This window comes from Adiantum capillus-veneris, chromosome 21, assembly GCF_014529385.1.
Source record: "Adiantum capillus-veneris isolate H3 chromosome 21, ASM1452938v2, whole genome shotgun sequence".
NCBI classification, from domain to species: domain Eukaryota; kingdom Viridiplantae; phylum Streptophyta; class Polypodiopsida; order Polypodiales; family Pteridaceae; genus Adiantum; species Adiantum capillus-veneris.
In genome coordinates, this window is record NC_140951.1 from 128,598,616 (window position 1) to 128,670,704 (window position 72,089).

The 72,089-nt window shown below is 42.3% G+C and overlaps 1 protein-coding gene across 6 annotated transcripts; it reads right to left on the reverse strand.

Moving 5' to 3' along the window:
• Window positions 1–26,529: 26,529 nt before the first annotated feature.
• Window positions 26,530–59,170, reverse strand: LOC147431710 (uncharacterized). Of its 6 annotated transcripts, none has more exons than XR_015185718.1 (2): window positions 58,345–59,168; window positions 26,530–27,153 (listed from the first exon to the last, which is right to left on the reverse strand). XR_015185718.1 is itself a non-coding variant. In XM_086494218.1 (2 exons), the coding sequence occupies exon 1, from the start codon at window positions 59,069–59,071 to the stop codon at window positions 58,484–58,486; it is 588 nt and encodes a 195-aa protein (XP_086350344.1). In that variant the 5' UTR covers window positions 59,072–59,169; the 3' UTR covers window positions 26,530–27,153; window positions 58,444–58,483. The 6 variants fall into 6 exon arrangements, 3 of the variants coding, with proteins under 3 accessions (XP_086350344.1, XP_086350343.1, XP_086350345.1); XM_086494218.1 differs by having other exon boundaries at window positions 58,444–59,169; XM_086494217.1 differs by lacking the exon at window positions 26,530–27,153 and adding an exon at window positions 27,179–27,589 and having other exon boundaries at window positions 58,444–59,169.
• Window positions 59,171–72,089: the final 12,919 nt, after the last annotated feature.

Below are 72,089 nucleotides of genomic sequence, written 5' to 3' on the forward strand. Positions count from 1 at the left end.
TGTTTAAAATGATGTGGATTGATTTCCATGAGTTGATACATAGAGAACGATAGACGATCACTGCTTATTGTAAAATGATAATGTAGCATCGTAGATTGATTTTGACCATGATATTGGTAGATAGAGCGTGAGTCTAATTGATAATGTAGATAGATTTTGATCACTAGATTGATAGATAGAGCATTGCTTATGTTGTTTGATGCTTAAATGGTTTTTGACCTCAAATTTGATAGTTGAATTTGCTACTGTCATCAGATTATCCTTATGCAACATGGTGAAAGGACACAAGTGGATTTATGTGCGTGAGCTGCATGCCAAGAAGAATACATCTCGATTGAAATGCAAGTCCTGTGGCCACGAGTTCAGTGGTAATACAACTATAATTAAAGAGCATTTGTTTAAATTCTGGCAATGTGGAAACGTATACAAACCCACCAATAGATATTCATGTTAGATTTCCAAATTACGCTCGCACAATAGAGCAGATTAATGTAACTAAAAGAGAGGTGGTGCTCCTAAAGAAGTTTTAGCGGATGTTGAAATGTCCGCTGGCAATGTGGAGATGGAGCATGTGTTTACGCAAGCAAATGAGTAACATCAATTTTAGTCAACTCCTCTTGATGCCAGGACATGCTTCAACGTAGCAGCGGATCCTAGCACAACTAAATCTTGCAAAGCATCATCTAATGAATAGATGTTGTATGAAGCATTAGATAAGTAATGGCTGCTTGAGTTGCACTTGAAATGGATGCAAGATTTTATGGCGTGTGGTATACCATTTAATGCTATGCACAACCCTATATTTCAAGATGCTTTGATGAGCACAACCAAAAAAGGGTTTGTGATTCTTGATTACAATAAGATGCACATAGAGTATTTAGATAAAGTGAAAGACAGTACTGAAGTTGTCCTCAAGGACATAGTGGTAGACGTTGTTCCTGCATATGGTTGTACCATAGCGCTAGATAGATGGACTAACTGTCAGAAGAAGTCGTTAATCAATGTGATGCTTATCAACCCTAGAGGGTCCATGTTTTTATAATCTATTGACACCTTGTTGAAAGAGAAGATGAGCAACTACCTAGCAAGGGTATACGAGTGTGCAATAGCAAGTGCAGGTAGGCCAAAGTATGTGACTGCAATCATCACAGATAATGCATTCAACTATAGGCTTACAAGAAGGGCTATCCAAGTTAAGTACCTAGAGATTACTTGGGTGCCATGTGCAGTGCATACTCTTAATTTGCTTTCAAAAGACATTGGTAAAATGGCTTGCTTAAAACAATCTCTACTCGATGCAAACCATGTGGTGCATCAATTTTTGTATGCTTTTTTTCAAACAAAGTCACCCAATAAAACTTTACAGATATTTTGTGTGACAAGGTTTGCTACCACATACTATGTTCTTGCCACCTTGCAAGAAGTGAAGACTGTATTGATTGAAATTGTAGCTAATAGATGATGGAATGCATGGCTCAGCAAGTATCCTAGCTATCAATATGTAGCTACAAGATGTGCACAACTTGTCAACTCGCCAGTTTTTTGGCGTAATGTAGAGAGGATAGTCACTTTGGCAAAACCACTTGTAGATCTTTTGCAAACAGTTGACAAGGACTTTTTTAAATCTTTGGCCAGATTTATTGGTATATGTTAGAGACCTTATGTAAGGTAAGAGAGCATGTTGTCTTTGGTGCAAAGGACAAAGCTGCCCCATAATCACAGCTGCCAACAAGCGATGGGTGCAGTTGCATACACCGTTGCATGGTGTGGCATTTGTATTGGATCCCAAATTCCAAATGCACCAACAATCTACAACAAAGAAGCTATGAATGACTTCAAAACAGTGTGCTCCCAACTCTTGGGACAAGAGGATGGGAAAGTAGCTTTTCATTAGCGAGTTGATTATGCTAATAGAACTGGTATGTTTCAGGATCCATGGCATATAGATACCATTGCCAAATCAAATGTGCCTTAATGGTGGAAGGAGTATGGCGGGGAGAAGATAGAGCTGCAATACATTGCAGTAAGGGTTTTATCAATTGCAGCATCAAGTGGAAGCTGCAAGAGAAATTGGTTGGCATTCAACTTTATGTATACCAAAAAACAAAACCGGCTTTATCCTAAATGAGCTACTGATTTTATATATATTTTGTGCAACATGAGACTTATCCATAAGCTTGTAAACATTGCAACAAGAGCAACACAAAAGCACTATGGTGTCTTTCAAATCTATGAAGCTATTGCTCCAAAAGTTGACAACGACGATGATATGGAATGGGAGATAGCTTCAGAATGCTCACATATGGATGAAGTAGACAATATGGTTTGTATGTTTGACATCGACGATGATTTGTGACTTAAGCCTTGTAGTTCTTGCTCATTTTGATAATAGTGTGCAATGGAATACAATGCTATGCTGCACACATCTCTCTCTCTCTCTCTCTCTCTCTCTCTCTCTCTCTCTCTCTCTCTCTCTCTCTCTCTCTCTCTCTCTCTCTCTCTCTCTCAAGTCTTACATATACTTTTGTAATAAGATTTGCACTTATAGTTAAATAAAACACACAATCCAAGAATACAAAAAGGGGGAGATGAGAGGGAAAAATGTAGTTCTGAGATTACAAAAAATGAGTTACACCACATTGGCTTTCTGAGAAAATAGATAGGTGGAAGTGAGGGGGTTGCTTAAGCCAATGATTGTGCCAGCTCGTCTAGTAGGTCATCTATCTGGAACTCAGTACTTCTGAGCTCAAAAGATTGGTCTGTAAGTCCTTGTTGCAAAGGACTAGCCTCGTTTGGAAGAGGTCCATATAAGGAGGCATACAATTGCAGCTTTACTTGGGCCTCCTCTAGATCTATCTCAAGCTCAAGGATTCGATCGTGCAACATGTCAGTTGTCTCTCCTTCGCTTGCAAGATCTTGCACCTGGCTCTCTGCTTCAATCAGTGTCTCTGATTCTTCAAGAAGTAGAACTATAGGGCATTTGCGCGTAGGCATTGGGTTATTGGTGTTTCTTGCTGCCAATTTTTCCACAATGTGGCCATGGCCAATGCTTACATTCTTTGGGCAATCTGACCAATCCACCCGCCTCCCTAGGATGTCATAAACATAAAATTGTTGTATGAAGTAGATTTCCATTCGGTTATTGTTTGGTATACATCTCTTTTGTTGTATGAATCTTTGTAGCAGTACTCGTGCTAGTCCTTTGTGCTGCAAATCTGGCAGCTTTACTGAGGAGATGAATCCTTTGCATTGTCATTAATTCAAAATAGTTGTTGGCACACAAAGTGGTTTGGACATAGCTTCCTGCACTCCTTGAGGCTGAGTGGCTCGCCTTGCAACAAAGATTCATCCTTTTTGATGCTCGCAATAGCTACGAAGTTTTTCTCCTTACCATATTGCTCTTCTCTTTTCTTTAAAGATCGCTTGAGCTTTAGCGTGGTTGAGTTCTTCTTCCATATCTGCAAATCAAGCAAACATGTCATTATTAAAAAGTTCGGATGTAAAGTCAATAAGTCATCACATTAAAACCCTTATTCAATATCACTTATTCAGTTATATCTACCACCATGTTGCAAGAAAGAAATATAATAACTTAATCAATCAAATAATTTACATTTGCTGTTGCTAGAAATGAGACAAAAATCAAATCATCCCTTTAGTCATCAACTGGTGATAGACCAGAGGTCATTACAATGTCACAATCCACTTTATGGGCACCGTTGAGAGAGAGAGAGAGAGAGAGAGAGAGAGAGAGAGAGAGAGAGAGAGAGAGAGAGAGAGAGAGAGAGAGAGATCAAAAGAGTTAGGCCAGGTTGAGGGATTATTTTGCTTGCCACTCTTAAGGTGTGAGTACATTGCTCAAAAAACCCCTTTTGTTTTTCTCATGGGACACTGGCATGAACTTTAAGAGCTATTTACAAGTATCGCACACGGAGAAGATGTCCATGGCTTTAATTTGGGCGCAGGGGGGGGGGGGGGGGGGGGGGGGGGGTAGTAGATATAAATTTGGGGGTGGCCCACTGCAAATCTCTCTTGCTTTGCTTTTTTATTTCTATCTACAATCGCGAAGAGGAGGAAAGTGGGACGTTGTTTTTGTCTTTCTGCATGACACTCCCAATCCACAATGCCTGCGTAGATGCCCTTCTGCCCAAAATGGAGCATCATGTTGCGGAAGTGTAGATCATTGTGGAGGTAGTCATGCACATGCAGATACTTCAGCATTAATAATTGGCAAAATATTATTTTGAAATAGTTGTATTCTTCCTTGAGTGTGGTTATGTAATCGCAAATGGTAGGTTGATTGCCATCTCCATTGCACTCTTTTATCCATTGCTTTACATAGCTGCCTTTCCAAAATTGTGAAATGAGCATTGGACGCTCCACGTGGCAAACCATGACAAGTGGATAAATAATTATGTGATGAGAGATGTCCAAAATTATGGCTTCCTCTTTAACATGCTAATCCGTTGTGGGTCCATGCAAGTGGACTTTGAAAATCTTCGTAGCATACAGTGGATCTTTAAATGCAGGATGGGTGACACCCACATGCTTCACGTGTGCCCATCTTCCCTCACCCAACTGCGGAGCTTGTATGTTGCAGATGGAAGTATCTTGCAAAAGATGTAAAACAAGGGGGAGATGTGGCTCGTCTAAAGCAATAGCGGCACTGACAATAGGCTCTTCTCTAATGGCGGCTCTTGGATCTTCAGCGACACTGGAAGGGTTGGTTTCCACTCTAGCATGATTTTCTCATCTTTCCAGTTTCTCCTTGCTCTTAAAACTTAGCATATAGCTATTGCACAAGTTGTATGCGAGTAGCTATGCTCGGCAAAGTAGTAATATCAAGGTTTTTTAGCTCTTGAAAAGTCTTTGCAATCTGCCCAATAGACTGTTTGACCATGTTCAATAATGAACCTGATGTCATTAGTGATATGTCAAAAGTAGCGGGCGCAAATATGATATGGAGCTGCTCAAATATAGACTTGGTTAAAGTCTTTGTGAACAATAATAATGCTCTGGAGTTGAAGGGTTTAGACAGTGACATGAAGCTCGGTCTCTGACCTCCAAGAAGAACTTTCGCTGATGTTTCACCAGCTTGGTGTCTGCCATATTTGTAAGATATAATTTCAAAGTGTTAACCTTACGATACACTATGTTATGATTGCAAACCATACACTATACAATAAATTATTAAAAGTTAAAAGAGAGATAAAGCACACACAAAGAGAGACAAAGAGAGATAGATAGAGAGAGAGAGAGAGAGAGAGAGAGAGAGAGGTGAACAAGCCAAAAGTGTGAGGTACACTCATCACAAGAACTAGACCTTGTTATGTGCACAAGGGGAAATGTAGAGTGATAGAAAATACACCTAAACGATTGAAGGAGCATACATGGGTGTTGGGGTATAAAGCCCAATGTGGTCGCCCAGGTAAGTGGGTGAGCCGCCAGGTATGTACACATATTCTTTTGTTAAAACCTAATAAGAACTCACTATGCTCTACACATTACAGTAGAGCGAGTTCACCATATCGTCGTGCTCTTCTTCTCGCACTCTCTCTCGCGTCGCACTTTCGCTCGTACTCCTTCAACTGGTATCAGAGCTCAGATCGAGGCTCGCGGCAACATTTGCAGGTAGCCAGAGTCACCTGCTCAGATTGGAGTGAGATTCGACAGGCGAAGACGCGGCCCCAAATCCTGTGGGAATAGCCCAAAGGGCTTGGTGTTCTCAGAATTTCATTCGAGGTCATCTCGGCCACCGTTTGGCTTCGACAAAGCTCTGCATAGGCCATTTTCGACTACGCGGTCTTGGCGGGTGCAGATCCGACTCTGCAAATTTGGGGTTTCGGACTACGACTGCAAGTGCTCAGGATATCTGCACTTCCAGAGTTCTGATTTGTGGTTGTCTACACAACGAAGGACGGCTCACAGTTCTTGGAGGCGTGTCACATACGACACGGGCGCACCTACACACAGACTGTAGGCGACATCCACTAGTTCATTAGGTAGCTTGTGTTTGCTGCTTGATATTCCAGATTTCATCCTGACATTGCAGGTACTTCCACATGGGATGTATTGTCAGAGATGATGTATGTCTGTTGAGGGTTTGCTGGCTGTGAGTCACGCAGCAAACAACCGCCGCAACAGTTTTACAGCATACAATGGAAAATTTGTGGATGTATGACTTTGTGGGAAGTCTATGTACTGTCAGATTTACTGCAGCCTTTGTTGAGGGTCGAGTGAGGTTTTATTGAGCTGGGGGATTCTCAAACGTTGAGATCCTTTCAGTGATACAGGTCTTGGAGCGATCCCTCGAGCACCCTTAGATAGGCAGCTAGGATGTATTGACTGTGAGTTAGACAATTGGGATTGCATCTTTTCTTTACTACCGTTGAGGCATTGTCACAGTCTATGCTTACAGGACAGTGAGAGCCAAGTACAAGTGCAGGACAAGTTTATCCGCAGCTTACAGTGTTAGAGAGACAGTGTTTTTTGAGCTGTTTTTGGTCTGTTTTTTGAGTACACCATAGCCATTTTACAAAGGAGACTTTGCCGATATTTCTGTAGAATTTGAAGCTTTCTTGGTTCATTTGACAGGTTGATATTGGTTCAGAGGTCAGTTTACAGGGGAAACTGTGCCGAATTTCTGCCAGGAAAGTAAACTGCTGTGAAGCGTAGCTATGGCTGGATCACAGGACACTTCTCTTTACAATATCAAGAAGCTGGATGGAACCAATTTCCCATTGTGGAAAAGGCAAATTTGGCACGTGTTGGTACAAAAGAAGCAGATAAAACTTATAAAGCTCAAGGGGATAAAACCAGAAGATATGGACGAAGATGAATGGAGCGAAATGGATGAATTGGCACTTTCTACCATTATGCTGACTTTGGCAAAAAGCGTTTAATTCAATGTAGCAGACGAGATGTCGGCTTATGAAGCATTATGAGAAGCAGAGTGCAACTACACACGTATACTGGCTAAAGAAGCTTGTTGACTTGAAGATGAAAGAAGGGACACCTATGTCCAATCATCTGAATGAATTCAACACGATCTACAGTCAGTTGTCAGCTTAAGGTGCCAAGTTTCATGAACCTGTTAGAACTATGTTCCTGTTGATCACATTGCCGAAAAGTTGGGACACTTTTCGCACAGCTTTGAGTAATTATGCACCTCCAGATGGTTTGACCATAGTAGGTGTAGAAGGCAGTCTGCTTACTGAAGAAACCAACAGAAAGACAATGGACAAAGGCAAAGGAACAGCCTTAGTTGTCAGGGGAAGGACCAAAGAAAAGGACAAAGGTGGAAAGAGGAATCAATCTCGAAGCAAGTCTCGCAGTGCTAAAGGCAAGAGTGACATAGAATGCTACCATTGTGGCAAGAAGGGTCACATGAAAAGAGACTGTAGAGAATGGAAAGCAGAAAAAGGCAAAGAGAAATCTGAAGACTATGGTGAGAAGAACAAGTCCTCAGTGAAGATTCAAGAAATAATTGTGACAACACTGTTGCAGAGGATGACAGTCTAGTGTCAGGAGACATCTACTTCTTGAAGAATACAATGGACTCAACTCTTCTTACAACATCTGATGGAAATGCACCGAGTGACTGGATTATAGACTCAGGGGCATCACTTCATGTGTCTCCCAACAAGGAGTGGTTTACCTCTTATGTGACCACTAAAGATCATGTTCGGCTAGGCAATGGGAAGACATGTGAGATCTTAGGTGTTGGAGATGTTCAATTGAAGTTTCAGAACGGCTCTTCTTTCACGCTGAAAAATGTGAGACATGTTCCCGCAATTACAAAGAGCTTGATCAGCACAGGTTTACTTGATGATGCTGGCTACGTCACCACTTTTGGACAGAACATGTGGAAGATATCCAAGGGTTCTATGACAGTAGCACATGGAGTAAAGTCGGGAGGACTTTACATGATTTATGTATCAAATGTCTCTAAAAATGTAATCAATGTAACCGAGTAGCCGAACGTTTCTTTGTGGCATAGCCGGTTAGGACATATGTTCAAGAAGGGAATGGAAATCTTGTCTCGTTCTTGTCATTTAATGATTTTGAGTTCTGTGAACATTGTCTGTATGGTAAGCAAACACAGCAGCCACATAAGCATAGAAGCAGTAGAAGAGATACACAGTTGGCACTTGTTCATAGTGATTTGTGTGGACCTATGCCTAACCTATCTCTAGGGGGAGCTTCTTACTCTATGACATTTATAGATGATTACTCGAGGAAAGTATGGGTTTACTTTCTCAAGCACAAGGATGAAGCGTTTACTGTTTTCAAAACGTTTGTGACACTTATGAAGAATCAGAGTGGCAAGAAGCTTAAAATGCTTACGCACTGACAATGGTGGAGAGTATGTTTCAAAGGCCTTTCAGGACTTTTGTGAGTCAAAAGGTATAAAACGTGAACTTACTGCTCCTTACAATCCTCCTCAAAATGGTGTTGCTGAGAGGATGAATAGGACCATACAAGAGAAGGTCAGAAGTATGTTGCCTAATGCACAACTGCCAAATGGGTTTTGGGTTGAAGCTGTATCAACAGTTGTTCATCTTATAAATAGAGCTCCTAGCAAGGTTTTGCAAAAGGATTCAATGGCAGAGATGGTATGGTCAGGCAAAATGCCCTCATACAAGCATCTCAGAGTCTTTGGCTATGAGGCATATACTCATGTTCCAAGGGAATTTAGGAACAAAGTTGAGCCAAAGAGTAGAAAGTGCATCTTTCTAGGCTATGGTAATTCTGGTGAGATGGGGTACAAACTTTGGGATCCTGAATCTAGAAAGGTTATCTGCAGCAATGATGTTCACTTTAATGAAGCCAAATATCATTCTAAACCAGAGAGGGTTGAGGAGATTAGAAGAGTTGTCTTCCAAGAAGATGGACCTGCACGTGCAAGACAAAATGTCAGGGCTCAAGAGGAGCAAGGACAGGATAGAGTGGAACCACAGGTTGTGGCTGAGCCTCAGCCACCTATTTTGCGTAAATCTAGACGTATCTCACGACCTTCTGATCGGTTTGTTCCATCTATGAACTATGTCATGTTCACTGATTGCAATGAGCCTTCATGTTACAAGGAAGCAATGCAAATGAAGGACTCCGGGAATTGGCAATTGGCCATGCGGTCAGAGATGACAGCTCTGCATAAAAACCAGACATGGAAGCTAGTTAAATTACCATAGGGCAAAAACGCTATAGCTTGTAAATGGGTTTACAGGTATATGATCACCACTCATGATAGTCAGCCAAAGTACAAAGCAAGGCTTGTTGCCAAGGGCTTTAAGCAAGAACAAGGCATTGACTTTGATGAAGTCTTCTCTCCGGTGGTCAAGATGACTACATTGAGATGCTTTCTTGCATTGGTTGCCATATTAGATTTGGTGTTGCACCAAATGGATGTCAAGACAGCGTTCTTGCATGGTGATTTCGATGTGGAACTTTACATGCAACAACCAGAAGGGTTTGTTGAGAAAGGCAAGGAAGATTTGGTATGCCAGTTGTTAAAGAGTCTTTATGGCTTAAAACAATCACCGAGGGCATGGTACCATAAGTTCCACAAGTTTATCACACTTAAAGTGCCACATTGGACTTTAAGTGGGAGGTTGTTGGGGTATAAAGCTCAATGTGGTCGCCCAGGTAAGTGTGCGGGCCGCCAGGTATGTACACATATTCTTTTGTTAAAACCTAATAAGAACTCACTATGCTCTAACATTACAGTAGAGCGAGTTCAGCATATCGTCGTGCTCTTCTTCTCGCACTCTCTCTCGCGTGGCACTTCCGCTCGTACTCCTTCAATGGGAACGTCTTAGATTGTGTGAGGTACGCTCAACACAAGTCCTGGACGTTTTTGTAATGTTGATTGATAGTTTAATCAATCTAATCCCTGATGAAGTGTAGGGAACTCACAACACAACCATCAGCGGCGGGCAGCTTAACACCAAGTCATCTAGTGATGAACAATGGCCTATCTACAGATTAGAAAGTACAAGGGTAATGCATGTCATGCTAAGATGAGAGATATGCATCTCTCCACACTTAGGTTGATGAGCGTAACGCTCGTACTTCTATGTAGTAATAGAGATAATGTGACCTAATCTAGTCCCTCATGAAGTGTGTGTAATTCACAACACAACCATCAGCGGATAGCTTAACAATCTCAAATGCAGGTTAAACATCATATGTATCTACATCCAAGGCAACGCCAAGTCATCTAGTGATCCACTATGGTGTGTCTATGGAGTCTGAAGCAGAAGCGTAACTAGTGTGTCACACAAAGAGGAAAAGAACATTAAGTATGCATCTCTCCACTCTCTGTTTGACAAGCGGCACCCTTGCGTTTCTATGCAGTACAAACAATGATGTGTCTTGATCTAAAATTGAGAACCCTATAGGTCACTCTGAAGTGAGAGGTGTAGCATCATAGCTACTACACTCCACGAGTCGACCACTAAATTTTAACTTAGCTCTGTGGTGAGAGATAAACTACTACACCACACCAATGAGAATCTAAGTTTGTCCTAAAAACCCTCCCTAAAGTGAGCCATATGGCTACACAACTCAAGAAGAGATACTAAATTCTACTCACTTTTGGAGTGAGCAGTATGGCTGCACACCACGAAGTGGCCTATAGCATGCAAGCCAACTCTGTGGTGAGAGAGGAACTGCTACACCACACAAGTTTGGCACGACATACAAAATCAAATCAATACTTATACAGTCAAAGCAAAAAATTATACCTAAATAGTGATTTGCCTATCGATGGCCGTATTGTAGCTAAGTGGGCTCTCCTATTGGTAATCTCCCAAAATCTCACAATGCAAGAGGCAGTCGCAGTTTCAATCAAAATTGGCGATCGATTGTTCTATGAGTACTTTTTTAAATAAAAATCTTTCTCGATCAAAAGATATTTTGAGCAAAAATAAAAAAATTCCGGCATTTAGAGATTATTCGGGCTTATGATGTATAATAGCGTTTTATACATATAATTTTTAAGAAAGGGGCGTATAAATCCAACCCAAATTGGAATCATCGGCCGTGCTAATGATAAAGCCATATAAAGTTGTTTAGAATTTCAGCCGCGACATGATTCCTCTACCTCTCATGAAGCACGAAGCAATTCTTTGGAAAAGAAAGCTTATGCCAGCTCTAAAACCAAACAAGAGAGGGGACTACAAAGATGTGCCTATGACAATAGAGCAAGTGCTTACAATTTTAGAGAATCAACCCCTGCGGTGGAAGAAGTGGTTTGAGAAGTGACCACATGATAAACAAGATACAGAGCTGCACTACAACATCTCAGGATCGACCCGACGTTCTGTCCAACCCATAGAAGGCGATCCTGGGACAACTACTACAATTAAAAAAACAAGATGCCTTCAATGCTAAATTACCTAGTCCTATCCAAAGCCGGCCAACAACCTTCCACCAACAAAATCATACTTGGTGCATACTCTACAAGCAATAATCATGCAAATGAGGGATGTCCCGAATCTTACATGTGAAATGTTGGTGAAGATTGTGAAGATGGTTATCACTTGCATCGCAGTATTTGAGGGCACAATGCATCATAGCATCCATGGCAGTGTTCTATGAGGGAACCAGGGGCATTGTGTGGAATTTAGAGACAGAGATCCCCAACAGGATCATAACAATGGGAATGTTTTCCAAAGTCATGTTCTTGCCCTCCCACTACATGCAAACCTTTGAGGAGTCATTCATGACAGGATTCTTCAGGAAACTTTGGTTGAGCTTGCAAAGCAAGCAACCCAATGGTATCGATCTTCAATTGGCAGCTCAACAAAATCATACACACGAGTCCCTTCTCATGAAAGCGACTAGCAACCAAGATCAAAACTAACGATAGTGCTCATTTCACATGGTGGATTCAGTCCAAAAGATAATTTTTGGCATAGACTAGCCGAACAAATTGGCAATCCGTCGCCAAACAATCCCCCACACTGGTTATTTAACTTCGGAGAGCATGGTCACATGGCTTAAAAACTCACAAGTTTATTTAAAAGTGCTCGTAATTGTGGCCCAATCACACTACTTCCAAGGCAACACAATTATTCAATTTTTGAGTTAGACTTCATAAAAAAGTGTGTGGCTCGTTAAAATTTAAAAGTGATCCACACCTATTTTTACTTCTTTTTGTATAATCACTTTAATACGATCATAGCCAGCAACATAAAAGCTCTTTCGAATTGCACTGAGTAAAAGCCTACCTCTAAGAGATTAGACACTACTCTTGGCGCGATCAAGTAAGAAGAGCTTCTCATCAATAATACTAATGAGTGAAGCCACAAGTGTGTTTAGCACTCTCACTACCGAAACTGAACCACCAGTCAACCATAAAAAAGAATTGATTTCTCAAGAAACAATGCTCTCACTATTGAAACTCAACTACCTGTCAACTGCCTCAAGAGCAACGACAAGATCAAAAGCTACATGAATTTTGGGCCAATGCTAGCTCATATTGCTTACCAAGCTCTTGGCATGATTGATAATCTCCCAGAGATAGAGTCACAATTGGATTTCTACACAAGTCAAAGCATAGTTAACAAGCTATAAGGAGTGCTTCAACGACTCCAACAAAGAGAAAGATGTGTGGCTCTAAGGGAAAATTTGGAAGAAAGACATTCCTTCAAAATATCAAATGATTAGGACGAAGAAGAGATTGAGATACTTCTAGTAATTAAAAAAACCACAACAAGAGGAAGAATACAAGTACAAAGGTGCATGGAAGAAGCTCAAAGGCTCTTAGCAAAGAGGCTTTCCAAGAGGCGTGTAGGGGTGCTACCAAAGGGGAGTACCATATGACGACCTGAGTTAACCGAGCCGTTTGTGTATGATTTATGGTGTATTTTGGTGATTTGATTTCAATTATCAGATGTCCATAAGATCATGTGAGGGTGTATGGTTAGTCAACCCGAATCACACAAGCAGATATGAATAAAGCGGCTTCCTTTTTGTGTTATTGTTTGTTGTGTGAGTATCATATGGGTAAAGTGATGTGATAGAGTGTTAGTCTATATTATGGATCTGAGCTTGATGCATTGGTTTGAGGTCAAACATTTCCATTTGCATATTATGTATGCTCCCAAAAATGGCAAAATTTTATTTTTTGCATATGTATGAAGTTATGGTTTATGGTTGACCTAAGGGTCAAGGCTATTTTGCATCATGTTTATGATGATGGAATGATATCATATGATGTATGGAACCTCATGGATAAATGTGGATGCCTCATGTGCATGGGTATGATTGCTTCCCATCTTTCTAGGTCAAAACTAGCCCTGTGTGCTAGAGAGGTGAAGTGCAAATATGATGCATCAACTTTTCATGATTAGATGTTGTCAAAATTGGATTTTTATATCATTTTTAGTTGCTTGTCGGACTTATTTTAAGCATAAAAATCTCATGTCTTAAGAGTCATGTGTGTGTGGACTCCGATTGACTGCAGTGGTGGATATGTCAAACTCCAAGTGTGGGAGTTGGTTCAATGTGAATATGGTTTGTGGATAAGGGTTGAGATCCCTCATGGATTATGGTTGTGATTTTATGGTGGAAGCCGGTGTGGCTCTTGGTTTTTTTTTCTGGATATAGTTATGTTGCCGAAATTTTTGCAGCCATGTTATGTTCTAAAGTGGTTATGCACGGTTGGTTGTGTCTCACCCAAGTTGGGTGGAGTGTTCACCCGTGTGATGTGATTGTATTATGGTTTTGGGATTAGATCATGAATTCATTTGGATGGTTATGGTAGACGTGTAAGGGTAGAGACTCTGTACATTCTAACTGCTTGGAAAAGATTGTTTGTGCATATGGAAGGTGCTAATGTGATTGGACTTATGTGTTATGTTTCTCATGGCAGCGTCGCTACAACACTAGGATCACCTACGCCGCTTAGCCTTAGATAAAAGGGTTGTTTACCTGGGGCTTTGTTGGATCAGAGGTGTTGCTTGGGTCTTCTTCTTTTTTTTTGTTAGGCTCATCTACACGATTAGTGCGGCGGGGGTTGAACGACCTATACGGCTAACGTGCTGGGGATTTTTCCTTGGCTTTGCCTAAACACCCGATGTTGGGCATCAAAGAGGTTGGTGTTGATACCCTACCACCTACTAGTACTTGGGATCCTTTCAAAGCTCGGGTTCATGGAGGGAGGCAAAGAGGCCTCAACTTATGTCTAGCTCAGGTAGGTTGGAGGTGTTTTGGCTCGCTCTCAACGAAGTGAAATTCTCTTTATTTGTAGTAGAGCGGAAGTGGATGGGTGGACCAATCAATCCCTATACAAGGTCCAGTGCTCTGCTAGTTATTTTGTCATATTCTTTTTGATGTTATGGTATACCAAGAGTTTGATATTTCATTAATAAATGGTTGCATGTTTCATTTATCCGGGGCATTTTAAAGATGCTCTGTTGTCATTCTCTCATGTCTCTTGCACTCTATTTCACCCTCCACTATGTTCTCTCTCTTTCTCTTCCCGCAATGCAAAGTACACATATATATATTCACCCTCCACAATGTTATATTTTCCTTGAGTACGCTTTCATTCATAACACCCATTCATGGGTAGCACTAGTCGCTAGGTGCCTCTGGATGCTTGGTGGTCGGGCGTTGAGAACTCCTCCCCTATGCAAACGCTTTTGCAACTCTGACGTATATTGAAAATTGTATAAAGGTGTAAATTGTATATTTTGTGCATAGACCCCTGGGGAAGGGTATCTCTCTCTCTATATCTTGAGGAGCAGCACCATGCACAAGAAGAAGCTGTCGACATACCACGGTCTCTCCCACAGTTTGAAGGATATGTTGATTCCTCACAAAAGAAAGAAGATATTTTGAAAAGAGATATCCCTCTCCATTGCAACCAATTAATGAAGAGATAGCAATGAAAATAGTGAAAAAAGTTGATCTCCGAGAGACCCTTGACATGCTTGAACTCCAGTTCAACTATCACAAAATTGTGATCAAAGCTTGGACTAAAGAAACGAAAGAGGCTAGGATAGCTACAACTCAAGCAAATCAATAAATTGTAGAACTTATGCAACAAGAGGAAGGATTATAGAGAGAAAAAATAAAAAGTTACAAATAGAGCTAGAGAAAGCAAAGAAAGATGTTGAAGATATCTACAAAGATCTTGAAAGGGAAATTGATGCAAATTTCCATTTTCAAGTATAGCACAACAAAATGGAAGATAGTCTATAAAAAGAGCAAAAGAAGTACTCAAAACTCTATGACTCATATGATGTTGTCAAGCATACTCTCTCCACTCTCGTTGCCAACCAAGATACAACATTGACTTCTCTTCCTTCTACTACAAATTTAGAAGAAGTCAAAGCACTCAGAGCAGAGTTGGAACAAGAGAAGCTGGAAAGGCAATTGTTGATGACTGGAATGCTCACTACCAATGCCCAAAAGGAGCAACAAATTAAAGGGCTACAAGAATAGCTTGCAAAGGCTCAAGCAGATTTGGAATCACAAAAAGAGGTGCATGCTCGGGAGCTACAGACAAAAGCTATAGATTTGGGTGGCACCTCTCAAGTACCTGCACATGTACCGATAGTCCAAACCACACACATAGAGTTTGAAAGCGTTGAGCAGCTTCCATTGATAAACCTACCTAGTACGTCAATTGTGGGGTGTATTCACGATCTAAATGAGGACATACCAAAAGTGGATGCTTGAGATGGGCTCAATTAATGGATAGCCGAGATGCCGGATAACGTAGCTAAAGAGTATATGAGTATGAGCTCAAGGTCTTAGAATATGCGGCCTTCCTGATGATCCAATCAGATGAGCAGATCCAAAACTTTGGCCATGACATGTTAGCACTAGCATTAATGAAGCATGAAGTTGTCTTGTGGAAGAAGAAACTACTTCCTTCCTTAGAGCCCAATGCCCATGGAGATTTTGAAGGAGCAGTAGTAACCAAAGAACAAGTCTTACTCATCCTTCAGATCTAGTCCCTGTGGATTGAGATGGTTTCTTCTCTTGCTCTTTCATTCAAGTGTAAGCATTTTAAGTTCTATTGTGGTTTGTGACTAAGTGTCTGCAAACCTTATCTTCAATTTTGAGTTCTAAAACTTTGTTTTGAAGTGTTATTAAACCTTAAGGCGACGCGTTTGAATAGTTTTGCTGCAATCTTTATGACTTGGTTGATTATGGATTGTGATTTTTGTACCTTGTTGGAATGCATTCTGACTTTGTAGACTTGTCTCTTTAGACATAATATAGCTTTCCGTTTTGTGGCTATCTGAATCCATTTAGTCATTGAAATAGTGTAATGACCAAGAGCATTGAGATAGGACATAGGCAAATTGTTGGTTTTGAGTTGTTTTTTGCTTCTAGAGTCTGACATCCTTGCTTGTTAGGTTCACTTCTTGAGGTTGACACCCTCAAAGAGTCTATGTGCCCCATCTGAGTCACTTCCTTGAGTATTGACAAGAGTATGTTAGTGCCAGAAAGCTATGTTATGGACGTCCATCGTGGCGACCCGCTAAAACCTCCATAACAATAAGATATCTCCATGTCAACTCTCTCTTGAGAATTGTAATCTTTTCATATAATCTCAATAATTCGATTTCTACCATCTTAGGGCACATTGGGATACGTCTGACTTAGAATGCTTTCCTGCAAAAGCATGTAGTAAATATTTGTTGGCATTCAAAGTAAGGGAATCTTTGCAAAGTACAAAACTCAATGTCTTACACTTAAGTAGCTCTACACAACATTGAGATATCTTTGCGAACAACTCGAAGAATAGATGGTACTAGGTGGCTTATGTTGTGCTACAAGGAGCTATCCCTACCAATGGCCACATTGGGAGATCCTCTAGTTTGGATAGTGAACCTATCAATGTAGTATGCAATTTGCAAAACATTTTAAAGAATATTACTACCAATTTTAAGAAAATTGTAGACAATCATCTAGGTCTAAGAACGATTTATCTTCATGTCCTCATCCATTTCTTTGAGAGCTTTCCTTGTGAGTTCAATGCTGGAAAGATTGTATCTACCCATTGGAATCAGTGGTCTGTGTGGGTGCAAAGATCTTTCGGGTACCCTCTCATAAAACACAACACATTATTTTATCTCCACTATAGTGCTTGCCATTGTTTGCATCAAATTTTTCTCATATTCATTGGGCAAGTGGGAGTCTTATCAAGAGACTTTGGTCTTCAAAATCAATTTTTAATTGTGTCACCTCTTCCTTTTTGCTTGGATCCTTCATGTTTGCATAGTAAGCGAGCATCGAGAGTGACTCATCTTGTCCAGATGTCTTTCCAATGTCATCACAAAAGAAATTTGATGACCTCCCATCACCATGCATGCAAATTAAGTGATGGACCTTCAACACTTCATCTCCCTCTATCATCCAATCTTCCTCCTCAACAAAGCTAGGCTCTTGTAAGATAACAAGTGCCATGGATGCTTCCATCTGCTCATTAACCTCCTCGACGTCTTCATTTTTCTCCTCCACAATGGTTATATGCTCCTTTTGCTAGCCTTTTCTTTTGATTTTTCCTTCGTTGTGCCCTCAAGCACAAGAAATGCAAGCACCATGTCCCAAGCTATGAATTGTATGCATATACACCCCATTTCCAAGTTTGAGGTTATTCTCATCCTCTATCTTATAGCTGTGTTCAGTGAGCCCTTTGATGAACCTCAGTAAATGAAAGCAAAAGTTATTGTCTACCCCATAGAGGTCTTTGAGGAAATCTATTAGCAACCACACCGTCTCGAATCCCTCAAACATGACTACACATTCGGTCATGTGCTCCTCCATGTAGTCAAGAAAATTTTGGATGACCTATGCTATCTCACAAAGAAATCCTTTTCTTTTCTAAATCAAAACATTTTCATTGACAACAAAGTGATATAGTTTGGGTGATGTATATCTTAGATTGAGATTCTTACAAAGATGGTCGAGGTACTAGTTGTCTTTCATGGAGACGTCGTACACTGCATCACCATGGAGACATATTTGGAGGTCAATGGTTTCTTGAGCACAACAACATCAGAGTCAAGTGCCTCTCATCATTTGTGCTAATGTATTCAAAGCATAGGATTGCTTTGAGCACTCTAATTTTCTCAAAGTAACATCGTCGAATACGTGTCCCGGCCAATTAAGCCAGGAGCGTGTCCTCAACATAAAGGGCAGAGTAACCAGTACAAACTAAAGAGATGGACCGCTCGCCCCCCCTGCCCCCCCCAAGATCCAACTACGAGATTTTTAAATGCAACAACTTAAATATACACTATTGGAGCCCCCAATAGCCTCCTGTGCCGGACCGTAGACCCCTAGACCCAGCCCATAGAGCCAATCCTTTTCCCAAAGTTACAGATCCGACACCGTCGACGAGTAAGGTTGTTTGCAAATGCAGCCTTAAGTGGGTGGTAGATTCAATCCAAGACTAAATACGCGCAAGAGACCGTAGCAAACGAGTACCGCGAGGGAAAGATGAAAAGGACTTTGAAAAGAGAGTTAAAAAGTTCTTGAAATTAATTGGAGGGAAGTGAATGGAGGCTACAGGTGCGCCCCGATCGGATGCGAGATAGCGAGAGCTAATCAACATGGACTAGTGCGGCGAGACAAGAGCGAGCTTTCGTCGGCCCGTCGATGCTGTCGCACCAGCCAAGGCACAAAGTGCACCACTCGTGGCCTCTGCTGGCACCAGACTTGCCCTCTAATGGATCCTCATTAAGGGATTTAGATTGTACTCATTCCAATTACCAAACTTGAAAAAGCCGAGTATTGTTATTTAATGTCACTACCTCCCCGTGTCGGGATTGGGTAATTTGTGCACTTGTTGCCTTCCTTGGATGTGGTAGCCGTTTCTCAAGCTCCCTCTCCAAAATTGAACCCTAATTCTCCGTCACCCATCACCACCATGGTAGGCCTCTCTCCTACCATCGAAAGTTGATAGTGCAGAAATTTGAATGAAGCATAAGGAAATGCTATCTTCAAATAATTGAACCTCTCCCCATGCATGAATTTTACATAATCATCTAATTCCAATTTCCGACATCTCGATTTATCACTGTGGCATGGTTCTCTTGTTCGATTGTTTGTGCTTGTCATGATGGTCAATGTTTGTCTCCCATCTCTGATTGTAGTCGGGTTTTTCAATGACTAGGCTTTGTCTAAGATTTCGATCATTGATGTTTGCATCTTCTTGCATCACGCGTGTCAACATTTGTTTTGGTTTTCCTTTCCCAATTGAATGAAGATAACGATTTGATTGAGAGCGTCTTTGAGCTCTCTATGAATGTCGTCTTCTAGCATGCACTGAGTGTTCAAAGGTTCAACAATGCTCACCCCCTCCAATACTTGGATTTCCTTTAGTTTTCTCACCATGAGAGTCTTGTTGGTCATCATCATACCCTTGATTTGATTCCTCTGCCAGTGTACTAATGTGATCTTGATTTTTGGTAAACATTGTAACAGTTCTCATCCTCGTGTTGAGTGTCATACAAGCAATGCGAATGATTAACCGACTCTAAGTTCTAACTAAGAGATTGGTTCATGTCAAGAGCTTCAACTTCCCATCGTGATCGCCAAGTGGAATGAGCGGGATCGCTTTGAGAACTATTCTAGAGTTAACAGAGAGTGATGACAGGGTTCAAACTATCTTCTGATTCAGATAGTGATTCAAAGTACAAGAGTTCAAAGAACAAAGCTTTGAAATGATAAATCTGGAAGTACAAATGGTACAAGGCTCAGCATTGAGTGCTCTTAACACTAGTTTGATCATTGGACATTCAAATGTCCTAAAACACTTTATTGTCCTATTTTCCTACCAAGTTTTGGCCATTTTTTTGTCAAGCTAGAAACAAGAATTCTACACCTTGCTTCTACCATAAGTTGATTATGAGGCAAAAAATAAAGGGGGTTTTTTTCCATGTCAAAATACAAACTCCTTTGAGCGAGTAAGCATAAGTTTTAAGTTATAATTTTCGTTAAATTTTGAAGCTATTTTGTCAAAAACATCATAAATGCTCATAACTTGTTGGGTAATTGATGTTTTTTGTGTTTGTAAATGTAATATGTTAGAAACTAAGGTTCCAAAACAATGTACTGCCTTTGAACGATTAGTTTCAAAGCCACTTGTGAGTTATAAGAAAAATCCTACAATGTTGGCCTTCTAAAGGTACTCTCATGAAACTGGGGTTGTTTTAATGCATTTTGACAACTCCAAATGTCTCTATCGGCCACAACAAAAAAGGCTACGTATTTTTGGGGTCCTTATCATTGAAATCACATCGTTTGAATCTTATTTTGGAACTTTTAACGTGCAAAATCTTTTCAAAATCTTAAGTCCTCAAAAACATTGAAACCAAAGTTTTGGGCGTTCCAATTATGTTCATACAATGCATCGTGAAACGTCTTATTGATTTGTACAAAACATTTTGAGCTCTTTGAAGATTTCAATGAATAGATCTCAAGAATCAAAATACAAAATTTATCTCATACACAAATTTGAAATTTTTCTATAGTCCAATAACTATAGCTTACTAAAGCACGTTTACATGTTACCTTAAGTGCTTAATGAATAGAGTAAGCATTGTATCTCATGGAATTGCCATATTAGAGACATACAACTTGACATAATTTTATATACTCAGAGTAATTTCTTTGCACACAAAACTTGGACATATTTAATGAACAACAGTGAAATTATCGGCCATAATTTTATACAGGGTACAATGATTTGTTTTGGTGCTTATGATGTTGGTTTCCTCAAAACATCAACCTTGGGTGGGTCCTCCTTATGAGGGTGGTACTTTACTTTACGATACCAACATCAAAGTTGGAAAGTTACATTTTTCAATGAGCCTCTAGCTTACATATTGAAACTTCTCGAGAGGGTTTCCTAATTTAAACTTGTCAAAAAGGACACTTAAGTGTCGTGTTTTGGTACCAAACTAGTGTTAAGCTCTACAACATATAAAGAAACAAGAATCTCAGAGTCTAGTGTCTCAAGAGTAGCGCCCCAAAATGGGATTAATGGGTCCTATGTATAGGTATCTGCATCGAAGTTTGACTAGTCGTATAGTTCCACATGATTGGGTAACTGATGGTAGCTCCGCCAAGTAGCTTGAAAAACGTTTAGGTAAACTCCCATGCAAGCCGTTAGTTCCCACCACCTACAATGATAAAGGTCATTTTAGCCTTATCTTCTGGTGTGTAATCTTTAACTCACTATATCCATTGTATCCGTCTAGAAATCTGTACATCTCATGTCTTGCTATCTCATCAAGCATTATATGCTAAAGGGTAATAAAAATGGGTCTTTGATTGTTTGAGCATTCAATTTTTGGTAATATACACACACTTTGAGTTTGCCATTCTTCTTAGGTACCACTACTCTTGAAAATAGAATAGTGAGTTTGCCATCAGGCTTAAGTAGTATTCTCCTAGGGTGGCCACTTTTCAAAATATTTATCATATTACATAAGTTAATGGGAGAGGATTATTAATAGTCCAAAATGTATACTTTTATGTATACATTATAAGGGGTGGAGAATTGTTAAATAGGCTCACATTGTAAATATAACATGTGTATTGGGGTATTATTAATAATCTCTTGAATGCACGTGATATAGTAAGCTTTTGATGAGTGACCGCTTTGAAGGTATTTTAGGGTCGACTCCCTTCAGATTCGTATGTTTCTCTCAAGCAAAAACATCTCTATAATACTGAAAAATTTGTTTGGCTTTTTCCTTGACCTCTTGCTTCAAATGTTTGTTGATCTTTATAATTTTTGGATGTGATTTCGTGCCTATGCTGCATCCTTCTACCTCTTGATCATTTGGTAATATCCAGTTAGGTAGCCCACCTCCTTTCCGTTTGGCTAAAGATTATGCCTCCTTTTCTATTCATATCCCAAATGTATATACATTGTAAGAAGTGTGTGTGCTATCTGGTATTTGATCCCCTTATATAGTGCCTGACCACCACCTTCTGGAGTCTTGCCATTATGATGTATAAACTCTGTGTCAACGCTCTCCGGTCTAGTCCTTCCAGGTGTACTACCGTTTAACGCGATTCCCGATGTCTGGTTTATCCTTCTTGTGAAGCTCTCCTATCCATACTAGTCGTTTCCCTAGATTTTATCCAATGGAATTTTGAAGGTAGTGTTGTTGCTCTACCTCCTATTTTTTTTGTCAAGAAGAACCACGTCTAGGTCTTTTAGTGATGGAAAATATATTCATGAAGGCTAGCATCCATTTGATCTTCTTACTGCCATCCTTCCTACATAGCTCTTTAGGTCTCGTCACTTTCTTTCAGATTCTGGTGTTATTTGTTTTAACCTGAATCCGTCTATTTGGCCCTTGTATGGTGAATGTTAGTCACCATAATCATGTATGGCCCATGCACTCCTAAGCCACGGATTTCCCAACAACATACTATAAGCACCCTACGTATTTATTACCAGTAGAAAACTTGTCTTGAACTTCTACGAGCCCACTTTGATCTAAAGATTCTCGATCAGACCACTGGCTTTCACAATTCTTTGATTTACCAATGGTGCAAGTTTCATCTCTGTTATCCCTAGTTTCTGTCTAATATGCTAGCCCAAAATGTTTATAATAGCACCCCCACTAAAAATGACCCTTGACAATGGCTTCCATTGCTTGCTTAGTTTATAGTCAATCTAGATGACGAGTACCTCGCCATCCTTAATCTTAGACCAATCAATTTCCATTGCCTCCGAACCTTTTTCCTTTGCTTCTTGATGAACTTTGTTGTCACTTGTAAGGTCTTCCTGGTGTCATCCAATTCAATAGTAAGCTTTTGGATTCTTTTGCACGCCTTTACATAATTTTCATCTTGCTCATTTCCCTAACTACTATCTGAATATTGGATGATTTTTCTTTTGGTAAACTATCCTCAAAGTGTTATGCATGTGTTGGACTTCTATGCCTCTTGGTTGATGGATCCTTTGACGGTGGAAAGTAAGATAGTTCTTTTCGAACATTTTTTGTTTTCAAATTCTTTTGATCAACACTCTCATCACGTCTAGCTTGTAAAACTTCCCTTTCATGACTCCTCATGTCAAGACCACTTCCTAGAATATCAATTGCCTTCTCAAGAGTCTACTCACTAGAACCAGTCGTCGGGAATTGTGCAGTTTAGTCCACCCAAGCTTTTGGTGCAAAAGCTTCCTAATGGATCTTGCTTTTGAGCACTCAGGCATCTTTGGCTTTCCAGATCCTGCGCAATCTAAATAGCCAAGACCCTTTGTTGATGCCACTCACTCACTTCTTTGCTTTCCCTTTAGCCTTCCATACTGCCCTCTATGTTTTCCATTTATGGCTCTCTGCACTCTGCTTGGATTGAGTGCCCGAGTCCTTTGGGATTTCTTTGATGACAACACCAAAGCTCTCACTGATTACACACACTAACACTAGCGCCATTTTTTGCTCAATCACTTTAGCCTTCAGATTGTCATTACATTGTGTTGCAAAGTGTGTGTACTTCCCATACAATAACAAATGAAATTCTTTTTGGTAACATCACTTCTTCCACTACTCTACCGGAAAAATTTTGGTATCTGCGTCTCCCAGCCATATCATTAGTATTGAGTCCATTCTTTGCATTCACAGTGACTTTCTCTTCCTTAAAGTGGTGTATTCTAATCTTGCAATTGTTCCATAAATGACCAAATCCTTGTAGTATGTGCATTGGGCACATTCACCAGTCTGATGTTGTTTGGATTTGCACCTTATGCACATTGTCTCTACTTTTCCAATTGATGATCTAGTCCTTGAGATCTTAGATATCTGTCTAGACAGTTCTTCAATTTTTTGAGTCCAAGCTCTTTGATCTAGATAGATCTTCAGAATGGTTGTCCTTAGAAGAGATGGAGCTGGATGATGAGTCTTTTGAAGAAGATTCAATGGAGCTTGAGCCAGATTTACCTTTTTGGCCCTTGTCCTTCTTAGCTTGTTGGTTTAGTTTCACAAATCTACGAACTAAATCGTTTAATTTTCTCATTGCAGTTGGTATCTCCTGCTCTCGTACCTTTTTGCTCTTAAATCCACTTAAAAACCAAGCTCACATTCTCTTCTCAAATGGCGCCTCATTTAGCTGCCTAGTGAGCTCTTTGATATTTTCTACATAGCTTCTTGATGAAAGCTTACACTACTAAATTTTGTTCAATTCGCAGAGGGTACCTTCATCCCCCTTGTTCTCACCATACTCCATTATGAAATCTTTCTTCAACTTGTTGAACGTTCTCAACCTACATGATGGATTATGGTAGTATCATTTTCTAGCCACATCCTTCAGATGAAAATATTCCGCACAATCATCTTCATCAATGTCATTGAGGTCAACATATTGGTCAAAATCTTGGATATGAACATCGAGACCAACCCTTTTGCTGCCTGTAAATGTGGGAAAAGTTCTACCTCTAACTCTATACAAGAATCAAGAATCTCAAGAAGTGGAGACTAAAATGAAATCAACAACTCCTATTTGTAGGTGTCGACATTGGTTTCGGCTACACTATAAAATTGTACAATATAGAACTGTTCTTTCGTGCCTCCAAGCAACATCTATTGCTGGCACTTTGGAAAGCCTCAAGTTGGAGTCTCGAAACAAGACCAATGCAAGACATCTCTCTAAAGTAAATAAGCGATTGTTCCAACCAACTACAAACTCCCCCAAGAGCACGTCGCTATGGTCGGTTCGCTCTCCCTCCCCACAAGAATCACGCACACGTTGCATGTGGCAGGCGTGGTTGCTATCGATGGCATTTGACAACACATGCTATCGTGGGGACCATTGGTGGTGCTTGTATGAGGGGGTTTCACATTTTGGGGGCGGGGGGTGGGGGGGGCGGCCCCAACTAGCCCTTACGCAAAGTGGATTGTAAGTATTTCCTATGCTATAAGGCAAGTTAGAGTGACATGACAAGAAGTTGGTAGAGAAGGGCTTGGGAGAGGCCAACAATAGACTTTTTTTAAAAAACACCTACTTTTTGCTATTTTGGGCAACAACCAAGAGGAAGAGGAGAAGAATTTTGTGCTCATTGTTGGCTATTATACATCAATTTTTTGGGCGAGGAGGAAGAAGGGAAAAAGAAGTACTCAATGATGAGGAAGGAGGAGAAGCCAGATTTTCTCTCCTTAATTCTTCTGAGTCTACCTACCAGATCTCCACCAGAGAACAAACTTCTTGGATCTCAAGGTGAGAATTGTAGGACAAAAGTTAAGATCTAACTCAAACTCACGACGTGCCGGTTGCGAATTAGCTTGTCTGACCAACTTTCACGCATGTTCCACTGATATGATCAAATTGGGTGAAGTGGCCACGTCATCCATTAGTTACAATTAATGCTTGTAATTCTAGGGCATCTTTATCTTGGTAGTCACACTCTGTCATGTAATACACCTTTTGCATCATGCACTATGAGCTTCTCCTGCTTTAAGCTTGCCTTGCCTTGCTCCCATAATATTGAGGCCATGTGTGATGCAACTGGACAAATACACTTGTCAAACCAATGAGTCAAAAATCAGCTAGAGACTCTTTACAACTGTAGAGAACAAGTAGGTCACAACTTAGGACAGTATTGCACATTCGGCATTGAGAAAGAAGACAACTTGGTCTTTTGTGTGTGTTTTGTGGGGTGGGGGGGTATGATGCCAACTGATCCCGCTACCAACCTGAAAAACCTAACAACAATTTATAGGCCAGGAATGTCATTTGAAGAGCTTACATGGTAGCCATCATATCCTATACTCATGGTCGGCTTCAATGAAACAATAAACTTGACAATGGGTGAAACCACTACACATGATGAGCCTTCCAACCATTGTCCTAATAATCCTTAAAAAAATACTCATTCACATGTAAGTGAATGCTTGTAAGCCAATGTAAACCAATGAAACAAGGGCTTAGAACATATGCATCTTTCAAATGATCACAGTGACAAACGCGATCGATGTTTTTAGTCGAGTTACCTGTGTTCTTTTCCATGTCATGTTGATGATTCCTTGTAATCAAGGTATTGGCCATGCTACAAGACTTAGTATGCGATGTGTCAAAAGGCCTTTGAAAATCCTATTGACTTGTTTCAATAACGTAACGAAATATTGTTAATTGCTACGGCACTTTCTGCCTAGTGAAACATAATCCTCACTAGGTTTAGTGTTTTCTAGGATTCTTTAATTAATGTTAAGAGGGAACTTCAGAGGTCCAGATTTCTTTGAAACAATCTTTTTAGAGGAGCACATAGAGAAGCTATACAATCCTTTTTCAAATCCTCGCCTCAAAGAGAAAGGAGAACTGAAAGAAGCCCTACAATAGGATATTGCGTTATGTAACACACATTCTCGAGTGTGTAGTGTACCTGTTAATTCTCCAATATACTAGTTTCCAATCACCCATGCAACAAAACTGACAGCAAAGGTGCACAAAGACAACTATGATGCATTTGTGCACACTTGCTTAGACACACTAACATTTCTACACCCGACATTTTAGGAGCCTGTGGGAACAAGCAAGACCAGATTTTGGGAGTGCCAATATTTCAGTTACGTAAAAAATGTCTTCATGATCTCTTTTCCAATTTAGAAATAATCAGGGCATTCTTGCTTCATTCAGCTAAAGATGCACTGGATGAGTCGATGAAGGAAACACATTGATGGAGTAGTGAATGGTCACTTGAGGGACCATTCCTTGGAATGCAAGCAACCAAGTTGGTGACCTTCGGAGGCTGGAAGCCAACCTTGGGAGCCTGATTCCAGGCAATAGTCACCAAGGGACCATTGCCGTCCTGGGGGAGGAGGACCAAGTTACACACATAGATACAGGTGACAGACAGAGCAGGCAGGCTTTGCTTGCATGACAATTGCAGTAGAAATTCCGAGTGCTGAGGTGACATCTGCTGGTTGCAATTCCATGTGCTGAGGTGGCGTCTCCTGGCTGGCTGGCCATGTAAATTTTCCCGGCTGCAGGTGTGGATTCAATCCATCATCTGTCAGCTTGAATTCCGCTGCAGAAGGGCGACATGACGGACGGCTCAGAGCACCACCCTCCAACCCCTGACCTTGTAAGGAAAGGAAGACAGTCGTGTTGGTGACCACTGCAAACTTGCTGATGATTTAAGCTCTCCTTTTCTCTTACACCATGTCACTACAAAACATAGTGTATGGGATCTTTCTAATCACTTGTAAAATCCAGAAACTTGCTCTAAGTGAAAAGTGGCACAATAACAAGAAACCGGCAGCCGAAGGGTCATATACACCACTAAAGTTAAACCAAATACACAACGGCAAACACTCCACTCACTCCAAGCAAATGTTGCAGCTTGTCACTCCAAGAAATAGTTCACAAGTGGCGTGTGGTGGTACCTCTCTCAAAAGGCAAAGCAAAATCATTGCATCATAAAATACCCCTCCCTGCTGCCAGTTTTCACAACCCTGGCAAGCATTCATCTGTAAAATAATATTTATATGCTTGTCCATCGTCCTGTCTCACAAACTTCCTATCGATTCCCACAGCCATGCCCTGATGCAAACACACTACCTCAAAAAGCTCTCCCTTTTCATGCGTAAACATGCCATTAAATCTGGAAAAAAAAGAGCAAGCCGTCAACTAACCACAAAATCTGCAGAAAACGAGAGTGACCCATCTTCCTAATCTACCTTCCAAACAGTGATTACAATGTCTTCCCATGTGACATACTCGGTCTAATCCGAAATAATGATTACTATTAAACATTTCCAACTTGCCAAACGAGAGCAGAACTTGTCTTTTTAAACCCAAATGAAACTGGATCATGCACAAGTCTTCATGCTTCCAAGAATATTATATTTGTGTAATTTGCTTGATGCAGAAGTATGACTGGAAAACTCATATTTACACATCCTTTTCACATAAAAACCTTGGAACTTATAATAGCACAGAAACACCATCAACATATACTATGATATGGCTGGCGTTGGTTGAGTTGATGCATTATTAATGAATCAGGATCTCTCTTCACACCCGAGCACATTATGGCTAGCAAAAAATCGAACACATGACAATAAAGTATATTCAAAAACAACACCAAACATCAGCCAAAATCTGATGTAAGCACACTCAAAAACAACAAGGGATTGTGCACAGCTGCTCACAAAGACTCCGACTGAGGGATACTTTCATCTTTCATAGCATTCCATAAAGCAACCCAATAAGCTATACGAACACAAAGATATAAACAGTGATGCGTACGGCAGATGCTGACGTGGCAAATCAGCACACAGGTGCTTTTTCTAAACTGTTAAGGTTGTTAGCCGATAGGCAATCTACAAATGACAGATGATCGATGAATAAATTTTAAAACCCCCCCGACGTCCCACATGCTCTGCATATATAAGGCTCAGAGGTGAAGGTAGGGCCAAACAACCCAACACCCTACAATAAAATATTGGGGCGCCCTATAAATAAGAGGGCCAAACTGGGTGCCGGACATAAGACGGGCGGCCTGCCCAAAAGTGATCAGCCGGACAAAGAAGAGTATTGTTATGGGCTGTCCAATTAAGTTAAAGAGGTACTGTCTTAAGCAGAGGGCTTCCAGATATAGAGGATGATAGCACATGCTCAAGACGGGTATGTCCAAGGATCAGACTCAGGACATCAAGAAGAAGATCTTTCTCAAGAAGTGTAGGCAGCCAACAAAGTCTGTAGAGGAGAAGCTTGAGTGTTTCAGCAACAAAGTGTTTCTCTTATGGTGGGGTGGGCACAAATCTGCACAATTTCCAAACAAGGAGGAAGACAACTCAGAAACTTCTAAAGATGCTGAAGAGACCAAGGGAAAGAAACCAAAGACGAGTGTTGGGCTTGTTTCTGAAATTCTTAGGATTCAGCAAGAGAATGGGTCTTCAGAGCTTTGAAAAGGTCTGAGGCCAAGAGACTCTTACCTTATTTGAAAGTGGAGCCAAGGCTAATTTCCTTTCACTAGAGGTTGTTGCAACATGCCTTGGAGTGAATCCTAACGAGATGGGACCACATATATTTTGGCTTTGGCAATGCCTGGCATGAGGTGGCAATGACTGCTTTGATAGGGAAACTGCGTTTTCTTAACTAAGGGTATGTTGGACAGGAGAACTTTCACAACATGCCGCGGAGGGTCAGTTCCCATTGCATCTGCTTCTTAAGTTTCCAATTTGAGAGTAATACATCTTTCTGCTTAGATGCACTCTAACTTGTCTGAACTAGACGCAAAAAGGTTCAATTTTTTAAATTTCAGTTCTCCTTGTTTCTCCAAGAGTCTACCGGGACGACCCCTAAGGATCACATTGTGAAGGATTGAAGTAGAAAGAGACTGGAAGATAAGGTTGAAAGAGAGAGACTGGATCTGCCTAAAGTTCCAATGCATTAGACTTCACTCACTCACAAATGAGCTGCCTCCGCCTTTTCTTAAATGCTTGGAGGTTCAATCTAGTCCACTCTTTTCTAAGGGTGATGTGGATTTAATCTATCCACCCACTCACTAGGAGTGACTTCCCACAGTGCATGCACACATACTCTCGTACTTCTCAAAACCCCCCTCAATGCCTACATGGCACAAGGTGAAATGGGAGGCATTGCATTGTACAAGGGTTTCTAAGTGTGTGGATTAAGCTAAAATAGCTATTCATTAGCAGTTACAATGTTGGCTTCTTCCTTGTTATTATTGGTGCACTCACTGCTGAAGTGCCCAACATTTTCTAAACTGCTTTTTAGATGGATCTTTCTTGAAGCATGTGGCTTCTTTATGACCCTTCTTTAAAAAATTGAAATTTAACTTGGCAATTGAGACGAGAGCTTGATCCGTGGTTTGCTAGGTGATGGCGAGGCTATGGAGGGTGAAGGCGGAGGAGAGCCATGGGGGGAGAGAGGGTGTGAGAGGAGCAGGCAACGAGAGAGAGAGAGAGAGGTAGTCAACGAGCAACAAAACAACACGCTATTATTATTGAAAAAACCTTACATATATATAGAAAATGGAGTAACTAGGATATCCACCCCTTTACCATGCAAAAAATTCCAGACTAAAAGGGTGGTCCTCATCAGTCTGTGACAGGGCAACTTCCCACACAGGTTGGACATGATCTACCACCCTCAGATGCTTGTCGAGCAAAAGGGGGAGTATTACAAGCAAGGAGAAACAGGACATATCTTGCCCAATTGTGGAGACACAGGACATATCTTGCTCAAGTGTCCTATGAAAGAGGAGAGAATAAAGACAAAGCGGAAGGAAAAACCAAGGCAGAACTTGTTCTAGATTTCATGGGGATGCCTGAGAATCGCACTAATCCCAACACTTTGCTTTGCAAGACACTGGAGATTGCTTGTCCTAGGGTTAAGAAGGCTTTGGAGAAGGACAAAAACTTTCTTCAATAGACACTGACTCTATGTACCCATGCAAAAGCCTCCATAAATCCAGCACTTCTACAAAGACATCTGTATAACAAGCTTGGACATTCTAGGCGAGAAATCAATAGCAACACACAAACAGAAACTTCAAAATCACTGAACTTTAATATATATATATATATATATATATATATATAGAGAGAGAGAGAGAGAGAGAGAGCACGGCGGAGTTCCGTGCTCAGAAGCATTGGTCCGAAAGATTGGCGCCCCTTTTGGTATTTCTTTATTTATTGATCACAACAAGGTACAACTCCCGAGGGTCCTCTGCTCTCAGACTCTACGTCCAGATGCTCTACAGAGTGAGGCCCCAGGGGCTCTTTTATTCTTACAAGGGATGCCCCAAAAGCCACAAAAACGACGGTCACTGAACATTCAAATCAAATCACATAAAGTCCATCGAGATTCGGACCATGATCTATCGGCAACGTGTTTAGCAATCACATCTAGATCTATCCCAGATCTCATTGATGTTTGGATTGACTAATTCGTATTGCTATCATGTCCATCTCATCTGGAATCATAAGACCGAAATGCTGTAGTCATTTCGTCTAAATGCTGTAGTCATTTCGTCTTTCAAACATGCACTCAAACACTACTCACATGACAGAGCACACGTAAATCAGATTCATTTCAAGAATTCCCATGTCGAAATACTTCTTTCATAAAGTCATCCACCAAAATACTATTCATGTAAGGTGCAACGGAAGTGAATGTTGATATTGCTCAAGATGAGTGCTCTGAATTGTGCTCAAGGGTTCCTTTTACTTACAAAAGAGAGAGCCTTCCATCCTTAAGAGAGAGAAGAATACGACACCAGATGGTTCTCAAACCCTCCTCCAAGGGCCCTCCCTCTCTCTATGGCGAGAGAGGTCTATGCTATAGATAGCACAAATCTGGTACAATGGTCTAGATGCAATGGACTTGCCGACGATATCGACGACAATGATGACGACGACGAGGATGGGCTGGAGACTGAAAACGCTAGGGCTGAGATGCTGAATTCTGGATAATGCTGACTTTTTGCTAAATGCTGACATTGTGTAGGCGATGATGGAGATGACGACGACTCGACGACGATTCGCTGAAAACGCAGATGCTGAAATTTGAAAACAGCGGGCTGAAACTGCAAACGCTTGCTGACTCGACGGTATGGCAAGAATCTGCTACGGGTAAGTGAGATCTGCGAGGCTAGGGACTAGATCTGCAAGGCTAAGTGTTGGAATATGGAAACGCTAATGGTCTTGGCTGATCTAACGCCGGAAACTGCAAAACGCTAGGCTTGATCTGAAAACTAAAAACGCCAGGCTGATCTGCTGTTGAAAACGCTAGAGGAACTGTTCAGAAACACTGGAGGAACTGGGCTCCAAAACGCTAGTTGCTACTGTTGGCTGGAAACGCTAGGTTGTCTTCTGCCAGTCTTGCTGAGGAGAGAACGCTGCAAGTTGCTGGAACTTCTTATGTCTCTTCTGCTAAAAATGAGCGCCCCCTGTCTTCTTATATAGTTGTAGCAAGCTGGGTCCTGCGGTCTTCCCAACAGCCCACGACCCTGGAAATTATGCAATTTTAAATAAATAAAAATGTTGTACCATTTTTGGGTCAGAGCTGACTATGCTCTGTCCCAAAACTGGCCGGGATTTGGTCCTTTTGCTTGGATGAGGTTCTTAAGTTCTTGAGGTTCTTGAATTCTTTAGCTTGCAATCGGTGTTTGAGAAGGCTTTTCTCTTACCCGAGTTAGACTCTTCCCCTGCGGGCGCACCCCTTGGCAGCCTTGCGCTCACACCAAAGTTGCTTTTTCCCACCTCACGTCGAGTGGCCGGCCGCTAAGTGCACGGTCCGCTCTCTATGAGTGAAAAGAGGAACAAGGGGAGGCTGGACAAGCCCTTCTTTCTTGGGTTACCTGTCACTCTTCAAAAACATGATTAGGAATTGACACGCCCAAGTGGACTTGGGTTACGTGCAACCACAACAAGCAAAAAATTTCTTGTGGTTCTTTCCTTGAGTGATACAGAACACTGTCAAAGCTCTGAAAATGAAAGGTGCCCCCGGATACACACACACACAGCCCCTGCTGACTAGCAGCAGCAGCCAAAAAACGCACCGCAATTTCCGCCGAAAAACGTAATGACAGGATGATGTGGCAAGCAATACAGACCTCCGCAATTTGCGCTGGTTTGCTGACATGGCATTCCTTACAGATTTCCGAAAATTACGCTGGCTGATTTTAGTAGCTTTTGAACCACAATTGCTTTTGAGATTATAAAGCTTTTGAGTTGAGATTTTGAGGCTCTGCTTTTGGCATCCCTTGTAACCTTTATAAGTGGCCTTAGGGGCTCACTTTTCAGAGCATCTGAACACAGAGTCTGACCCGCGGGCTCATTGTACTTTGCTCAAAGATTAATATAAAAATAAATACTGAAAGGGGCGCCGGTCTTTGGGGCCAATACCTCTTGGCACAGAACTACGCCAGGCCGTGTCGAACTTATTGTGAATTGTGAATAAGTTTAGAGTGAGTCTCTGTTGTGTCGCCGTAGAATCTTTACTTAGGGTGTCGAAGTCTATTACATAAGGTGCAACGGAAGTGAATGTTGATATTGCTCAAGATGAGTGCTCCGAATTGTGCTCAAGGCTTCCTTTTTACTTACAGAAGGGAGAGCCTTCCGTCCTTGAGAGAGAGAAGAATACGACACCAGACGATTCTCAACCCCTTCTACAAGGGTCTCCCCTCTCTATGGCGAGAGAGGTCTATGCTATAGATTGCACAAATCTGGTACAATGGTCTAGATGCAATGGACTTGCCGACGATGTGGACAACAATGATGACAACGATGAGGATGGGCTGGAAACTGTAAACGCTAGGGCTGAAATGCTGAATTCTGGATAATGCTTACTTTCTACTAAATACTGACACTGTGTCAGCGAGGATGGCGATGAGAACGACTCGATGACGATGCGCTGAAAACGCAGATGCTGAAATCTGAAACAACAGGCTGAAACTGCAACGGTGGCTGACTTGACGGTACGACGAGGATCTGCTACGGTAAGTGAGATCTGCGAGGCTAGGGGCTAGATCTGCAAGGCTAAGTGCTGGAATCTAGAAACGCTAATAGTCTTGGCTGATCTAACGCTGGAAATTGCAAAACGCTAGGCTTGATCTGGAAACTGAAAACACCAGGCTGATCTGTTGTTGAAAATGCTTGAGGAATTGTTGCAAAAACGCTGGAGAAACTGGGCTCCAAGACGCTAGCTGTTGCTGTTGGCTTGAAACGCTAGGTTGTCTTTTGCCGATCTTGCTGAGGAGAGAACACTGCAAGTTGCTGGAACTTCTTCTGTCTTTGCTGCTAAAAATAGGCGCCTCCTGTCTGCTTATATAGCTGCAGCAAGCTGGGTCGAGCAGTCTTCCCAACAGCCTGCGACCCTAGAAATTATGCAATTTAAATAAATGAAAATGCCAAATTGCCTGTAAAATGCTCTGTCCCAAAACTGGCAAAGATTTGGTCCTTTTGCTTGGATGATGCATATGCTGGGTGGTATTGGGTGTGCAATCAAAGGATATGCAACTACTCTAGGTGCCTAGACATGCACGGTCTGCTCACAAACTCACAAAGGTGCCAGAACACTTCCTAGGCTGACCTGAACCCTAGACCTGAGATAGCTTGTCCAATGCACATAGGGTTAGATGTGCACGCACATATCAGCCCATCAGTATCCCTGAAATCCAAAGGAAAATCAATGACTTTATTCCATCTGGGTAACCTGTGACAAAGGAGCGGAGTGACTCCCCTCTTGTGCAGTCTTGTCTGCACCAGATTCAACCCTACTGATCTCCGTGATCTCTTGGAATAGTCAAAGCTACACCGAAAGCCTCAAGGTAAAGTTCCAATATCCGAGGAGTATCTGCTAGGTCCTCCTCCTCCATCCACTTCGCATCCAATGTCGGAGAGTTCTTGACTAAGTAAGAACTGCCATTCACTTTACCTTTCACTTTCCTTTCCTGTTGAGCCAGATCTGTTGCAGGACGAGAATCTCCTCGCTCTCTTCCACTTCAGGTTGCTCCTCAGGCTCCCTGTTGATTGGTACCTCACCCTTGAAAGGTTTTAATAGACTCACATGAAAAGCATTGTGAATCTTCCAAGTATCTCGCAACTTCAGTATGAAGGATACATCATTTACCTTCTCTTGAATCTGGAAAGGGCCATAGTACCGCATACTTAGCTTTAAAAAAAGCCGTTGCTTTCCTTTTCGTTTCCTTAGGCGTGCCTTCTCAAACCGTAAGAGCACCCAATCATCTTCCTTCAGCTACAAGTCGCGTCGAGGCTTGTCCGCTGCCTTCTTATACCTTGCTTGAGACTTCTCAAGAGCCTTGTGCACCTTGGCCAAAGCAGTATCCAGATCTAGATCATACTAATCTACTTCAAAAATCTTATCCTGAGTTTGGGGAATTCTCTGATCTACTAGCTGATTCCCTTTTCCTTTCTTTTCTTGTGCCCTTGGACTTGTGGGTAGCTAGGCTCCCCTATCCATCGACACGTCAATCTCAATCATCAGCACCCTAAGACGCACTATCATCTGATCCCTTTGCGTCTTCGGAATCCTCTGATGAACTTGCATCTGGTTCCCTTGGTTCGTCGGAACCCTCGGATGTGCTACCATCTGATTCTCCAGAATCCTGTGATGAGCTGTCATTCGGTTCCCTTGATTCATTCTCTTCACTAGCAGACTCTTGCCTTGTTGAGGTGGATAGTATCATGTCCGTAGGATAAGTCAATGAGCCGGTATGCATTCCAAATCGTTGCTTCATGTCCCATAAGTCTTTGAATAGAGTCAGACTTCTGGTTCAGAAAATAGTCGCGAATCTCTTTTGGTAATCCACAACAGAACCACTCAATCTGGTTTCTCAAAGTAATCTTCCAATGTATCTTTCTTACTCATTCTCAAGTGATGCCAAGACGTGATGACATCTCTTTCATATGCATCTGATATCCAAGTTGACTTGAAATTTTTCTTGAATTTTAACCACGTCGCAGGTGCTTCTTTGCGTAACAACAGAGTAGACCACCATGTCTATGCAGTTCCTTTCAAGTAAGATGCCGCCCTTCGCAGCTTGGAGTATTCTGTGAACCGTCCTCCAGAGAAGGCGACGTCAAATTGTTGTACAAACTCAAGGGCTCATTGGGTATCCTGGTAGCTTGAGAACGTCTCAAACTTGACGGCCTGACCCCCTTCCTTGAACTCCTTGGTCTTCTTGCTCATCTGGTCACTGTCACAAGAGGACGTGCTCTCCTCCTCTGAACTGCTAGATGGCCTTCCATGCCTTCTAGATTTTTTCTGCTTTTCTTGCTTTTTCTCCGCTTCTTCCGCTTTTTCTCATCCTCTCTGGAATTAGAGGACAACGAACTGTCGGAACTCTCTGAAGACAAAGAAAAATTCGAGTCATCCTCGAAACGAGCACGCTTCTTGGATATGCTTGCCACCCCGAAACTCGACTTCTGGCCCAAATAACCCGGGAAATCCACCGATTTCCTCCTCTCTCAAGATTGCTTCAATCCTTTCATTATCTGGTTATCACCTGGTCAAGAGTGCTTCAAGCCTTTCATTATCTGGTTATCACCTGGTCAACAGTTCTGTCCAGCTCATCCTACGAGTACAGCTTCCGCTTTTCTGCACTCGTCTGTCCTTTCAGCTTTCCTCCTGACCTGAGAGGAGAATTAATGGCTTCTCGCCATCTCGAGTAAATCTCATCAATCGGGTAATTCTTCAAGTGTTTCGCAAATCTCAGGTCTTTGGAGTACTTGATCAATCTTTTCACACATGTGTCAACCTTCACTTGACGCTTGTACGGAGGCTCTGCCAAACTTCTCCGTCAAATATTTGTCCAAATCTTCATTCTTTTCTTCAGTTTGCCAAATTTCAACTTTTCTTCACCCTTCCGCCTCTCCCCCCCGAGAGATGTTATCTTTGTCAACTTCTCCGCGAGAACCCATGTGTAATATGGGGTTCTTTATGGCTTACGCCCTGTAAGACAGAGCGATGAAGACAGGGAGCGCGCCTGATGCGCGATGGACAAAGAGTGCGAGTGGCTAGTAAGTCCGGGGTTAGGACACGAAGATTCTTTCACAAAAACCTGCGTGTGTTGCAAAAAGGATCAGATCCTTCGTAGAAGAAGAATCTTTTTGAGCTCTGATACCACTGTAACAGGCTTGGACACTCCAAGCAAGAAATCAATAGCAACACACGAACAGAAACTTCAAAATAGATGAACTTTAATAGAGAGAGAGAGTCGACATGGCACGGGGGAGTTCCGCGCCCAGAAGCATTGGCCCCAAAAGACTGGCGCCCCTTTTGGTATTTCATTATTTATTGATCACAACAAGGTACAACTCCCAAGGGTCTCTACTCTCAGACTCTGCGTCTAGATGCTATGTAGAGTGAGGCCCCAACGGCTCTTTTATTCTTACAAGGGATGCCCCAAAAGCAATCAGATCGAAAGCACTTTCCCCCAAACACATCTGCTCTCAAAGGCTAGCACTAGGGGCTCCCAAAAGCAGCCAACGTAATTTCCAGAAGTCTGTACAGCCTGCCATGTCAGCACAGCAGCGCAAAATTCAGAAAAACCGTACAATCTTGCCACATCACCATCCGTACGGACTGTAACATCAGCATGTCAACGCATTTTACGGAAATTTTCCTCAAATATCAGAAATTTTGCAGACATAGCATCGCCTCTTCACGCATTGCAAAAGAAAGAGGTCACTTTCAGATGGACCCAAAAAGAGATTTCAGCTTTTAGTCTCTTAAAGGAAAAGTTGACTTCAGATCCAGTTATTGTTTTGCCAGATCTTAGGAAGTCATTTGTGGTCGAGTGTGACGCGTGTGGCAGTAGCATCGGAACAGTGCTAATGCAAGACGGACGGGTAGTAGCTTATGAAAGCCGAATTTTGCAAGGGCCAGAGAGGACTATGCAAGTCTATGAGAAAGAGCTCTTGGCCGTGATTCATGCGCTTTCTAGCTGGAAGCACTACCTCTTAGGTGCTGATTTTGTTGTCCAAACAGATTATCAGACCTTGCGATACTTCTTGACACAGTCAAAGTTATCCAAAAAGCATATGCGATGGGCAAACATTCTTTCCATGTTCCACTTCCAGATTATGCACGTGGAAGGCAAGAAGAATGTTGTGGCTGATGCGTTATCAAGAAAGCCACAAATTTCAGCTGTGTCAATTCCTTATCATCATGAGTTAGATAACATAAAGGAACAGTATACTGCTGATGAAGATTTTGCAAGGATCTTTGAACAGTTACTAGAGGGGCAACATCACGAGCACTACCTCCTCAGAGATGGTTTTATGATGATGCATGGCAGACTTTGTGTCACTAGGCCATTGCGACATAAGGTCATGGAAGAGAGTCATGTCCCACCGTATGCAAGGCATCGTGGCATTGATGCAACAATTAAAGCGGTAGAGACGTTCTTCTATTGGCCTACCTTGAGGAGAGATGTGGATGCCTTTGTGCGAGCATGCATAGTTTGCCAAAAGGTCAAGTTTGACAGGCAAAAGGCACCAGGGTTGTTACAACCACTGCCAATTCCGGATAAGCCATGGGAAAGCATTGCTATGGACTTTATCTTTGATCTTCCAAGGACGCCAACAGGGAGTGATGGTATATGGACCATTATCTGCAGGTTCAGCAAGCAGGCCCATTTTATCCCTGTCAGGAAGAAGATAAAATCTGATCAGATGGCACGCTTGTTCATGTACAATGTGTTTAAGTACCATGGTATGCCACAATCAATTATCAGTGATCGTGATCCTCGCATGACCAGTTTGTTCTGGAGAGGATTGTTTGAGAACATGGGTACTACGCTCAAGTTCTCGTCTTCGTTTCATCCACAAACTGATGGACAGTCAGAAGAGGCTAATTCTATTGTCTTAGATCTGCTGAAATGCTATGTGTCAGATAATAAGGGCAAGTGGGAACAGTATTTGCTTTGCCTATGCTTGAGCATGCGTACAATAATACGGTGCATTCGTCTACTGGCAAAGCACCTTTTGAGATTGTTCAAGGCGGCAAAAAGGTTCCTCCCATTTTGCATACAAAGGACAAGATCTTTGAGGCAGATCGATATGTTGAGAACATGGATGAGATGTATAAGAAGATTAAAGTTGCCTTGGAGAAGACTCAGGCAAAACAGAAAAAGGCTGTTGATCGTCACCGTCGTGAACTGTTACTATCACCTGGTGATTGGGTTCTCTTAAGGTTCGAAAAGGCAAGGTTGAAGAAGATGAAGGGCAAGGAACGGCTGTTTCCTAAGCTCAGCATGCGTTACTATGGGCCTTTTCAAGTGCTTGACAAGATCAGCGATGTGGCTTACAGGCTGAAATTGCCTGATGCATGGAAGATTCATAATGCGTTTCACGTGAGTCTTCTAAGACGCTTCGTGGGTGATGTGCCAGAAGATATGCCAGTTGAGGATCAGCCAAAAGTTGAGGAACTTGATGAGATCCTGGTACCTGAGCAAGTTTTGGCACTTAAGGACAGAAAAGTTAAAGGACAAGTTGCAAGACGCTATTTGGTGAAGTTCAAGAACTATCCACCTATGGATGCAAAGTGGATGGAAGAGCATGAGCTGTCAAAGTCACCAAATGTATTGCAGCTTTACCTTGAAGCCTTTGGGTTACAGCCTACTTATGCCCCAACCCAACGTGTGCAAAGGAGGGGTAATGATAGAGCTAGTACATCAAATGTACATATGAATTCAGTGCCATAGATGGAAATGGCAAAAGTATGAAGGCCTCATTAAGTCATTTGTATCTATGTATGTTATGACCTTTCTTGCGGATACATGCGATGATAAAAGAGTGTTGATAGCACAAGATCATCAGTGGCGTGTATTTATGGTATGCAATCGAGGACGTTTGCGATTTCAAGAGCGGGGTATGTCACGAGGACGTGGCAGTTATTAACCATGTCACAGAGATGTGGCAACTGCTAACCTTGGTTGTTGGTTTCTTTCCAATGGGGTTTATTTTATTTGTTTTGAGACCCTCTTTTTGAAGTAGCAAACGGTCGGACATTGTATGGCCAATGTGAACGGTAGATTCACCCGCAGACGGGAAGTGGTCGGCACTGGAATTCGTATGGTAAGAGGATGTCTAGGCTCAGAGCAAGATCATATAGGTCCCCCTCGTCGCACTTAGCAAGTTGGTGGATACTAGGAAGTGAACTCAATTAAGGCGTAAAGTCAAGGTGGGACTACCAACAAAAAGTATCCGACAGTTGGGCCACATTGCACTTTTGGATGCGGTCCCAATGAGGATAGATGGTCAGAAGACCAGTGGGAGCCCAACGGAAGTATCTCCTAAAATTTAGGGAACTGCTATTTTGGGCCGTGAAATGTGTTCGCGTCATTACCTCCGGTATGACTAGGGGAACATTTTATAACTCTGCCGCGAAGTCAACTGACGCGTCGGTTGGGATATTTTTAAGCGGCGAACCCGAAACGGGAAAATGCTTGTAAATGCGCCAAGTGTCACATTTTCAGGGACTTACCTCTTCCAGAAAAATGGGCGCTGAATTTTTAAGTTGGGATGAGCCTCCTTTTGCATTTGTCACACGTTAAGAGCTATGGAGTGCTTCCTTTCCCTCTCATGTACAGTGTGGTGCTAGGAGTGATGCCCTGCACACTACACACTGCTCTCTCTCTCCCCTACGTGCAGTTATGTGATGCCCCACAAGAGGGCTACTCATTTGACTGATGTACAGTTGTGTGGGTTCATGCTTTTGTGCTGAGGCAAGAGCCTCCTTGAGCAGGAACAGGGGTAGCTAACTGCTGCTCCAAAGCAGGCACTGGTGAGGGTCATAACCTCACCGTACAGGTGCAAAATCAGCGCTATGTATGCGCTGTAATTTCACTGTTTTTCAGCCATATAGACGCCAGGACCATTGGGAATCGTGCCCCACTGGCAGAGGACAGTTAGGGGACTGTTTGGAGCTGAAAACAGGGCAAAAACCAGTAAATACAGCGTGATGAATTTACTGTTTTTGGACAGGAATCAGAGGGTATTGGACAGGAATCAGAGGGTATACGCTAGTGCAAGTGAGTTCTATCAGGGGAATTGGTTTCGCGCAAGTTTTGGGGTTGTTATGGTGCCGAAATTTGGCCAAAGCAAATGGTATCTAGGTGGATACACGTGAAGGATTCCCAGGACCTTACCTTGTAATTTACCCTCCTAAAGAATAAAGAAATACCGAAAGGGGCGCCAATTTTGGGGCCTACAGGTTGTCGGTGTCTGCTCGGGGCATTCGAGCTCCGAGCCGTGTGTGTATTCAAGTGTTAATTCCTGTCGCACGTTCTCTTTGCAAAGTGCTCTGTGTGTGTGTCTAAAGTAAAGAATTTCGGGTGAAAGCCAACGCCTACCGCCCTACGGGCCGGTTTCAGTTTTTTCAGTATTCCTCTCACCGAGACGGTGAGCGGTTTTGTGGCCGGCAACCTGTAGCAAGCTACAGTGTCACTGTCACAGGACACAGTCAGTACAGTTGGTCTAGGTTGGTTCACACTGGACGGACCCTCTGGACCCTCTGGCCTAGGAGTGACACGTGGCAGGGCAGTTACCGACGATGGTCTAGTGGACCTCGTGGCCAGGTCACCACATGGCTGACATTTATGAGCCGTTGGTGGCTCTTTATGGTGGTACATATGAGTAGTAAGGGTTGGTCATCGGGATCATCATCTTCACCTCTGGTCCAGCGACGCAGTTGTCTAGAGTGAGTCTTTACACAGAGCACGTCTGCACCATCCCGGCACATCTGAGCCTCGACACCCCCAATGTACCTAAGAGTCCTGGGCTGGAGCTGAGTGTGCTGCCACACCCGAGTCTGTATCAGTCTTTGAGATAGTCGTCATATGTTCTCGTTTGTTGTTGTGTCTTTGCGAGCTCTGTTGACGTCTACTGTTTCCTTTTTGTTCAGTCTGTTTGAGGGAGATTCAATCTGTTTGAGTGAAATTGTCACGCACATTGCACTGAGGACCACCCACTGTAGAGAGCACGACACGTTATCCGCGCTACATGCCCATGACCAAATTATCTGATGGACCTAGTTGACCTTTCTCTTCTTTTCTTGTGCTTTTGTGACCTGTTGGTAGCCCTGCTGGCCTCCGTGTCCACTAGCACCTCAATCTGAATCGTCGTAATACTTTGATGAACCATCAACTGATTCCCTTGCTTCGTTGGAACCCTCGGATGCACCATCAGCTGATTCCCTTACTTCTTCGGAATTCTCTGATGAACTTTCATCCACTTCCCTTGGTTCTTTCTTTTCCTTGAAAGACTCTTGCCTTGTTGAGGTGGACACTGGCTTGTCCATAGGATACGTCAATAAGCCGGCATGCATACCAAAGCCTTGGCATGTCCCATAAGTCTCTAAATGGAATCAAACTTCTCTTGCATACAATACCGTCGAATCTCTTTTGGTAAACCATAGCAGAACCACTCAATATGGTCCTTCAAAGTGATCATCCAAAACAAGGACACTAGCAAATAGGTATCCCAAAACCTCTGGCAATAGTCATCCAAAATCTCTTCCTTATTCATTCTCAGATGATGCCAAGCCGTGATGACATCTTCTTCATATCCTTCTATTAACCGGGCAGAAGTGAAAACTCTCCAATTTTATCCACTTCTTAGGTGCTTCTCTGCGCAACAACAGAGTAGACCACCATGTCTGTGCATTTCCTTTCAAGTAAGATGGGCGCTCGGTCCCGTCCATGAGCTGTTCAGCGACTCCCTCATCACTCCTCCTACAAATAACCTAAAAAGGTCTGGGCCATGAGTTGTTCAACGACGCCCTTATCACTCCTCCCGCAAGTAACCTAAAAAGGGCCAGGCCATGAGATATAGAGGTCTTTTACAACCAAACGCTCCAAACAATTCAAATCGACACCAAGAGAAGTTTAAAACAGATACCATCCATTTCAAACAAATTCCAAATAGGATCACTAAACAAGTTCTCCAACAACATTTAGAAAACTGGCAAATCAAACTGAAAAAGCATTCTCGACATTAGTCGAGCTCGAAAAGACGACTGGCTTTCCATTCTGAGACTTGCACCAAAAATTAGGGTTAGGTTTCTTCTAGAAATTTGTAGCCAACCGCAGCATGGTCCATAAGCTCTTCTCGGTTCGAGAAGACACACTTGCTGAGAGATGTCCAAAAATTTCAAGTCATAATCTGCCAGGGTTTCCGTGGCAAGCATTCCAAGATACCCCACTCTGCTAGAAGCTGCACTCGGAAGAAAGATGTCAAAAGGCATGTAACTTCGGGTAAAAAAATTCTTGAAAGCTTGCCAAGTCCTTGGAGTGTGCGGCCTGGTAGCTATAGACTTTCACCACTGCATGGCACTGCTTCTGAGAAAAACAATGGCTTATGCCCCGTAAGACAGAGCGATGAAGACGGGAGCATGTCCGATGCGCGATAAAGTAAGGGCGGGAGTGTCTAGTAAGTCCGGGCAGGGACGCGAAGATTCTTTGATAAAAACTTTTGTAGACTTTGAAAGCACCATCTTGCTATGTCTGCTCTTTGATAGGACCAGTATGCTTTCAGAAAAGCACACGCTTGAAGCTCTGATAACACTGTAACGAGACGCGCACCACATGCCAACGGAAAAGAACAGAGTGAACAACTTTAAGCACTTCAAATAACAACTAAACTGAAAGAGATACGCGACACACGAGACGGGGAGTGGCGGAGTTCCAACCCAAGAGAGCACTTGCCCCAAACCCCGGCGCCCCTTTCGATATTTCTTTATATTGCTTTAACATGGTACAACTCCATGCCTCTGATCTACATCTCCCGCCGGTAGACTTCCAGAGTGAGAGCCCATGGGTCATACTTAAAGGCCCTTGGCCTTTACAAGCGGTTACATGAAAAGCTTCAAGTTCTAAAAGCATATGGCCTTCCAAACACAACTAGCACAAAATTCGAAAATCTGCACAACTCCCGCGTTAACATACACAATTCGGGAAAGTCCATACAGGCTGCCACGTCATCAAGTTTTCACACGACTTTTGTGTGTGTGTGTGTGTGTGTGTGTGTTGGCTTGATTTTTTATGTCTTTAGGTCACTTGGGCCCCATCCGACCTGTAACGGACTTGGACACTCCAAGTCTAAGAATCTACCGCGACAGCACCAAATAACCACTTCAAAACAGTTCACAGTTCACAATTTATTTGACACTCGCCCGGCGGAGTTTCGTGCCTAGAGATATTGGCCCCAAAGACTGGCGCCCATTTCGGTATTTCTTTTTGTATTAATCCGAGTTTAAAGAACAAGAGTGCGGGCAGGCGCTCACACTCAGACTGCGTCCAGATGCTCTGAGTTATGAGGCCCTACCCACGTATTTAAAGAGTACAAAGGGATGCTAAAAGCAAAGCCCCAAAAGCTTCAAAAGCTGTCCCAAAAGCTTTGAAAATAAAGCAAAAGCTTTCTCTGCTTTTCACAATCTCTCTCTCTTGAGAGGCAATAAAGCAAACAAAAGAACTCTCTCTCTCTCTTGCTTAAATAGAAATAAAGCAAAGAGGCTTCTCTCTCTCTCTTTCTCAACTTGCGTAGGAAAAGCAAGTCCAAAAGCTGAAATCAAAAACTGCCGCCGTGCTGCCCGAAAATCACGCCGCAATTCGCGGGGGTCCGTACAGCTGCCACATGTCAGGCAACGTCAGTAAATTAGGGTTTTTGATTTTCTGCAGTTAGGGTTAGGGTTTCAACAAATTAGGGTTTTTGATTTTCCTGCAGAGCGGGCAGCCACGTCATCACTTTGTGACATACCCCCCTCTTGAAAGCATTGTAATCACCCTCGATTACGCCTGCAAAACAAACAAAGGCCATAAACTATCTTAGCAGACACTGACTGTTAGTACCTACGCACTAGGAACACACATCTAGCACATGTACCAATCGACAGTCACATCACACGACATCACAGGACATCACATGACATTCAACATTCATTCGGATCTTAGACCATGATTTATCGGCGATGTAGTTAGCAATCGCATCTAGATCCAATCGGGACCTCATAGATGCCCGATTGACTAACCCCTATTGCAGCCATGTCTATTCGAGATCAATTCAACCAAAATGCTGCAGTCATTTTGTCTATCAGTTCCTGCACTTAAAAACAAGTCAAGAACAAATCAGTTTCATATTCCGGAATTCCATTTCATAAAGTCATCCAGCAGAATACTGTCAGCTCTCAGTATCGCTGAAGCTCCTGCTTTTTAACTGCCTTTTTTGCCACATCCCTCAGGTGCTTTAGAACTTTCTAGCCTTTCTTCATCATGTTCATTCGGGGCCTTTTTAGGTCACTTCGCGGAGATATGCCCAGTTTCCCCGCATTCAAAGCACTTCCCCTCCTTTATGTAGAGAGCCCTCTCTTGAGGAGTAAGCTTGGGTGGTGCATCCTTATCTTTCTGTTCTGGGTTGCTCTTTCTCTTTCTACTTTCATTTTTCAAAGTCTGTTCGACTCTTTATGTCATGATCTCATCTGTGGGGTAGGTCAGACTGCCAGAGTGAATGGCAAAACCCCGTTTCACATGACTCATCAACTCCTGATTGGAAGTTGACTTTTGTTCTAAGCAGTGATCTCGGATCTCTGTAGGTAGACCCAAGGTAAACCGCTCAATCTGCTCCTTGAACGAGATCTTCTTAAATGAAGAGGGGGGTAGAACAGAGCTCCAGAATCTCTCGCACAATAAGCGTCCACTGTATCCTTCTTGATCATCCAAAGAGGGTTCCAAGCAGTTTGTATATCACGTTCATATTCTGAGTCAACCAAGAAGAAATAAAAGCCTTTTGAATTTCAGCCATTTAACTGGCGCAGTCTTGCTTAATAGAAGCGTGGAGCACCAAGTTCGAGCATTTCCCTTGGAAGTAAGAGGCAGCTCTCCGAATCTTAGAGTGCTTTGAGTAATGTCCTCCGCGAAAGCGATGTCAGGCTACTGTACAAAAGACAACGCCTTCGAAGCATCTCTATATCCCGAAAACGTGTCGAATTTAATTGACTGTCCACCTTCCTTAAACTCTCGGACTTTCTTGCTTTTGTCTTCCAGAAAGTCATACTGGTTGGCTTTATAAAAATTCTTCTTCTTTGCATAAAAGTTGTTGTCATCAGAGTCCGAATTGTCTGTAGGCGAGTCCTCAATAGAATTGTCACTCACGGAACGAGATTTAGACTTCTTTGCCTTTTTCTTGCCCTTTCGAAGCTTTGTTTCTTGCTTCGCTTTTTGCCTTTTCGGTCTTCTTCGCTCGAGTCAGATGAGCTAGAAGGACTATGAGAAGAAGAAGAAAAAGAATTGGGTACTCCTTCAAATCGAACATGCTTCTTCTGTTTCGTTGCCTTTTCAAAAGTCGTTTGACGACCCAAATAGCCCGGGAAGTCAATGCCTTTCTTCTGCTTTTTCTGTGCTTTTCAGCTTTGTTTTGCGCGTCAAAAAGCTAAGCAAGTCGTGCATCCACCACCTCTTCTAATTCCTTCTCTGTATACTTCTTGGGAACAGGAAGTTTCTTGAGAGCAGGTTTTGGGGGCGGTGGTGGTTTTCTGCCACTGCGTGTGCACCTCCTCAAGAGAGGTCTTGCTCATATATTTTGCCATTTTCGGGTCCTTGGCAAAATTAAGCATCATCTTTGTTGCATCGCCGATCAATTCTCGGTGCTCCATCTCTTGACGCTCCGCCTGAGTAGGCCAAGGCGGGCCATACTCCTTGCCTGAATTTTCATTGTGATCCCTTCCCGCATCTCTAGATGCAGAGGGAGTCGACTGATCTTTGCCTGAGGCCATAAGTGCTGCGGGAAAAAAAAAATAGGGATCGGATTTCTTGTAGAAGAGAAATCGGCCGTGCTCTGATACCACTGTAACGGACTTGGACACTCCAAGTCGAGAATCTACCACGACAGCACCAAATAACCACTTCAAAATAGTTCACAGTTCACAATTTATTCGACACTGGTCCGGTGGAGTTCCGTGCCTAGAGATATTGGCCCCTAAGACTGGAGCCAATATCTCAGTTCACAGTTCACAATTTATTCGACACTGGCCCGGTGGAGTTGCGTGCCTAGAGATATTGGCCCCTAAGACTTGCGCCCCTTTCGGTATTTCTTTTTGTATTAATCTGAGTTCAAAGTACAAGAGTGCGGGCAGGCGCTCACACTCAGACTCTGCATCCAGATGCTCTAAGTTATGAGGCTCTGCCCACGTATTTAAAGAGTACAAAGGGATGCTAAAAACAAAGCCCCCAAAAGCTTTAAAAGCTGTCCCAAAAGCTGAAAATTAAAGCTTTGAAAATAAAGCAAAAGCTTTCTCTGCTTTTCACAATCTCTCTCTCTTGAGAGGGAATAAAGCAAACAAAAGAACTCTCTCTCTCTTGCTTAAATAAAAATAAAGCAAAGAGGCTTCTCTCTCTCTCTCTCTTTCTCAACTTGCGTAGGAAAAGCAAGTCCAAAAGCTGAAATCAAAAACTGCCACCCTGCTACCCGAAAATCACGCTGCAGTTCGCGGGGGTCCGTACAGCTTCCACGTGTCAAGCCACGTCAACAAATTAGGGTTTCTGATTTTTAGGGTTAGGGTTTCAGCAAATTAGGGTTTTTGATTTTCTGCAATTATGGTTAGGTTTCAGTAAATTAGGGTTTCTGATTTTCCTGCAGAGTGGGCAGCCACGTCATCACTTTGTGACACGACCGGGTCCCATATAAGTTGGTGGAAAATCTTCTTTAAAAACAGGCCACGTGGCAAGGTTCTGTAAGTTGGTAAAACTTCTTCTATTGCTTCTACTTCTTCTTCTGTTGCTTCTAAGGGTTTAGGCCCCTCGGCCAAAGATCTACAAATCGGCTCAAGTCTTCAATGGCTTGACATGTCAACAGTTTCTGACACCGTTGCCGATGTGGTATTTGCTTTTGATTGTGTGAGTGGGATATACATGCATGCAATACCTCAATGCAAACTCCACTGACTCGAATGGGGAATGTCGCAGCAGTAACTCTTCAAGATGAAGCACCTCTAAGGCTGATTTGATGCACCTTTGGATCCATCTCAATGAGGGTTTGTTGAAGGCCACCTAGGGGTAGATCTAGGGCTGATTTGCCCTTCCGATGTGAGAGGAATGAAGGGATGAAAGCTAGCACAAATCTGACTGCAAAAACGCAGCCGATCTGCTGCGTAAAGCCGGGCTGGAAATGCAGATGATAGCACTCGATGTAGCGAGGGAATGGCTGAGAAGAGGCTCGATGGGCTGCCGAAGTTCCGGGCTACATCACAGAAGCTCGGCAGATCTGGGCCGGTTCCAACCAGGGAAAGGGCTGAAAACTGAAAACACTGGGCTGATTTGTAGTTCGGGGAGATTGCTCGTGATGAAGGAGCAAAAACGCCAAGGGTTGATCTACAAAAACGTTGGGGCTGCTGGCCTCTGCTGGTGCTAGCTCTCATGAATGAAAACGCTAGCTGATCCGGTGCTTTTATATGACTTTTGAGTCAAGTCGGAAAATTTAGGTCAAGTCGGGAAAAATATGTAAATGTGCACACACGGGCGATGACTCCCTGCTCGGTGAACCATTTGACAACACTGGACCGACACGTTCCTCTAACCTAAGACCTACATGCATGTCTTGACGGATGCCTAGTGTAACATCTGTCAAAGCGATTGCCAAACCATTTATGCAAGAGGGTTCCAAAACTCGAAAACCTAATCTAATGGACTCGTCCAGACATGCACGTCCTATGAACAAGCTCACAAAATTGCCGATACTAATCTTCTAGCATTCTAGACACTCCTATCTAGGGATAGGTGCAAAATTGGTTTTGGACGTTGATGAAGCATGTCCACGTGGCACACAAAGCCATGTGCACGTGACATGAGACAGAACAGAAAAACATTGTATCTGTGTTAAAAGATGATCTGGTAAATTTCAGAGCAACGATGACTCAGTGGAGAAGCCAGATTTTGACTAATCAAGTATACGAATAAGTTGTGACAACTCTCAGTCGAGGCTTCCAAGATCCCTGAGAAAGAATTGGCCAACAAAGCCAGCTCTGAACCACAATTCAAAGAGATGGCTAAAGTTCTCAGCTCTAACTATAATCAGGCACTATTGTAATCCAGCATTCAATGCTCATTCAATTGTACTTCTAGTTCATTATTTGAATATATCAGTTCCAATATCTGGTTGTCCAATATCTTACTCTATTCTTTCAATTCAGTTGTCCATCTGGTTTCCTTATATTCGCTTGAAATCTGATTTTCTTCGTTTTCTCTCATCTGATCTGACATCTGACTTTGAAGTCTAACCTCAAATAGCTGTCAAAGTGACCAGCTCATTCCACGCGCATTCTTGTGACATCAACAGCTAAGGTCACAAATCAGCCCCTTTTTTGTCCGAAAGCATCAAATACAGCATTTTTTGGGAGTAGTCGTATGCTCACTGACCATGAGAAATTTGCATCAGCATGAAAGTGCAATTTGAATTGCCTCTTGGCAAGAACTACACCTTTTTTGTGTTCATCAATGGTGACTCTAAAAACGTACTTTCCAACTCTAAAGATTTTGGCATAAGTTTTCTGGTTTATTGAAGTCTTTCAGCTATGTTTTTGTGTACGGGTGTTTGCTTCTGTAACAGACTTAGACACCCTAGGTCGAGAATCTGGCACGACACACGAGGGAATCACTTAAGAACTTTAATCACATTTCCATTGAGTCCACACGTCAGGCGTAGTTCCATGCCCAGAGAGATTGGCCCTATAGACTGACGCCCCTTCCGGTATTTATTTTATATTAATGCTCGGACAAAGTTACAAGGCCCAAGGGTCCTCTCTGCTCTTCTGCTCGTCAGCCAGACTGAGCCAAAGAGTGGCCTTGGGTTTCAATTTAAAGGCCCTTTCAGGCTTCTCAAAAGGCTTCAAACTCAAAAGCTCTAGGCTCTAGGCTCTAGGCCCAAAAGCTGTTAGCGAAAAACGTCGGAATCCGTACACTGCCATGTTAGCACGTTTTGCACAGAATCCGTATAGCTGGACCACGTCAGCAGTCAACGCGTTTTACGGCATCCGTACAGCTGAGTAGTCCTTGTGTTCTTTTATTTCTCGTGTCCCTTGGGCCCTATCGACAAGTGCCCATAAGTTGGGACAACTTATCCACATCATAATTTTGTGACATACCCCCCTCTTGAAAGAATTGTAATCGTCCTCGATTAAACCTGCAAAAACAGACATAAGCCACAAACCAGTTCAATAGACACTAACTCTAAGTACCGACACACTAGACGACACTAATCTAGAACTTGTACAAAGACGACAGTCACATCACATTCACATCATATTCAAATTATATCACATAGAATTCATCCAGATCTAGGACCATGATTCCTGGCAACGTATTTTGCAATCGCATCTCCGGACCTCACTGATGTCGGATTAACTAATTCTTACTGCGATAATGTCCATAGAATCTCAAGACCGAAATGTTGCAGTCATTTCGTCTTTCCGCACTCAAACAAAATCACATGAGAGAGTACACCAAAAATCAGACCATTTCCAAGTTCTTTGTTCATAAAGTCATACAGCAAAATACTGTTTGCACATCAGTATCCTTTAAATCCAAAGGAAAATCAGTGACTTTATTCCATCTAGGTAATTCGTGACGAAAGAGCGGAGTAACTCCCCTCTTGTGCAGTCCCGTTTGCACCAGATTCAACCCTGCTGATCTGCGGTATCTCTCAGAATAGACGCAGCTAGACAGAAAGCCTCAAGGTAAAGTTCCAATATCTGAAAAGTATCTGCTAGGTCCTCCTCCTCCATCCACTTGGCATCCAATGCCGGATAGTTCTTGAATTTCACTAAGAACCGCCATATCACTTTCCTTTCTTTGTGAGCTAGTATCTGTTCTAGAACAAGCATCTCCTAACTCTCTTCCATTCCAGGTTGCTCATCAAGCTCCCTATCAACTGGCACCTCACCCTTAATGTTAAGTATGGAGCCTGATTTACCCTTGTAATTTTCTGTGGTAAAAGCGCGCATTTGTAAGGCCCCCATTATGAGGAGAAGCCATCGTGCGTGAAGGAAAATTACTCACCAGAAACCAAAATTTTCACGGACAAGAATCAGGGGCAACTTTAAAGGCCTCGGGAGTGGAGGCCCCCGAGACTTTTTTTTCGCCGGAATATTATGGCCGGACGGCAGCCGGAAAGTGGTCGGAAAACAACCGGTCGGTTGGCCGGTGGCCGGTAGTCAATGGCCGGTGGTCGGAAGTCAATGGCCGGTGGCCGGTGGTCGAAAGTCAATGGCCAGTGGCCGGTGGCCGAATTCAAAAGCGGACTTGTCTTCTCAAGGGCGGCCACACATGGGCGGATTGGAGGGTCCGATTTGGACTTATTCGCACAAGGGCGGCTACACATGGCTGTCTCTCATAAGAGAGGGCAGCCCTTTTGGCCTATAAAAGGAGGCCATTTCTACACACATCTCATAGTGTGAAGTTGATGCAACAAGGTGAGTGTGAGGTGGTGAGAGTGAAGCAAGGCGGGAGCTCCATTAAGGGTATAATCCCTTTGTAAACTACTTCTTGTTTTGAAGTACTAAAACCATTGAGTGGCTGCTTTCCTGTGGACGTAGCCCACATTGGGTGAACCACGTATATCGTGTGTACTCTCTCTCTCTCTCTCTCTCTCTCTCTCTCTCTCTCTCTCTCTACTCTATAATCTCGTGTATATAAATCTGTCTCTCTCCATTAAGTAATCTACTCAATTATCTATTTAGCTACGTCTTATTTCCTAACAACTGGTATCAGAGCAAGGTTTGCTCGTAGCTAAATTATCTCAAGGAAAGGATTCCTTGAATTGAGTGGGAGTTATGGCGGAGGAAGGGAAGCTCAAGATTGAGAAGTTCAACGGCAAAAACTACCAACATTGGAAGATGCAGATTGAAGACTATCTCTACCAGAAGGACCTCTATTTGCCACTAGGCGGTCTTGCGAAGAAGCCCGCAACAATGGCAGATGAAGCATGGATTGTCCTTGATCGAAAGGCACTGGAAACAATCCGGTTAAGCTTGGCGTCAACGGTGGCCTTCAATGTTTCGGAGATGAAGACCACGGAGGACTTGATGAAGTCACTTGACGACTTCTACGAGAAACCATCGGCATCCAATAAGGTATTTCTTATGAAGCGCTTGTTCAATCTAAAGATGACAGAGAATGGTTCAGTTGCAGAACACCTAAATGACTTTAACACAAACATAAGTCAACTTTGATCAGTGAAAATCAATTTCGATGACGAAGTGCGAGCTCTCCTTATACTATCATCTCTACCGAATAGTTGGGACAGCCTTGTGATGGCTGTAAGTAATTCTATCTCTGGCACAAATACTCTTAAGTTTGATGATGTTGTGGGTGTTCTCCTAAGCGAGGAAATGCGAAAGAGAAGCACAGGAGAATCATCAAGTGCTGCACTATCAGTGGAAACAAGAGGAAGGCTTAAGGAGAGGTTCAAAAACCAAAAGAGTCGTGATCGCTCAAGGCGGAGCAAGTCACGCACAAAGTCAGTTCTTGAATGTTGGAACTGCGGCAAGAAGGGCCACGTCAAGAAGGATTGTTGGTCCAAGAAGAAGAAGGAGACAGAGTCTCAAGACAACAAGCCAACATCGGAGGCCAATGTGGCAAGTAAAGTAGAGCAAGATGCTCTAATTCTGTCATTAGACAATGTGTCTAATTCCTGGATAGTAGATTCCGGGGCTTCATTCCATGCGACACCACACAAGCAACATTTCCAAGACTACACCAAAGGTAATTTTGGGTATGTATACTTGGGAGATGATGAAGCTTGTGAGATTGTCGGCAAAGGTACAGTTTCTGTCAAAACTGCTAACGGAAATGAATGGAAGCTTAAAGATGTTAGGCATGTTCCTTCTCTTCGCAAAAATTTGATCTCTACAGGACAATTGGACGATGAAGGTCACAACATTGCATTCGGAAACAAACGGTGGAAGATCTCAAAGGGATCTTTGGTGGTTGCCAAGGGTGAAAAAGTCGGTACACTTTACTTGTGTACTGTTAGCACGCAACCTTCAGCTTGTGTAGCAACTACAGAAGTTGACAGTGCGGTGTGGCACTACCGACTTGGGTATATGAGTGCCAAAGGAATGCAAATCCTTCAAACAAAGAAGCTTCTACCAGGTTTGAAAGAAGTGGACTTAGAGTTCTGTGAAGATTGTGTTTATGGTAAACAAAAGAGGGTAAAATTTCAAAAATCAGGAAATGAAAGAAAAAATAAAAAACTTGAGTTGGTTCATTCTGATGTTTGGGGTCCTGCAAGTACACCATCACTTGGTGACTCATTGTACTATGTAACATTCATAGACGATGCGATTAGAAAAACATGGGTTTATGTCATGAAGAATAAATCCGATGTATTTTCCATATTTCAAAGGTGGAAAGCCTTTGTGGAGAATGAAACAGGTACCAAGGTTAAATGCCTCAGATCCGACAATGGAGGCGAATATTACAGCCAAGCTTTTGAAAGCTTTTGTGCTAGCAATGGCATTCGGAGGCAAAGGACAACCCCAAGGACACCTCAACAAAATGGGATTTCGGAAAGGATGAACAGGACAATCATGGAACGAGCACGAAGCATGCGACTACATGCAAGCCTACCGCTTGAGCTTTGGGCGGAAGCTGTAAGTACGTCTGTGTACTTAATCAATCGGTCACCCTCAACGGCATTGGATGGGGGAGTTCTAGAAGAAGCATGGACAGGTAAACCGGTGAATTATGCATTTCTCAAAGTGTTTGGGTGTGAGGCTTTCATGCACATAGATAGAAGCCTAAGATCAAAGTTAGATGCAAAGTCCAAAAAGTGTTTCTTCATTGGCTATGGAGAAGGAGACTTTGGGTATCGCCTATGGAATCCTGAAGATGGTAAAATCTTAAGGAGTAGGGATGTAATTTTTAACGAGCAAAATATGTACAAAGATTACTTGGAAAGAAAACAAACAAAAGAAACAGGTGATAAGTACATGGAGCTTGAGGACGGTGAAGACTCAAGGACTACAAACGGTGACAATGTGCAACAACGTCAACCAAATGAGGAGCCTCAACCTATTCCCCGAAGATCTAAAAGAGCAAGTAGACCTCCAGAAAGGTTTGTTCCTTCCTTCAACAATCTCTTGATCTCAGATTCTGGAGAGCCGGAATCATATGAAGAAGCTATGCAACATGAATCCAAAGAAGAATGGACGAAGAGCATGCAAGTGGAGATGGACTCACTACATCGCAACCAAACATGGGAGTTGGTTGAGTTGCCTAAAGGTAAGCGGGCACTTCAAAACAAATGGGTGTACAAGCTAAAGGAAGAAGAAGGTGGGAAGAAAAGGTACAAGTCTAGGCTTGTGGTAAAAGGTTTTTCTCAAAAGAAAGGTATTAACTTCAATGAAATATTTTCTCCTGTTGTAAAAATGAACTCAATTAGGCTTGTCTTAAGCCTTGTGGCTGCTCATGATCTAAATCTCGAGCAAATGGATGTAAATACGGCATTCCCTCACGGCGACTTAGAGGAGGAAATCTACATGCTTCAACCAAAGGGGTATGAAGTAAGAGGTAAGGAGGAAATGGTTTGCAGATTAAAGAAGAGCTTGTATGGTTTAAAGCAAGCATCAAGACAATGGTACTTGAAGTTTGATCGATGGATGTTGAATCATGGATTCACAAGATGCAACTCGGATCACTGCGTCTACATGAAGAATTTGGGAGATGGGAAATTCATCATCCTAATGTTGTATGTTGATGACATGTTGATTGCAAGTGCTAACATGCAGGACATCAAAGACCTAAAAGAGGAGCTGTCCAAATCTTTTTCAATGAAAGATTTAGGTACTGCAAAGAGGATACTTGGTATGAAAATATCAAGGGACAGGACGAAGAAGACAATAAAGCTATCTCAAGAAGATTACATCAAGAAGGTACTAGAAAGGTTTGCAATGCAAAATGCAAAACCAGTTTCTACACCTTTGGCTGGTCATTTTAAACTAACGAAGGATATGTGTCCGAAGACACAAGAGGAGATAGCCTATATGTCTAAAGTTCCATATGCTGCAGCGGTAGGTTCTCTAATGTATGCTATGGTCTGGACAAGGCCAGACATTGCACATGTAGTGGGAGTTGTGAGTAGGTTCATGGACAACCCAGGTAAAGAGCATTGGCAAGCTGTGAAGTGGATACTTAGGTATCTAAAAGGAACAACAACAAATGCTTTGTATTTTGGAGGAACTGATATTTTTCTAGAAGGGTATGTTGATACAGATATGACAGGTGACAAAGATACTCGAAGGAGCACTACTGGCTATGTGTTCACGGTTGGAGGCACAGCAGTAAGCTGGGCTTCAAAGCTGCAGAAAGTGGTTTCACTTTCTACTACGGAAGCAGAGTATGTAGCAATGACGGAGGCAAGCAAAGAAATTATGTGGCTTCACAGATTCTTAGAAGAGCTTGGATTCAAACAAGACAATTGTGTCTTGTACAGTGATAGCCAAAGCGCTATCCATCTTGCGAAGAACTCAGCCTTTCATTCAAGGACAAAGCACATTGACGTGAGATATCACTTCATACGCACTCTTTTGGAAGAGGGACAGCTAAAGCTAGAAAAGGTGCATACAAGTGAAAATCCTGCAGACATGTTTACAAAGGTGGTCAACAAGGAGAAGTTCAGCTTTTGCTCATCTTCAATCGGCATTCAAGGATAAGAAGCCAGAATGGAAAGCAGTCACAGGTTTGGTTTGGAGATCAGTCTCCAAGTGGGAGATTGTTAAGTATGGAGCCTGATTTACCCTCGTAATTTTCTGTGGTAAAAGCGCGCATTTGTAAGGCCCCCATTATGAGGAGAAGCCATCGTGCGTGAAGGAAAATCACTCACTGGAAACCAAAATTTTCACGGACAAGAATCAGGGGCAACTTTAAAGGCCTCGGGGGTGGAGGCCCCCGGAATATTCTTTTTCGTCGGAATATTATGGCCGGACGACAGCCGAAAAGTGGTCGGAAAACAACCGGTCGGTTGGCCGGTGGCCGGTAGTCAATGGCCGATGGCCTATGGTCGGAAGTCAATGGCCGGTGGCCATTGGTCGGAAGTCAATGGCCGGTGGCCGAATTCAAAAGCGGACTTGTCTTCTCAAGGGCGGCCACACATGGGCGGATTGGAGGGTCCGATTTGGACTTATTCGCACAAGGGCGGCTACACATGGCTGTCTCTCATAAGAGAGGGCAGCCCTTTTGGCCTATAAAAGGAGGCCATTTCTACACACATTTCATAGTGTGAAGTAGATGCAACAAGGTGAGTGTGAGGTGGTGAGAGTGAAGCAAGGCGGGAGCTCCATTAAGGGTATAATCCCTTTGTAAACTACTTCTTGTTTTGAAGTACTAAAGCCATTGAGTGGCTGCTTTCCCGTGGACGTAGCCCACATTGGGTGAACCACGTATATCGTGTGTACTCTCTCTCTCTCTCTCTCTCTCTCTCTCTCTCTCTCTCTCTCTCTCTCTCTACTCTATAATCTCGTGTATATAAATCTGTCTCTCTCCATTAAGTAATCTACTCAATTATCTATTTAGCTACGTCTTATTTCCTAACACTTAAAAGGTTTCAATAGACTCACCTGAAAAGAATTGTTAAACTTCCAAGTGTCTGGCAACTTGAGTCTGAAAGATACATCATTTATCTTCTCATTGAGCTGGAAAGGCCATAATACCTCATGCTGAGCTTTGGAAAAAGCCGCTCCTTTCCCTTTCATTTCCTTAGGCGTGTCTTCTCAAAGCGTAAGAGCACCCAATTATTTTCCTTCAACTACAAGTAACGTCTATGTTTATCTGTTGCCTTCTTATGTCGTGCTTGAGACTTCTCTAGAGCCTCGTGAACCTTGGCAAAAGCACTGTCCAAATCCCTCGTGTACTGATCCGCTTCAAAAATCTTGTCTTTGGTGCTTAGAAAAGGAGAAACCTTTTTAGCACCTTCGATTACTTCAAATGGTACCTTCCTCGTCGAAGAGTAAACCGTGTTGTTGAATTGGCTATTTCAAATTGCCCATCTGTCTGTGGGTGGATTGAGGATGAGAACTACAACCGTGTGCCAATGTTCTCCCAAATTGCCCTCCAAAACAAACTTGTGAATCAGAGATCTCTATTCAAGACTATCTACTCAGGCATGCCATGTAACCGAAAAATTTGTGAGATGAACAGTCTCGCCAAATGATAAGGTCTGGCGTAGTTCCGTGCCCAGAGAAATTGGCCCCAAAGACTGGCGCCCCTTTCGGTATTTATTTTATATTAATGCTTGAGCAAAGTTACAAGGCCCGAGAGTCCTCTCTACTCTTCTGCTTGTCAGCCGGACTGACCAAAGAGTGGCCTTGGGTTTCAATTTAAAGGCACTTTGGGGCTTCTCAAAAGCAATACATGAAAAGCTTCAAACTCAAAAGCTCTAGGCCCAAAAGCTGTCAGTGGAACGTACGCTGCCACATCAGCACTATCAGTGCATTTTGCGGAGAATCCGTACAGCTGGGCCATGTCAACAGTCAGCGCGTTTTATGGTGTCTGTACAGCTGGGCAGTCCTCACGTTCTTTTATTTCTTGTGTCCCTTGGGCCCTATCAGCAGGTGTCCATAACTTGGGACAACTTATGCCATGTCATAATTTTGTGACAGCTTCAGCACTTTCCAGTGTTCACATTACCTTGTTCATCTCCTCCCAAGAGGCATTTGTGATCTTATTTCGCTAAAGGCATGATGTTCTAGAGTTCTCAGAATTTTTGGGGAGATTTTGAAGAGATGGGCGGCTCAACGAAGAAAACTAAGTCAACGACTCAACCTCTAGATCACTAACAAAGGTATGGACTACCTCTTCCTACACGTATGAGACTTCTTTGGCTACTGAAGGGCATGGTGATTCCATCACATTAGACACTTCATCTGTATATAAAAGAATTTACGGACACGATGCCAACTCACGTGCCACTCATGACTCACACAAGCTTAATAAATGGTCTTGTGCGCGTCACAAGTCTTTTCTAGATAAAGCACATGGACTGTTTATAGCTACTCACACATAGGGCAAAGCTTGGCCACTTTTGCTTGTTTTCCATTTATAGGTTTTGGAGCCCTATCAAAGATTGTCCTTGCGGCCACTTTGTACTCAAATTGAAAAGTCTTGTGCAAGGCTCAAGTGCGACCGCTCACGAGATCTTGTACAGGCACAAGCATGTGCTTCTAAGAAATAAAGAAATAAAGTAAGGGCAACGGTTTGGGGGCCTAATCTCTCTGCCACATTCTTGCTAGTTGAGTGTAAGAGTGGTACTATGTCATTTTCAAGTTTTGTTTGCCTTCAACATGTTGTTGCTTGCAAGTAAAGTGCTCATCGCTTAGCACAAGTGTACCAGCCAGTTCACGGGGGAGTAGATAAAATTCTGATCAAATGCATGGACCAGCCACAACATCTTTGTATCAAATGTAACTCAAGCAGCCTACAAAAATGGCAGACAAAGGTAATAGCCTTCAGTGTTCGAACCAACGTTATCAGTGAAAACTTGGAAAAGTAGAATAATTCAAGCCTGTTATAATTAACAATGTCTACAAAAGACTAAGACCTTGCGCTTCACACCTCAACTTGTAGAAGAATGTGAGATTGTCAATCAGACCATGTGTAGCCTGAGAACACTGCAAAGCACCTGGTTTGCAAGACTTCCAATCTCTCTCCTATAACACAAACATTGCTTAAAAAGTAGAGTGCACAGTACAAAAAAGAAAACTTTAGCACGCAGAAAAGAACACCTACAGAAAGGGAAAAACAGATAGTGCGCGCGGGGGGGGGGGGTGGGAATAGTTTGACTAGCTAAATGAACTTTGGATTGAAAACAAAACCCTCACCTATTAAAACCTTTCATTGTCCTCTCTAAGAACCAAAAACATGTAATATCTCAACGTCGCAACTTTTCGACTGAAATGGAGCATCCAAGTTAAATAAACCTGCAATTGACGCTCCACTACGCATGACGCGGCCCACTCCTTATTTGCGAGACCTGCGGGCAAGACGACGGAGCTTCCTGTGCTTGTGCTTGTTCATCTTCTTCTTCCTCTTGCGCTTCACACTGTCCGCTTGAATACTGAAATCTTTTGACCCATGAAAGCCAGGCACCCTAATCACAGCATCAAATGCAGACAACAAAATTGCACCATGTGAAAATGGATTCATAATGTCAGCTGAATCTCCTGCACTCAATACAAGATGTTCCCGCTCTTGCCCTAAAGCTCTTCCTTGCAACCGAGAGTTCCTCAGACCAGAAGCCTGAAAGTAGTAATCCGAAAACCCCGAGTCTAGCCTTCCAAGATCCTTCTTTATAAATTGAAGAAACTCCTTCGCATCTTTGAGGAGAGCCTCATCCTGTCGTGCCTCCTTCTGCGAAGTTAGTACCCCTAGAGATAATGCAGGCCATATCCGCTCATTCTCGCGTGTGCACGCATCTTCAGAAAGTGTTTCAAACCTAGCGAATGGATATGGCCTCCGCTGCTCGATCTCTGCAAGGATCGAATACGACGGAAAAGGATGACGAGTTCGCCCTCTCGCCCTGCTCATCAATGCTCGCCATGCCCCCATTTGCCACGGAAATTCAAGCTAGTTACGCCAGCATTTTGAGTAACCAGTGTTCAGAGAAACCATGTTATCAGAGCCAGGTCTATCAGCGCTAACAGTAGCCTATTCATAAATTTAATTTTCTCCCATACCAACGATAGTATTAGATTACTTTAAACCTTTTAATATTGCCACTGACGTGGCATTATCAAAGGCCTGCAGGGGAAAAAGAGAGAGAGAGAGAGAGAGAGAGCCTCGCTCTTCCTGGTCCCTCTCATCCACCTGGAGCCTCGCCCTGTGTGAGAGAGAGAGAGAGAGAGAGAGAGAGAGAGAGAGAGAAATAGGGCAGCCTTGGGGAACATTAGGTTGTTTTCAGTAAATGCAGAGGGTTCAGGGAGGGTTTGTTCCTAATGTTGTCTCTTGGACTCTATTTATGGGAGGATTCCCAATAATGGAAGGCCAACAAAGCTATAAAATGTTTTCACTAGATGCAACAAGAGGACATCTTCCCAACATAATAAGTATGCAAGATATCTTCTCCTTGGGGGGGATGAGAAAGCTCTAGGGTTGTTTTCATTGGATGTAAAGGGAGGGGAGGGCTTCTCTACATATGCATAAGTTGTAGATGTAGTCACATGTGCTTGCATCTTGAAGGCAGGTGGCATTAGTTAAGAAGTCGACATGGGAAAACAATTCATGATGAGATAGTGTCAGAGAATTGGTTATGTGCAGTGGAATTACTAGACTAATTATGAATTCAATCCACTTGTAAGATTGAAAACAAGAAAAACAACTAGATCTATCACACATGCACACATGCACTGATAATAGAAGAGAGACACTTGGCATCCGTTGAGGGTCAGATTTATAGAGCCGACCCCCCCCCCCCCCAAAAAAAAAAAAGGATTGTATAAATACTTTTCTCTAAGGAGAGATTTTCAATCAATACAACTTGTTGCAATCATACTATGAACTTTGAGAACAAAGAGATGGGTTTCTCTGAGATCTAACATAATAACATGCGCCTTCTAATTATGTCAGAACCCTCGATCCCAAATCCTTGAACACTCATTGAGCCAAGAGACCTATGGGGAGAGAGGCAAATAGTGAGGAAGCGACATAGTGCTTGTCATCTTTGTCATAGCATAGAGTAGCATAAACAGAGCATACTAGCTATAGAGACTTGTGTGAGAGGGAGAGAGTATGAGAACAAAAGAACCCCTTGTGTAAGAGGAAGAAGCTTTGCCTTTTAGAATCTTGTTCTACTCAGAGAGGTAGATAAAGCCGTGTTCTACAAAAGTAATTCTAGCATAACTCCCTTCTACGGTCCTCTGATGGTAAAAAACATTCAATACCAAAGTTGTTTGTATCGCCATTTTGCACATCCTCCTTGGTCGTGTTTAGAGATCCACCTTCGTTTGTGGGACAATTTTGAATTTCTCTCACTAGGTCTATTTTTAGGAATGCAGCTTTTTGGGCTCTAATTTGGGCTTATGGATCTTCTAGTTACAATCTTCGGGGGTCCTGTAATGGAAATGGCCTATGAACTGTGAGAGTAGCGGAATTAGGAAATTAGGTGAAGCACTTTTGAGAGATTACTTTGTGAGCATAGCGGGTGAACTTAATTGATGGTAGCAACATAAACATGGTACTTAGTTAACTTGGCATGAACAATACTTTTGCAAGAGAGAGAGTTTAGAGAACATGACAATAGTTGAGGACCGGATTCATATCCCCCTCCCAATAGGCATTTGTATTATAGTTTCTCCCATCAAGAGAGACTTGGTACAATACAATCTTTGTGTTCCTTGTGACCCACGTGATGCAATGAAGATGGAAAGCTTCATGCATCACAAGCATAACATAAACTTGTAGAAAGCATTAACTATCCCAAGCCTCAGTCCCAAGGCCTCAAACACCTTAGAAGGTGGAGAGAGCTAGGGGGGAATGAGGATAGGGAAGAGGAAGAAGAAACATTCCATAGGAGAAAGAAATAGTTCCTCACTTATCATTACTCTTCTTGCTAGCATACATAATAGCATAGTAATGAAGATGGAGAAGATGGCAAGCTTAAGCATTGAAGCATGACTCTTGGTTGGATTTGCGTTCCATAGCCAAGAGTGTTGGTGTAGGCTTTCACTCTCACAAGCTTGGAGAAGGAGGTGGTGTTCCTCAACTTTCACCAAGTGAGAATGGCCTCACAAATGAGTGTGTGTGTGTGTGTGTGTGTGTGTGTGTGTGTGTGGAGTATATCCCCCTAGCACCCCCCCTCCTTGCTTTGGGCGAGTGGTGGCCTTTCTGCTTGTTGCAAGCTCATTGGACCCCTCTCCCCCTAGCCAATCACATACAGCATGCATTCAAGTACATGGGTAGTCTTTTGACAAGTGTCCTCCTTACCCCTTAGAGAGAGAGAGAGCTTGAAAATATCTAGATATTTGTTAGATGGAAATAGAAGCTCATTGGACCCCCTCTTTAGCCCAACCAATAGCATTCAAGCACACCATGTGGTTAAGCTTAGTGAGAGTCTAACATGTGTCCCATGTGCTCTTTTAGAATTCCCCTAACTTTGAGATTTTTTATGCATAGGAAGTTTCTCAAGAAACTTTCTCATTAAGTGTATAGGTTCTCTTTTTTACTCAAGCATCTTACCTCCCATGCATAGGAAGCTTCTCAAGAAACTTCCTCATTAAATGTGACAAGTACCTCAAGTACCTTAGTAATAAAGCATGAACAAGCACCTTAGGTGGAGTTCCCACCTCAAACACAGCCCTAGCTTGCTTAAGTTTAGGTCGGGTTCCCACCTCAAGCACAGCCCTAGCTTGCTTAAGTTTAGGTCGGGTTCCCACCTCAAGCTCAACCCTAGTTTGCTTAAGGTCAAATGACTTTTAACACTAACCATTGGAAGTCTTTAATGAAGCTAACCCTAAGGTCTTTTAAGCTTCATTAGTTAACCTTGCTCTTTGACAAACCATCTCTCATTTGGGTCCCTTTACCATTGGCCCCGTGTTGACATGGATCTGTAAGCACGTGTCTATATTCTAACCCTTGTTCCCGTTTATTATCCCATATTAAATGATGAGTTTAATATGAGAAAATCATTTGGGTTGGTTAGATATGAGATATTTAATGACATTACCTCTCTCTTGAAATCATAGTCGTCCTTGACTATGAGGTAAAAGAGATAAAGTCGTAGTCATTAGTCAATTTGTCTTAGCGGGTAGAGGATCCCTTTTTACCCTACGACATCATTCCAAGATGGATGACTAATCCATTTGGTGCTTGGGAGACATAGCTGCCGCAAGCATGTCTGCTCTTTAGTCCATTTCATCTTCCCAAGTAGAGTGACAAATTCTACATGGTGTTTGAGAGACGTCGTCATCCCAAACATGATTCTTAGTATGCATACTACTTAAATTTGTGCACAATAAAGAGAGAACTAGTTTTATAAGACAAAACATTGATCATTAAAAGAAACATGTACATTTGCTTACTCTAATGTAGCATTGTAAGCGTTGACAAGGTTCATACTATCCTTAAGCTGGATTCCTTACATCCATCTAGCATCTTCAAAAGGATAATTTTTGAACTTAATAAGATACCGTCGGATAATCTTACCATGTCGTAGTACCTTGTCTTCATGCCAAAGGATAGCTTTGGGTTGTAGTATCTCTTCTTGATCTTCGATTTCGGGAGGGTCTTCAATAATTGGTTCATTTGGAGGCTCTCCTTTGTAGGGCTTGAGTAGGCTCACATAAAAAGCATTGTGTATGAGCCAATGGTCAGGTAACTTGAGTTGATAAGCCACCTCATTGATTGGCTTCAAAATTTGAAAAGGACCATAGTATCTTTTTGCTAGTTTAGCATAATACTTTTGATGGCCCGTAGGATTTTTGCCCGTCGTTTGCCTCAATCGAGCCTTAGGAAACTTAAGTAAGACCCAATCATTTTCTTTGAACGTTAAGGCCCTTCTATGCTTGTCAGCAACAACTTTTTGCCTTAGTTGGGAGATGGATATAGCCTCCTTAATATTTTGAAAAGATGTTTGCAGGTCACGCCTATACTCATCGACAACAAAGATCTTCCCATGTACTTTAAGTAGCAAGGGACTTTTAGGTCTTCCCTCTATGATTTCAAAAGGTGCTTTTCTCGTAGAAGTATGGATAGTATTATTATACGCATACTCTACAAGAGGTAAGTACTTTTCCCATTGTGAGCGTTGATCTACTTCTGTAACATAGGTCTTTAGTAGATCAAGAATCGTAAGATTGGCTATCTCACTTTGGCCATCTGTTTGTGGGTGATAGGCTGAAGAGAAATTCAATCTTGTACCTAGATTTTCAAAGAGACCTTTCCAAAAATTACTGGTCATTTTAGGATCTCTATCTGACACGATGGATGTTGGAAATTCATGGTGTTTGAAAATCTATGATATGAAGAGAGTTGCCATTTGGTGTGCCTTAATAGTCTTCTTGACAGGGATAAAGTGTGCTTGCTTGCTAAACCTGTTGACTATTGTCCATATTCCCGTATTCCCATGGATAGATTTTGGTAATCCAAAGATAAAATCCATGGATATACTCTCCCATGGTGAATTAAGAATTGGCAATGGCTGGAGTAATCAAGGTTGCTTCCCTCTATCATACTTGGTATTTTGGCATACTACACATTTTGAAACATACTCTTGTATGTCCACTTTCATGGTAGGCCAATAAAAGTACGTCTCTACTTCTCGGAAAGTAGGTTGAATGCCTCTATGCCCCGCATAGGGAGGAGCATGGGATTCATACATGACTTTCTCACGAAGGGAGTGGGTAACACATAGCCTATTGCCATGGAGAAGATAACCATCCTGCAAGGTGAACGGTTCCTCTTTCTTTCCCAAAGCAAGGGCTAACATTAGGTCTTTAAAATCAGGGTCAGTAGCATACTCATCTATCATAGAAGATAGACCATTGTGAGTTGCTATTGGCACAACATTAACTTTTGGTTATCGTGAAAGTGCATCAGCCACTTGATTGCTTACCAGCAATGTGAGCAATGTGGAAATTAAATTGTGAAAGAAAATTTGCCCGACTCATTTGTTTGTCAAAAAGCTTTATTTGCATCATGAAGTATTTGAGACTTTGATGGTTTGTTCGTAAGATGAATGGAGTCCCCAATAGATAGTGCTTCCATGTGTCTAGAGCATGTAGAACAACTAATAACTCTTTCTCATAAATGCCTAAGACCCATTCATCCGTGTTGAGCCTTGGGCTCTCATATGCTATGGCATGCCCTTCTTGAAGCAAGACTGCTCCAAGGCAATCACCACAAGCATCACATTGGAGCTCAAATGGCTTTGAGAGATCCAGAAGCATAAGAATTGGTTGGGAGATAAGCTTCTCGTTGAGCTTGTCAAAAGCACTTTGCTCCTTAGCAGTTTCTTTGTTAAGTCATATAATGGTCCTGCTATTTGAGAGAATTTTGCTATGAAGCGTCTATAGTATGCACACATACCAATAAAGCTTCTTAGCTCATGTAGATTCTTTGGATTAGGCCATGCTTTTATTACCTCCAACTTTGATGGATCCGTACAGATATCATCTTGAGAGATAATATGACCTAAGTATTGAATCTCTTAAAGGAAAAATTCGCTTTTCTTCTGATTGAGAAAAAGCTTATTCTTCCTTAATGCTTGAAAAATCACTTGGAGATGTTGCTTGTGTTCCTCCAAGGAATTGGAGTAGATGATGATATCATCAAAGACACTCTAGTGAATTTGCGGTAGGGTCTAAAATTTTTCTCCATTAATTGATTGAATATAGCTAGTGCATTAGTCAAGCCAAAAGGCATGACTAGATATTCATAAAGGCCAAATGTTGTATGAAACGCGGTCTTTAGGATATCTTCATTCACTATCCTTATTTGATGGTAGCCACTTTAAAGGTCAATCCTACTGAAGTAGGTAGAGCCTTGTAGCTTATCAAACAGATCTTCTACCCGAGGTACGAGAAATCTATTTTTGATAGTGATATGGTTTAGTGAACGATAGTCCACACACATGCGGTATGTACCATCTTTCTTTTGCACTAAAAGGACTGGAGAGCAAAAGGGAGAGGAGGTAGGTCTTACCATTCCTTTGTCTACCAATTCTTTTACTTGCCTCATGATCTCCTCTTGTTGAGCTTCTGAAACTCAATAGGGAGGTTTGTTAGGCGGTGAGCTTCCTGATAGGAGCTCAGTTCGATGGTCATCATCCCCTCATTTTGGAGGTAAGTCCATAGGGATATCATCAATGAACACATCTTGGAATCCTTTTAGAAAGTTAGACAAGTCTAACTCTTCTTGATTCCTACCATTCACCTTTGATGAAACATTAGGACCTTTTAGGGATTCTTTGACAAAAATCATGTACACAGAAACCGACCTTTTCGTTGATTTATCAAGGGCGAGAGGATTTACAAGTGGTATAGTACGACCAGACTCATTAGCATCTATATACATATTCTTTCCCCTGTAGGTGAAGTAGATTCTCCTTTCAGGGAACTTCATGTTGGCAGCCATGCAATTGAACCATGGTATCCCTAGGATAACATCCTCATGTTGGAGAGGAGAGATAAAGAAGTCTTCTTTGTCGACATAGCTTTGGACATGAAGCCTTAACTTCCCAATCAAGGGAGTAACGGAGGCTTGTTGTCCCTTGAAAGCGGCATCGGCAGTTACAACATCTCCCATCTCAAAAGCTGAATGCCCAACTTGGTGGCCAACTCCATTGATATGAAGTTGAGAGTAGCACCAAGGTCAAACAAGATGAAAGCATCATGCTCCCTTACCTTTCCCCAAGCATAGAAGAGAGGTGATCCTTTGCAATGAGTATCCTCTTTTGGAGCTTCGATAGTGGAAGCTCTAGGAGTCTCATTGCGAGCATTTCTTTTGGGGCAAGAACAATAGCCATGTCCTTGTTCCCCACACTTAAAACATTTGTGATCCTTGCGAAAAGTTTCAATCTCTTCAGGAGAGAGTTTATTTTTTACTGTTGTAAACTCCTTTCTCCTTGGACCGATTGTTGTTGTTGTTGTTGGAATGGCCGTGGGAAAATTTTTGGGCTTTAATTCTTTCCTTTGCATCACGTTTGTCTTTATTTTCCATGGGTTTGACATTCCGTCTAACCCCTGGTTGGAAATTGATGCATGAAGCAACCATGGTACGGTGGATTACTTTGCTGATAGAGTCAGGCCGTTGAGAGTTGACATACTCGGCCATCTCTTCAGGTAATCCCGCACAGAATTGTTGTTTTTGCTTAGCAAAGTCTATCTTTTGAAAGACAGTAGGCTTGAGATGTAAATCCCAAAACTTGTCCACATATTTGTGGATAGACTCATGAGAGATAAGCCTTAAACTCCACCATTCGGCGAGCACTTTGTCCTTTGCATCGCTTACAAGGAATTGCTTCATGATGGAAACTCGTAGAGTTTTCCATGTCTTTGGGGCTTCGCTATTGCCACGAAGGCTAGCCCACCATTGACAAACCGATTTTTGGAAGTGCATAGCTACATGGCGTAGCTTGGAGGACTCCGTGAAGCCCTCGTCTCCAAAGGCCGCATCAAATTGTTGGATGAAGGCTCGGTAGCACCAAAGGTGTCATCATAGGTGAGAAAAGAGATACTCTTTTCTCCCTCTTTGAACTTCTTGAGCTTTTGTGACCTTGCACGGTAAGATTTGCGATGTCCTCCCCTCTTATATTCTCTAGGAGAATAGCCATAGCTTTCATCAGTAGAGGAGGAAAGTGAAGAAGTAGGAGAAGAGGGTGACCTCTTTCTTGCCCTTTTCTTCCTTGGTTTCCTCTCTTCCCTTTTGGAGTGACGAGGAGAAGAACTATGGGTTAACCGTTTCCTCTTGGGAGGAGTTGGCGATCGTTTAGTCCTCCTTCTTTGTGGAGCCACATCTTCAGAGGAATTTAGGGATTCATTGCTTTCTTGATCTTTGGATTCCTCCTTTCGTATGGGAGAGAGTCTTCTTTTGGGGGTCTCTTCAAGAGGCCTCGTAATCTCTCTCTCCTCTTGGAGAGGAAAGGAAATCCCATAAGCACGAAGTTGTTGAGTAACTTCGGCTTGCAAAGTGGGGTTGCCCATAGCTTGTTGCAACCTAGTGACAAGATAATTAACAAACATGGGGGCATCATCATTGGTACCTTCATGTGCAAAATCAAAGTTATCAATGTTCATTCTCCTCTCTTGGTTATTGTCAGCCATGCTAATTAAACTTATGTTTTTACTTAGTGTATGCTTTGGCAATTCAAAACCTTAGTTGCTACTCCTCTTAGCCTTTGAAAATAGGCACTTAAGTATCTACACCCACGGCTCGAATTGGTTAATTATAGAGAGTGGTGGAGTGAGTCTAACATAGCGAAGTTGTCGAGGGATAGCTCCTTTCAGACTATTATGGCTCAATAATGGTAAAGCTGTAGGTAAGTCTAAAAAGACTCCATTATTAAGACCAAAGCTCCCGAGGTGTGCACCATATCCCACATAGTGGGCTCAACAAAATCGATAATAGATCCCAAACCCACTTACCCTAATATAATTAACAAAAACAACCATCAATAGTCTACTTAAGGACCCCTCTTCTTAAGCAAGAAAAGAGAAACCAAATGCTCTGATACCAATGTAATGGAAATGGTGTTTGAACTTTGAGAGTAGCGGAATTAAGAAATTAGGTGAAGCACTTTTGAGAGATTACTTTGTGAGCATAGCGGGTGAGCTTAATTGATGGTAGCAACATAAACGTGGTACTTAGTTAACTTGGCATGAACAATACTTTTGCAAGAGAGAGAGTTTAGAGAACATGACAATAGTTGAGGACCGGATTCATATCCCCCCTCCAATAGGCATTTGTATTATAGTTTCTCCCGTCAAGAGAGACTTGGTACAATACAATCTTTGTGTTCCTTGTGACCTACGTGATGCAATGAAGATGGGAAGGTTCATGCATCACAAGCATAACCTAAACTTGTAGAAAGCATTAACTATCCCGAGCCTCAGTCCCAAGGCCTCAAATACCTTAGAAGGTGGAGAGAGCTAGGGGGGAATGAGGATAGGGAAGAGGAAGAAGAAACATTCCGTAGGAGAAAGAAATAGTTCCTCACTTATCATTACTCTTCTTGCTAGCATACATAATAGCATAGTAATGAAGATGGAGAAGATGGCAAGCTTAAGCATTGAAGCATGACTCTTGGTTGGATTTGCGTTCCATAGCCAAGAGTGTTGGTGTAGGCTTTCACTCTCACAAGCTTGGAGAAGGAGGTGGTGTTCCTCAACTTTCACCAAGTGATAATGGCCTCACAAATGAGTGTGTGTGTGTGTGTATGTGTGTGTGTGTGTGTGTGTGTGTGTGTGTGTGTAGTATATCCCCCTAGCACCCCCCCCCTCCTTGCTTTGGGCGGGTGGTGGCCTTTCTGCATGTTGCAAGCTCATTGGACCCCTCTCCCCCTAGCCAATCACATGCAGCACGCAGTAAAGTACATGGGTAGTCTTTTGACAAGTGTCCTCCTTACCCCTTAGAGAGAGAGAGAGCTTGAAAATATCTAGATATTTGTAAGATGGAAATAGAAGCTCATTGGACCCCTCTTTAGCCCAACCAATAGCATTCAAGCACACCATGTGGTTAAGTTTAGTGAGAGTCTAACACGTGTCCCATGTGCTCTTTTAGAATTCCCCTAACTTTGAGATTTTTATGCATAGGAAGTTTCTCAAGAAACTTCCTCATTAAGTGTGTAGGTTCTCTTTTTGACTCAAGCATCTTACCCCCCATGGATAGGAAGCTTCTCAAGCAACTTCCTCATTAAATGTGACAAGTACCTCAAGTACCTTAGTCATCAAGCATGAACATGCACCTTAGGTGGAGTTCCCACCTCAAGCACAACCCTAGCTTGCTTAAGTTTAGGTCAGGTTCCCACCTCAAGCACAACCCTAGCTTGCTTAAGTTTAGGTCGGGTTCCCACCTCAAGCTCAGCCCTAGTTTGCTTAAGGTTAAAGGACTTTTAACACTTACCATTGGAGGTCTTTAATGAAGCTAACCCTAAGGTCTTTTAAGCTTCATTAGTTAACCTTGCTCTTTGACAAATCATCTCTCATTTGGGCTCCTTACCATTGGCCCCGTGTTGAGATAGATCCGTAAGCACATGTCTATATTCTAACCCTTGTTCCTGTTTATTATCCCATATTAAATGATCAATTTAATATGAGAAAATCATTTGGTTGTTAGATATTAGATATTTTATGACAAGTCCACTATGAAGAACAATCCTATATAACGTGTGTTCATAGCTTACTTAGAAAAACCTTTTGTTAAAACATTTGCATGAATAGATTGACCCTCTTATTTTATAAATTAATGGGTTTTCCCAAACTGGCTTTTAAAAACCTCTCTTGTTAATGTATCTCTATCAAATTGCTTAAATGATCAAAAAATTCAAAAAAACGCTCCTATTGAACTCATGTGGTGTATTAACATGGTTATACAATGGACTCCACACAACCACAAGTAAAGTGGGCCACGCCTCTGAGAGCCCTTTGCCCACAGTTAGTGGTCAGTAGCTTGCCTTGGGCCCCAAGCCTCATCATTTGGCCCACATCCTCTCTGTTCTTGATCATCCTGCTCACTTACGGAGACATTTGAAACTTTTTTTGATGTCAATGAACCTTGCCCTCAAAATCGTATTCATCCTCGAGTATTCTTCTAGCAAGGAGAGATTAATGCTTGGTCCATTGCCATTTTGCAAAGGATTCCTTTTTGCACTCAACACCTATCCGTAGTAGATGACCAAACTAATCGGTGCTTGGGAGCCTAAGTTGCCCCAAGCATGTCTTTACATTTTAGCTACACACATTTTTTCAGTAGATAACAAGTTTACTCAATACTTGGGAAGCAAAGCTGGCACAAGTGTGTGTCTTTTTGTATGCATACACATATGGAACACTTGTAACATTTGCTAATGAAGAACATCTAGAGACAAGGGTCTCAAGTTTACTTCATTAAACCATTTTACAACACTTACATCAATGTTTACATTTTATGCAATTCATTGCCAACGGTAGCTAAGTATATTAATCCTTTAACTAGGGATTAATAGCATACCTCACACAAGCTCTGGGAATTCAAGGTGAACCCAATCATTTTTTCATTTGAATTATACATTGCACCCATACTTGCCAGCAACAAACTTTTGCTTTTGATGTGCATCTTTATAACTTTCTTGACCTTGGCAAAGGCCATGACTATGTTCACTAACTACAAAGATCATCCCTCTCTTTTTTGGTTGAAATCAAGGAGACGTTAGATCTTTCCTCTTCCATTTGGTTTGCCTACTCTGCTAGAGATTATCAGTCCTCATGTATAGCATTGATCTATTTGTCAAGACGTACACCTTAAGAAGATTAAGCACTACGGGGTTTACCATCTCACTCTACCACTTTTTGAGAAATTCAACCTTGTGCCTTAATTTCAAACAAAATCTTCTAGAAATTTTTTGTCATTCTTGGATTTTATTCAGATAACAAATTGACCATTCTACATGATCAAAGGAGATAAACATCATTTAGTGTATTTGATTCTTATTTCTTCTCTAATGCAAGATGGGCACAGTGCCTCCACCCCATTGGTGAGGTCATATTATGTTATGGTATGGACATGACAATTACGCAAGTCTATGTGATAGTACATTGGCTATGAATTGTGCTTGTGAGCTACGAGCACAATAAGAACATTTTAATCACAAAAAGTAATTTTCATACCTCATGTGTGCTCAACAAAAGCTTGGAATCCCAACAAAAACCCACAAAATAGCATAGCATGCATGTAATCGGACATGCATAGCTTGAGAATTGATTCTACATGTTGGTCATTGAGATACCCGAACAAAGAGAGGGAGAGAGAAAGAGAGAGCATGCATTGCGCACCTCTAGGATTGGAATCCTATGCATGGACACAAGGGAGAGAATGAGAAGGAGAAGAAGAGAGACACGAGGCCCTTGGTACAATCTCCCCCACACAAGAGTGAGTATTTTCCTCTTGCACATATATATTATAGATAGCAATCAATGCTAAAAAATGCTAAGCTTCCTATCCAAAATACGATCCCTTAGAATGCATTGAGTGGAGGATATGACCAATAGGGGTAACTTTAGGAAGCTCACCAAGTGGGGGTGTGACTAATAGATGAAGTCGTAGGAGTATACTCGGCTTGGCCTAGCAAGTTTTGGATTCCAATGGATGTAGTAGGAGGGCATTTCTCTAGATGCGATCACTTTTGGTAAATTGTGCAATGTGTGCCTAATACACGTGCAACCTTTAGTATCTTACCAAATTGGGCTGCCTAAAAATCAAGCTTCCAAATCATGTGGCATTACTTAAGGATTAATGTGGGCAAGAAAATTCATGGTGATATTTTTTAAACAGGGGCTCTTGAAAAAAGGCATTGAGCTTTCCGATGCTTTGATCAATATGTATGGAAAATGTGTTGTGCTTCGAAAAGCACTGAACAAGCATCTAGTGTGTGATGCATTGCTTGAGAATGCATTGACTCACGACATGGTCAACAAGGATAGGGCTACAAAGCATTAGGCTATTTTTAGTATTACGGAGTGAGATTTGTCTCAAAATGTAGTTGTTTATAGGAAGGTACATCTTGACAAAGAAAGTTTTGAAATGTTTTCAATGTGGATGCAACATGAGTGCATCCCTCCCAGCTACAATCACTTTTTAAAATTTCTCACTACAGGTTATGTTTTGTATGTATATTACATATGAAATTGAATTTATAATTTACGAACATGAATATAAGCATCAAAAAAATATTGCATACTATGCAAATATGTGAGCTTGCACATACATTACAAAAACTTTTCTGCCATATGCAAATGAGTGGTGTAGGTTAATATCAAGGGACTTGCCAAGACATAGACTCAGAGAGATTATGCTAACAAAAAATCATGACAAGATTTTTAACAAAGGGCTATTGAAAAAGGATGTCATGCTTTGTAACGATTTGGTCAACATGTATGTC

Excerpts from the sequence above, each read along its gene's own strand:
- LOC147431710 (XM_086494218.1), bottom strand. The coding sequence starts at position 59,071 with ATGGGGGCATGGCGAGCATTGATGAGCAGGGCGAGAGGGCGAACTCGT.